This window comes from Ascaphus truei, chromosome 6 (assembly GCF_040206685.1).
Source record: "Ascaphus truei isolate aAscTru1 chromosome 6, aAscTru1.hap1, whole genome shotgun sequence".
Lineage (NCBI taxonomy): Eukaryota > Metazoa > Chordata > Amphibia > Anura > Ascaphidae > Ascaphus > Ascaphus truei.
This window is the reverse complement of record NC_134488.1, coordinates 72,338,456-72,410,544: the sequence shown is the minus strand read 5'-3', so window position 1 is coordinate 72,410,544 and position 72,089 is coordinate 72,338,456. Positions and strand designations below refer to the sequence as shown.

The window sequence follows — 72,089 nt, the reverse complement described above, 5'->3', positions numbered from 1 at the left end:
TCAGGACAAATAGAATTGGTCTTTCACTAGTCCCAACGTCTTGTCTGTGCCCAGGTGGCTATGGTTGTCATGGAGAGATCTGAGTACCACCTGCCTATAATTGTAGGGCAGTATCAATTGCTGTGTGTTGGGACTTCTTTGCAACTCTGAAGATTACTTCGATCATGATCACTAGATAAGCCCATTGGTTTAAGAGGAGCATCCATTCTGGCCAACTTCTGATTCTTCAATGCTGACCACAGTTCTTTCAAACCAGGGTCTGTCTGTTGTGCTTGTGCTAAATCCTGGCAGTTAAACTGAGGTAACCCTTCCATGGTCAATTCTACAGGGTGAAAGTAAACCAAGGGTACAGCGGTGGGGGATATCCCCAGACTCAACCACTCTGTTTAGATTTGCAGTCATGACCCGTCTTGATATCTCAATTTGTTTGTACAATGCTCGCGCCCAGGTTGCGGTAATTTCTCCCATCTATCCATCCCAGAGTATCTATGTGAATTTGAGAAGTGAGTGCGTCAGCATCAACGTTTTTCTCCCCTGGTCTGTATTTCCTTCTGGAATTGTCGGGAGCCAATGCTCCTAACCACCTGTGACCAGTGGTATCCAATTTCACTGAGGATAGAATGTAAGTAAATAAGTAAGTAAACTGCGGATATTGCTTCATACAGAGATAGTCATGTAGCTTGTCCACTACTGCCCATTTCAACGCTTGGAATTCGAGTTTGTGCATCAGGTAGTTCCTCTCTGAAGGCACCAACTCATGACTCACGAATGCCACTGGTCACAGCCCCTAAGCATGCTCCTAATACAGCACTGCCTTTATGGCTTGGAAAGCCTTTTTGCACTTGGAAGTCAACCTGGCTCCAAATGGCTCGTTCATTTGAAAATAGTCTTGACTGGTGGCTCCAGTGGCCATATTGCATCCTTGAGATGGCGGATAACCTTTTGTTACCTGGGTCAATGGCTGTACTATAGCTGAGAATTATTCATGAAATGTCTGTATTATCGACATAACCCGAGAAAGGACTGCACTTCTGTCAGCTGTTTGGGCCCAGGCCAGGATGCAATGGCTTCTAATTTAGAGCGGTCGATAGCCACACCTTTTTCAGACACGATGTGCCCCACATACATGACAGCTGTCTGCCAGAGCTGACACTTTTCCAGAGAAAACTTAAATCCACTCTTGCTCAGCCGGTATAGTACCTTCATCAGGTAGCCTCGTGTTCTTCCAAGGTCTTTCCAAACACTATTAGATCTTCCAGGTATACTAGTACCTCTAAAAGATTCATATCCCCCACAACGCGTTCCATCAATCTCTGGAAAGTGGCTGGAGCTCCTTACACTCCTTGGGGCATGCGCTCAAATTGATAGAACCCCAACGGGGATTTAAAAGCTGCGTAGGTCCAAAACCTAAAACCATTTGCTCCCAGTGAGACAATCCAATGCATCCTCTATACGCGGCATGGTATATAATTTATTTTTATTTCACTACAATAAATTGCTTTTAATGGCTATTTGTCCAGCTATCATTACTGGGTTGCAGTGCACGCCTTCTTTGTCTATTTTTGTGTACGCGCCTAACAGGACTGGCTTTTACTGCACTACGCATAGACAAGGACACCTCTATTTGTGAGTTATCCTGTTTATTTTCCACGCCTTGCAGGACTAGTGTGTGACAGCAGGCTATTTGGGGATTTGTGGGGGTCGGGTCAATCGGTGTCGTGCGGCTCACCTCACAGCGGGTCCTCCAGTGCTGTTGTTCCCCACCCCCCCCTCTTCTTCTCCCCCTATCGGTGTATTATGTCCACATCATTATACTGCCCTGCATTTCAAGCCTTTATTGTGCAGCACTGACTCAGCTCCTGGATTGTTTATATAAAATCTTATTACAAGTGATTATATATAACAATGTTGCTTTCCTAGTCCTGATCTAGGGCACCGACCTGGGGATCACTTCCCATATTCTACTGCTTTTAAAATGAGCTTTGCAGACTAACTTCAGTGCATTTTAGTATAATGAACACTTCATGTACGTTGTATATGTATACCCTTTACCCCCACCCTAAGTTAGATTAGGTCTGCTACTCCATATTTACTGCGGTGTGGTGCGTACCTGTTAGGTAACAGGAAGGCTGAGCACTTCCGCGGTGGTTTGGGGAATCATCAGGACAGGTGTACAGGTTTACCTTTGTTCATTGGTTACAGCGCCTCCAGTCAGCATGGATCCTCTGGATAGTAGGATGGCCCAGACTGACACCTTCCTTTAGCCCAAGACAGTGAATCACTCTGCTAGATGTTTCCATGGTATTTATTGCATGTTCAGGATCTTACAGCAGGTACATCAGTTTTCCTTGCTTCTCCTAGTAATGGTATTAGTGATAGGGCTTGAGGCCTATACCAGGCCTTCTGCATGGTGCTCCTCCTGAGGCCTCCTAATGAGACCCAGGGTAGCTGGTACTCACTCCACAGGGAGAGGAAAGAGACACACCCACTTTTGGGAAAGTGCCAGTATTTATACCCTTGGGTTGTGCTTGTAATCCTGCCCTATAACAGAGCAGGTCTGAATACTGACAGGCCATCACATCCAGCATGTGACCCAACCAGTATCCACCCCTCAGGCTGACACTTTCTGGCTGTTGCTAGGCCCGCCCTTGGATACATAAAATGTATCCAAAGCTGCAATAGCACACAAGGCCTTTCTGAATGAATTAACCCATCCTCCTCCTGCACCTAACAGGATTTCCACTGGTAGGGCCCAGGAAAATAAGTAGTGTCCGGAGGCTAGGCTACATATACAATAAAGCTTTGATGACAGCTACCATGCTTTAGTAGTGTAGAAACAAAAGGTGCGCTCTAAACTACTTGTGATTCTAAGTGATTGATGGTACAGAGACCTTGAAATTAAAAAGTGAGATACGACCAATTGTTGGAACTGGAATCCTACTCCAAGCTATGTGAATATGCAGCTGCTCAGAGAGGATGGCTCAGCACATCAAGAAGTATTGAAGATAGAAAAAGACAAGTACAAAATTCTCATACAAAATGAACTGTAGTAAAAATATATATTAAAAAGCACATATTAAAGAACACATGGAGGTTTAAACCATTGCTGAATGTATGGAAAGTACCACCAGTGATACAGTTACCAGGCTCCCTTGATCATTATAGGGTTAATGCAGGATCATGTGAAAAGAGCCGCCAATGATCCAGATACAAATGACATCAACCCCGGCAGGGCCGGCACCCGCTCCCGGTTGTAGCAGTACTGTAACAGTAATTACTGTAACAATAATAGTCCCGTTATAGGTGAAATAACCAGCTTTGCTGAAAATGGCACTCGCTCCTGATCTCCAATAAGCAGATACTTGCAGCGCAACAGGGAAAGAAAGGCTCCGGTTAGGGAAGGCACCCACTCCCGGTCCCAGGTGTAAACTGCATTCGCTTCTAATCTCCAACAGGAAAATACTTGCAGTATGATCAGGTGCAGCCTGAGCTCAGAATCACACCTGTTTTCTGCCCAAATTTCCTATCAGGGATGGGTATAAATAGCACACCTTCTCCCTTTACAATTATTCCCTGATGAAGTAGCACCTGCTACGAAACGCGTTTGATTAGATTATGTGCTATTGTTCATATTGGGCTTGCTCTATAGAATAGCTCTTTACTCGTTTGTAAGAATAAATTTTCATATCTTAATTTATCCTGCTGCTGGCCAATGCAGAGCGGTGTTGTTGCCACTGATTGCCCCTGGGTACTCCTGCTGTAGCTGTTGCACTAACTGGAGTGATTGTGAGCTCAGGCTGCACCTGCTTGGCTGACATGAGCGTGACTGACCACACCACTCATACCGCCTACACCTGGGACTGGGAGCGGGTGCCTTCCCTAACCGGAGCCTATCCTTCACTGCGTGCTGCAAGTAGTTGCCTGTTGGAGATAAGGAGCGAGTGCAGTTTACACCTGGGAGCGGGTGCCCCTTCCTAACCGGAGGCTTTCTTTCCCTGTGGCGCTGCAAGTTTCTGCTTATTGGTGACCAGGAGCGAGTATCGTTTTCAGCAAAGCTGGTTCCTTCATCTAGAATGGGATTGTTACTGTCGCTACAGCTGGGAGCGGGTGCAGTCCATAATAGGGTGGATGTCCATTTGTATCTGGACCTTCAGGAAAAAAAATAAAAAAGTACCATGGAGCACCGCCGAAAAGAAAGAGAACTGGAGGCCGGATCAAAGGTCAAAAATAATAAAAATGTATTGGCACATAGTATTTTTGACCTTTGATCCGGCCTCCAGTTCTCTTTCTTTTCGGCTGTGCTACGTTACTTTTTTTTTACTTTTCTGTATTTGGCTCGACGGGATGCACGCAAGGATGAACCAACAATGAAAAGAAGTGGTACCGTGAGTACAGTGTTATTTCATTTTCTGGCTTCTTTGCCTTTGGGAGCGGCTTCGACTGCTTATTTGGATCTAAGTTGCTGGGTCTCCCTGTGATCCCTAATGTTGTCCTAGCTATCTGCGGGGCTCCAATTGGTTTCTATCCCAGCATACTATATATATATGATCTAGCATCAAAGTTTACATTGTGGATTTCATCCTGATATATACTCAAGATATTATCTACAGCTTTACCTTTTAATGGCTTGTCCAAGGGCAGCCGGCAGCGCTACATGGAGATTCCTTTCTCCTAAAGTATCTGGACCTTCGTTGGTTCACTCATGCTTTAGCAGTGAATAAATCAATAGGAGGAGATTCAGTAAGCACCGGTGTGGTGTATCCCTCTCCTTCCCTGACCCGGTGTTAACGGTCACCTAAATCATTAGCAGTTAGCACTGTAACGGGGTGCGATACCCCTGCATCGGCTCTTAGTGAAGCTTAGAGTGCTGAATGTTCCCTTACTGTAGATCCAATTCTTTCATGTTTGCTGATTGGAGTCCTGCAGCAAAATAGCGATGGAGACAATCTACTTGCTGGGAATAATTATTATATGTTAATTTCTAAATTGCACCACATCCAGCAGAGGAAATTATAGGCTATCAATCTTTATCCCTTTTAATGTACTTTCTACGAGGCTTGGTTTGTAATATGTCTTGTCACATCCTTTGCCACCAGCTGAATAATTGTAAAGCCAAGGCTGCATTCTAGAATCTGGAATACCCAAGCCTCCTCTGCACATGAATCAGTGATGTAAAGGTGCAGTCCCGAGAGGGACATACCGTTTTTGAAAAGTTGCTTTATGTGTTCCATTTTATGTTCCATTATAACACATTTATTGTAAAATCATCTCGTTTTAATCTGGAGCAATATAGAAGTCAAACAATAGAAATCATTCCAGTTATTCCCCTCTGAATAAAGGCCACATTTACTAAGCAGTGCTAAGCCATTTCAAATGAATAAGGGTGCTTATTCAATAATCTCATAGGCAGCCGTCCGCTCTACAATAGCTCAGAAATTCTCCTTGACTTGAATGCATCAGAGCGTACTGAATAAGCCCCTTGGTTGCAAAGTTAAAGGCTTAAGCAAATTTAGCCCTAAATGTATTAATTTACCAAAATAACCTAGTAATTGTTCCTGATCATACTGGATCTCACACTTTTGGAATAGTTTATGTTCAGTCACTGACGTATTTAATAGGGGGTGTGTTTCACATATAAATAAATAAGTCTTATGACAATTAAGTTGATGTGAAGATGCCTATTTTATGTTACTGTGTCAAAGTGCTGTGTGTCAACTTTCCTCCACTTGCTATTTGTGAAGTGGATAAAGGAGCAGCTTCGTAATTACCTAGCCCACGCAATATTGTAATGAGATGTCTCAAAGTTAATGTCTGTAACTGTCACAGTTTTCTTTACATCAATAAAATCCACCTGACTTGAGTTGGCGTAAATCTAACCCCTGCGCCTAAAGAGCATCAAATGGAAGAAACTAAAATACCTGCTTTCATATATTTGCTGCCAGCACAGACTGAAGGAACAATTCTTGCACCACAACATATTGCATTATCTAGATACATATCGCAGAATCTCTGTTCTGTCTCACAGTTGCACACTTGTAACTGTAAATGTTGACTCTATTTACCAGTTTTCAAAGTCTCCCAGGTCTAGTTCTGTCACATAGCCATTTCTGGGGTCTCCTGGTACATACTAGAGGTTACACTCGAGGCTCTTCATCCTCGTGGGTTGAGACTTCTCAGTAGTGCTCATCATCATTTCTGGGAATGTTATTACTCACCCTTGGTTACTTTTAAATGCATCTTTATGGTACAATCTCAGATTAATTCAGGGGCACCTGTATACTTTTTTTAGTAGCCCCAAATCACATTACTACACTAGAGTAGTTATTTACCTACTCAGATATTTACCATCACCACAGGCATTTGTATGTACTACTACCTGATCTTTTTACACCCCTATTGTCCTGGAGACACCATTTTGCTAGGGCAAATCTACATATCAGATCCCTAGGGACTATTGATTTAATACCATTCAATTGTCTCTTTTATTTTTGGATCCAAAGTACTTTATGTACTCGACATAGGATTTGTGTGTGTGTCCATTGTCTACGATTTTAATCCCCATTATTTTAATATTGATGATTAATAAAGATTCATTTTATTTGCATATAATTTACCACTCAGAATAGGGATCTAGAGTGCTTAAATTGGGTTTCTTGTTCTCCTTGATATATATGATCCCAGTATAGACTGGCTAAGACTTGGAGTCAGTCTTTCAAGCATGGACAGTCTTTCAAGCAGCGGAGCATCAAGGAGGGGAGAGAACTACCGAAACGCAAGAGATAGCAGTCACAGTGAGTGAACTGAGACTGTTTATTGGAGTTTAGGTCAAGCCTAACCAATCGGGTTACAGGTGCTGTGGGTAACTAAAGAAGGGATCCTCCATTACAGACAAGGGTACTAAAGGCTTTGCCAAGAACAGGCCTGCCATGGTAACACTCACAGTTAATAAGAGCACCAACATTGTGTCGGCACCAACACACCGGCCCCCTCATTACATGGGGTCATAGGGACATGGAAGAGACATTGATACCCGACAGAGCAGATTTGATAAACTCAGTAATAATATGTACATGATCCTCCGATTGAGGATTACGGTTATGTCTGTATATCTGTGGCAATAAGAGATTTATAGAAATTACGTTTGATATTCAAGGCCTGGTGTCATGTCCTATTGCCTGATCTTTGGGCCGTGTGCCCAGTACGTGGGATAACTCTGTTATAATGGGGAGTAGGACCTAGGCCCCCACCTTAGCGTATAGACGTTTAGTCTAAGGAAAAATAAAGAGGGGTTACATTTATATAGTTGTAGCCCACTTTCCCTGTGCCTAAGGGAAACTACGCGTGTGACTACACGTGCTGCTATACCTGTTGCTCACAGGAGGCCTAAGCCTCTGCCACTAGGAGCCTGGGGTGAGTTATTTCTCCTTTAGTGCAGCGCCTCCACCTATGAGTGATCCCAACATTGGCGGGATAACCCCTCACAGGAACTATACAGTAATGAATGTACACACAAGGTATATAACTAAGGTTTACTAACACATGCACATATAATAACAATAACAATGCCCCAACCCACACAATATATCACATTGATACAGCAACACATTGTGGTGGCCGAATGTTCCCCCAATGTCCTGAGGGGGCCCTGGGCACCTAACCACCCAATGTCCACAGAACAGTCTCACACCCAACTATGAGGTAGCGCTACCCCCCCTGTGTAGTGATGGTGCATCATGGGTACCTTCCTGGCTACAGCCAGGGAATTGTGTAGGCCTTCTAGGAGCAGAGCACAGACGTGGGTCTGCAAAATCCCCTCTCGCCTTACAGGTGATGGTCCGCCTCGTGGGTGAGCCCCAGCAGGAGTGTCTCCCATAATGCATGGAACCACGTGGCTGTTCAGTCACCAGTGCAATACTACTGCAACATTACTAAGAGGAGCGTCCCTATCTGGGGCCTTCCCTACAATACTGTACTGTTTGGAGGGATCGGGGCCTACCTGGGGCCTTGGGGGTGAGTCCTGGCCTAGTCCATGGAAGCACTGCTTCCTGGACACTACCTGTCTCTTTGCTGTCCCCGTCCGACTGGCACGCCTTGTCTGTTCGCGTCAAAGACCTTCTTTCCTTCTCTTCAAGCCCTATTGGCTCATACGCCCCATGTGGTGCCTACCTCCCTAAGCACTATGGGACATGTAGTCCCCCACTACAGCTTGCAGAGCCCTAAAGATGGCCGCCACAACTACCGGCTCACTGCGCATGCTCACTGCGCATGCGCACCGACTCGTTTGCGCGTGAGCGGGAACAAGATAGCCGCCGCACTGAATGCGCATGTGCCGCCTACAAGATGGCCGCCCCCTGCACTCCGACAGTGCAGAGCTCCAGCGGCTCCTATCCAGCCTGCAGTCATCCCCACCCCCTCTCCCCCGTACCGAAGGTAATAAGGGGACTCAGCTAAATGGTTATTAGAGATTGTTTGCATTTTGGAGTGTACTGATATTTAATATAGATCACTTTGTTTTTAGTTGTATATATATTCACTATTACACTCTGTGTCAGTTTGATAGATTATCTTGTAGATTAGAGATATACTGTAGTTGCGGTAGAGTAGCGCTACAAAAACCTTTCTTTGCATGTGTGTCTCCGGTAAATGCCTTCAGAGGTAAAACAGTTAACACAAGAAATCTGCAGGCATTAGCTTCCTCCACTAACCTTTAAAGCTGTTTTCCCTCGGCTGTTTTTCATGTTTCCCCCAATTACTCACTACCCTGAGGCCATCAATCTGAATAAGTGATGCTGTATGCCGGCATGGAGAGCTGCCACAGCCTGGCAAAAACACAGAGCGAGACTAAGATCGACTCTCCGGGAGCCCAGCTGAAAAATGAAATTTAATGGAAATAAATGTACATTTACGACAACAAAAAAGATTCAAAGACAAAAGTGTTTAAAATAATGAAATTGTTTTGCAAATGTACAACATATTGCTTTCATAGGGCACAGAACGTCTACATTGTGCTAACTTGCTACTGTTAAGATTAACCTAATGTGGCTGTGTCAAAGGATTGAATTTGTGTTCAACTCTATAGCACCATGATGATCAGGATCATACTTTCTATGTAAGTTTGTGTTATTCTGCAGTGAGTTTGGGTACATAAAGTGCCGGTGCCACCGGTGCCATGTTTATTATGGGTAGCGGGGGTGGGTAAAGGTGGTATTTGGCCCTTGGTGGGTGTTTAGGCCTTGCGGTGGGGTGGGGGATTGCGGGTGGCGTTAACCCCTTCATTACCTTAGCGGTTAATACTGCTAAGGTAATGAAGGGGTTAACCCCTCCCACTACCCACCCGGTAGGTGTAAACACCCACCAAGGGCCAAATACCATCTTCACCCATCCTCGCTACCAACAATTAACATTCAAAAACACAACAACCCTACTACCCACCTCTTCTACCACCAACATCCTCCCCGGCCCCCCCAACACATACAGTAGAGAAATGGGCAAAATAACTATTATCCACATATGGAAAATAGCTAATTTGCCGATTCAAAATCAAACATTAGCCAGCCAGCATTAATAAATTAAATAAAACATTCAACTTACCCCTGCCATCATGAAAGGCATCCTCGTCAGCATACTCCAGGTCCATGTCCTCCGAAGCCAGCAAGAATACAAGAAAAAATACAATCTAAAGGCCCATAACCCCTTAATCACCTTAGCGGTTAATAACCACTATAGTAATTAAGGGGTTAACCCACATACACCCGCTACCAACCCGGGAGGCCTAACCAGCCACCCCGGACCCACTATACCCACCTATTGATTGGCACAGTGGTACATTATGCCCATATAATATATGCACTATAGCAGTCAATGGTCAACCTAATACAAATCAATAAGGTCAAAAATACACAACAATAAAAGAAATACACCAGCACCTAAACACCCCAACACGAAAAATAACTAAAAAGCCTAATAGATACGTTTTATTAATGTGTACTATCACCAAAACAGCAAAATAATTAAAATTATGTTATTCCAAAACATAATAATACAATTAAATAAACACCTATTAAGCCAATTCAAGAAATAAAAGCACTAGCCAACAAATCAATTAAATCAATAAAAGCACTAGCCTAAATACAATTCATTAATTTAAACCGCAACCCAACCCTAAAATGTACTAAAAACAAGCCATCCAAATTCCAAACAATTGAATCAAAACAATAAACAGAAATAGAAAAAATAACAATCAATTCCCAACATCAATTTGCCAAAAAATGCATTGCCTGTTACTGTATTTATCTGTACCATAAGGCACAGACTAATACATTAGCAGTCAATGGGCAATGAAAAATATAAAAATAGAATCAGAAAACCTGAAAAAAGACAAATGCATACATTCAATATTTATCTTACCTTTAGAAGTCTTCACCCTCCGAATCAGGAAGCTCTCGACCCGCGATGTCTTCCACTGCAATCCGACTCAATCCTCCTTGAAGAACAGCATCAGGTACAAAAATGTTCTCTCTTTCATCTTCTTTCTCCTTCTTCTATCTTCATCTGTCATTCTTTTCTTCTTTTCTTTAATCTTCTATCTTCTTTCTTTCAATCCAAAACCCCATCGTATATCGAAAACGGGTGTTGCCACGTCGAGATCTTCCGATAAAATGATCTCCAAGGGAGGTACGTCACATCCTTAAAACCACATGGCTATATCATGTGGTATTACAGCCAGTGGGATTGTCTTCAATCCCATTTGTTCCTGTACCATGTGATATGTTCCATTAGTTAAAAAGGATGTGACATCACTTTATGGGATGATGTCACATCCTTTTTAGAATGGAACATATCACATAGTACAGGAGCCAATGGGATTGTCTTCAATCCCATAAACTGTAATACAATGTATTGGTGTTCAAGAGTGTCAGCTCTTCAGCCCAACCGTTGTACTTGCATACAGTGTAAATGTGTGACAATAAAGAATTTTTGTGTGTTTGCCTTTCCAGGGATGCCAGCAAGTAGGGATTTCTGGGGTATGAGTTTTAAGGGGGGTTTTGTGGAGCAATTGTTGTCAGAATGTGCCTAGATAGTTGGGATCTGGAGTTGTCAGTTCCCCAAAAATGTACCCGAGAATCATGCTTGGTTCTCGAATACATGTAGGCACATTGTCCCTGCAATATCTCTCCTTGAGAACGCTTGTGCGACTCACCGCTAGGGTTCCCTGCTTCAGCACAGCCCAGAAAGGTAAATGGGGCAAAGAGATGTAAAGTGTCCCTGTAACTATGAGGGGTCCCTAGGTTAAGGGGAATACCCAGTTACTGCCCAGGTAGCCCAGAACCTGTATTGGGGTTCATGGGCACTACAACCATAATTATGAGGTTGTGAGAGGACTCTTAGAGTCCAGTCCAAGTCTATGAGATAGTGTGTGGGGAATATAGTCTAGTAGAAAATAAAGTACAGCTTTCAATTCTATTCCCCATACCCAGAGACTTAGGACATATAACAGTATATTTTATTAACAGTTGGTTTAATATAGTATGTACTGTTGCGCACGGTAAATGAGCTGGCACTTTCAGAACCAATGTTCCAACAGGCTACCAGGGCTACCAAATTTGGTGCTAGTAAGTCTGTAGGACATCGGAGTTGAAAGCCACCAGAGGATGCCTGAGGTGTGAAGACCATTTGGGTAAAGGGCTCAAGTACCCACGTCCTGAAATGAATAGAAGTCGTTCAGACTACCATTTGCCCCACCAGATATGGAGGCGCCTGACCCAGCGGGTGGCATCTGAATAGCAAGGGACTAGGTGGCAAACTTGCGCATGTCCCTTGGCAGGTTCAGAATCCCTGCTTGCTCGGTTTCACTCTGATTGGCTAGTAAGAAAGTTCCCATGCTGTGATTGGCTGTAGTATTTTGTGAATGAACTCCAAAATACTATAAGAACCCCTCAGCCAATGCGTCAGCAGATTCTCAAGCGCCAAAACAACGGCGGGCTTTTTGAATGTGCTAAAAGTGCTCTTGTGCAAATAGCAAGGCACCAACTTCTGAAAAACGTACCCAGAATATTTTCTAAGTCCAGCTTTTTGCGACCAAGTTCTCATAAACGAATGACACATTCACGGTTGGGATTGTAAGCCGATTTTAGTTACAGGACTTTGGAGCTAAATCCTGGTCAAGAAAAACTCTGTTTTAGGCTAAGTATATAGTGACTTTAGCCGTGCGGAGACGTGCTGAGGCAAAACGAGTGCTTTCCCTGGCCTTAGTTCGCGCGCCGTCCGGGGGCGTGTCGGGGGGCGGGCCAGTGACGTCACGGAGCTGGTTCGCCCTCATTGGGCAAACCGCTCACGTGACCAGCCCCGCGCTCCCGTGAGCGCCGAAACTTTAAACTGACATGTCGGCTACGCTTCCACATGCCTGCGGAAGCGTGCGCGAGCCCCTGCTAAAGCCGCTCTCATTGCGGCTGCAGGGGCTCACTGCCGAGCGTGAGCGCGGCTCAGCACGGGTCAGTCCGAGTGCACAGCAGCTAGGAAAGTTTCGATTTTTTACCCCAGTTCCCAAGTAAGTGTGTCTTTTCTTATGCAGTTTGTGCATCATTGTGTGTATGCCTTTTCATGTGACTAAATGTTCAATTTATTTCACTTATCTGTTTTGTTCAATGAATGAACCTGGTAAAAAGGTGTAAATGCCTGGTCTCCCGTGACACCTGTCACATGTCCAATCGGATTGAAGCTGTACCATCTGACCCTAAAACGTGACATCACAGGCCCTATATAAGGCCTGTACATCTCATTTTAGCAGAGGATCCCAACATATTTTTTCTTGTGCTCTTGCTGCCAATGGAGGACATGGACCTGGAGTATGGTGATGAGGACGACCTTCATGATGGCAGGGGTAAGTAGAAAGTTGTATTTACTTTATTTATGGTGACTGGCTAATGTTTGATTTTGAATGGGCAAATGAGCTATTATCCATTTCTGGATAATAGTAATTTGGCGCATTACTGTACTGTATGTGTTGGGGAGGGTGGGTTTGTTGGGGGTAGAGGCGATGGGTAGTAGGGTTGTTGTGTTTATTTTTGTTTATTGGGGGTAGAGGGATTGGGTGAAAGGGTAGTAGCCACAAGGGTGGGTGTTTAGGCCTTCCGGGGGGTAGCGGGACTGGTTAATGTGACGGTAGATGGTAACCAGGCTCTCAAATAAAGGTTAAGCCCGTTTTTGGTTACCCCTGATCCGTATATAAGGGTTCAAGAGAGTTAGCTCTTGGGCTCAGTAACATCGGGACCTTGCAATGCATAACCTGTAATAAAAATATTTTATGTGTTTTTATCTTTCCGGGCATGTCAGCAAGCAGGGATTGCAAGGGCATGAGTTTCAAGGGGGATTTTGCAGATGAATTGTTGTCAGAAAGTGCCTAGGTAGTTGGGGTCCGGAGTTGTCGGTTCCCCTAAAAATGTACCCGAGAATCATGCTTGGTTCTTGGATACATGTAGGCACATTGTCCCGGCAGTATCTCCCCTTGAAAACGCAAGCCCGACTCACCGCTGGGGTTCCCTGCTTCAGCATAGCCCAGAAAGGTAAATGGGGCACAGGGATGAAAAGTGTCCCTGGAACTGAGGGGATCCCTAGGTTAAGGGGGGTACCCCAGTTAATGCCAAGGTAGCCCAGAACCTGTATTGGGTTCTTTGGTGATCCAAATGTAGATAAGGTTATGAGTGGACACTCAGAGTCCAGTCTAAGTCCCATAGATAGTGTGTGGGGAATACAGGCTGATAGAAATAAAAGTACACTTTTCTATTCCAGCTGTGCACAAACAGGGGGGCGTGCCCTCAGGGGGGGGGGCAGGAGATTTGTCTGGAGGGGCGCGGGCGGTTGCAGAGGTCCCGCGCACCGGTGATCGCTTGAGGCCTCTGCAACAGTAACACTTACTGGGATTCAGACACATCTCCATATATATATATATATATATATATATGTATATATATATATATATACACACACACAGTCCAACAAGAAAGTCTCTTATCTGTTTCTGTTGTTGTAGCTGTAGGGGAAGGCCTCTCTGTTCTCCAGGGTGGTCAGCGCCCTTGTGTGCTATGGCACTCTCTGTGTCCAGGTACAGTATAGAGGTCTTGTCCCCTTGTCTTGCTGTCAGCATAATGTCCTTTTGTGTGCATCAAGACATCATATTTTCCTTAGGTCAGCCCAGTTGTGAGCTAAGAAATCTCTGCAGTCCTCTTTCTCCTTATGTCAGCCCAAATGTGAGCTAAGGAATCTTTCTCCTGTTTCTCACCTCTGGCTTTTTCTAAGAATCCTAATCAGCCAGGTGGAGTCTGGTTGATTGCCTATGTGCAATTAACCAGCACACTGCTGGATTTAGAGGTAGTTTCTCTCAAACTGTGATAAGTCCCTGTTACAACCTATGTCTTTTCTGCTGATGAAGTATGGAGGCCTTGGTAAAGAGGTCAATCCAAGAGAAATGCAGGAGGGACATCTGTAGATATAAAAATGGCAAATCTAGAGAGGAAGCTCAGCAAAAGAACTTGGTAACTTATAGAGCCGAGGTGGGCAACCCTGTCGCCAATCACCACAAGTGGCGAATTGGCCATAAAAATGTGGCAATTTTGCATTTGCAAGCTCCTACAGTAAAATAAACTTTTTCCTGACGGCGTGTGCTGGTTTCCGCTTTCTGAATGAGTCAATGACGCAGCACAGCCATCCAATACTCCCCTCTGCCTTCAGTTGGAGTCTAGGTCCGACCATTAACTGTTATGTAGTGACGCAAGTAAACGAAAAGCATGGTGAGGCGATTTTCACTTCTCATTCGCCACACCTGTGGCTACATTGAAAAATAGGTTGCCTACCTCTGTTATAGAGCATTGAGGATCGGGAGACAGTCTCAAGCTATAGCCTAAAAAGGAAAAAAGTTTTGTTTGAGGGACACATCTCTTTTTAATTGTTGCAATTGTATTCAAGACACTAATGAAATGCTATGTAATACCTTATATTTTATGTGCCTGTCATTGTCTGCACGTACTGTTTATGATACAAATTAATTGGCAAAATTGAGGTTATCAAAATCCCTCTGTTATAAAACTGGAGACCTAATATGCGTCTCATTAACATGTAACGTATATCAGTACATTGCTGATACCCATTATCCACCCCCTGTACAACTGTCAGGTTATGAATCTTTAAAACCAGAGACAGAACATAAAACACAGACAGAGCTCAGTGCACATCCAGTGAAACTCATACACGGTAACAGTGCCTAAATATATATGTATAAATATCTATTAAATAAAATGGTCTTTTAGTTTAACATTTTTGGCCAAAATTGTTGTAAGCCCCTGAGCCACTGCACGGCAGACCACATAGACCAATAGGAGCTTGTTAGGTGTCCAGTAGGTTATGAATCTTGTAAGAATTCAGATCTACATAAATTTTGGATCTTCTATTTTCCTAGGACATCTCCATCACCTGAGTTTGTTCTCCTGTTGTGATGGTGGATGACTTCAGAGCACCTGACTCCACAAAACATGATAGTAGTTTTAGGAATCAATCTACAGGAAGGAACATGCTTACATTTTGAGATATCATTGCAATATTAACATTAGTGGGAGATGTTATTCTGCAGTGGCAGGGGAAGTTTTCCCATGCAGATTATTTCACTAATCTAGTGAAAGGAAAGCTTTAACTGCTTCTATACTAATTACCAGGAGGTTGTCAGCAAGCATATCCTAACTCCTTTTTAATGAAATACAAATAAAACAATGTACAATAAGAACTCAGACAGAAAGAAGGGATACTGGGCTCATCTTCCTTATCCACTGCAGATGCCGAGAGTACTGAGGAGACAGAGAAGGTTTACTGCCTGGAGATGCATGTTAAGGGTAATCTGAAATCATGGGAACAGAGAACACAGATATTTTCCCCAGTGTTGTTCTGTTTCCCCAGTTTTCCAAATCCATCTAACAGTGATTTTAGGATTTATGATACAGGTGATCTTAACCTGGGTGTTTTTTTAGGGGTCTTCTTGATATTTGTATGCAAAAAAAATGGCTAAAAAGTGCTAACAGAGAATTGGGTACTGTACATTTAATTATAATATATGCATCATTCAACTCTCCACTGCTAGAGGGGCAAGCAACACAATGCCTGCCCCGTCTCACAGGGACTGGAGCTCAACGCATCTAACTTAGTTTGCTGACAGACCCCAAATCACCATATCATGTACAGTATGTTGTGCAGGGTATCTTCATATATTGATAGAAACAAACAGTGAACTGTGCTCTAAAGATCGTGAATAAGTGCTTAATGGTGAATATTAAGTGTTACAAAATATATAATATAATAGTAAACCTGTTACTTTAAATGTGAAGTTGTGCTGCTGAATTCGTGGAATGGCTCCACAAACCAAAACTAAAGAGAAAACGACAAAAGAAACAGCCCAAAAAATCTCATAGTGTAGTATTTAAAATAGATATTATAAAAAAACAGGTAAGTATTGCACGTACATCAGTTTAAAATTTACTAGCAGTACATGTATATGGACATGTTACCAATCAGCAACAGATGGTGGGTAAATAACGATCACCGGATGGAATCTCCTCTCACGTCTCCCGTGGGTACTCTCTGCACTGCTCGACTTGCCCAGATTGAAGTCAGCTGCCGTAAAGCGTGGACACAGCAACCAGATGAACTTCAGCTGTCATGCGGCGTACACACAGCAGCTGTTGCGGGGAAGCAGGCTCTCTCTCCCTGGCTCTCAGGCATCTATCAGCATGCACGGCATCCACTTCGAACGCGCGTCAATGACGTCATCAAGTGGCGCTGGTAGCTATGCGGTCTCGGCCAGCTAGAGGAGCAACGGGTGTAACGGAGATAAAAAACGAATGGCAGATAGGTTGAATCCACAGCGGGTAGTGCTAGGAATGCGCCCTCTTTATCCAGCGCGTTCGAAGTGGATGCCGTGCATGCTGATAGACGCCTGAGAGCCAGGGAGGGAGAGCCTGCTTCCCCGCAAAAGCTGCTGTGTGTACGCCGCATGACAGCTGAAGTTCATCTGGTTGCTGTGTCCACGCTTTACGGCAGCTGACTTCAATCTGGGCAAGTCGAGCAGTGCAGAGAGTACCCACGGGAGACGTGAGAGGAGATTCCATCCGGTGATCGTTATTTACCCACCATCTGTTGCTGATTGGTAACATGTCCATATACATGTACTGCTAGTAAATTTTAAACTGATGTACGTGCAATACTTACCTGTTTTTTTATAATATATATTTTAAATACTACACTATGAGTTTTTTTGCGCTGTTTCTTTTGTCGTTTTATCTTCATATATTGTAAGATCCTTGGGGCAAGCACCTCTTTTCTATTGTCTGTTTGTCTTAACATATATGTACCCTTTGGTCATACAGTGTTATTGTCCTCCCTCCAAAATTGTACTGCGTTACAGAATATTTTGACGCTGTACACATAAAAGATAATATAATGAGTGATGGAAATGCCTCTCAATTTTACAGCAAGAAGCTATTTTATTATATTAGCCTGTGGTATATATTCCCTCCCTGAAACTTGTGTAATAATTTTTGTAACCCCTCTTTGGGATTACTATGACCTTAAGGGGTTAACTGTGTGGGCCCACAAAGAGTAACACCCCTTTTCACATCACATGGTGACTATGCAGAATAATAGCCCCGCCCTCTTCTGCCCAGTGATAGTGACATCACGGCAGGATATATTGGAGGAAGAGGGTTCTAGAAGGTTAGGTCCCAGGAGTAGTTGGAGGTGGGATCTCACTGTGAATAGTGTATATAGGTTTATACTGTAGATATGTCTAGGCTAGGGTAAGGATTCCTTTTATTGTTTTCTAGTTAGAGACAGTGCCCTGTCTAGATAGCGTTCTGACGAACGGCTCCACACTACTCTAAAAGTTCACAGAGGCAGCCTCTGCCCAGAGTGGGCTCCACGGACTGCAGCCCCGAGGCATAGCTGGACTAGCCCTATCGGAGGGTTCATAGCTGGCTTTAACTCAGAAGGCCACGTGGTGATGGCATTCAGTACCCATGACGGGGGTACTAACCACAGATAGAGAGTAGTACATGGCCCGATGGACCCAAAGGAGATGTAGCACAATCGATGCTACAAAGCAGAGGGATCCCTCGGGTCAGGGGTGTGCCAACTTTTTTGTCTGCGCCCCCTGCCTGCTCTTCCCCCATGCTCACGCCCACCCCCATTACCTTTCTCAGGCGTTTTCTGATATCACAACGTCATTGCAACACGACGTCATGTGACCCCGCGGCATAATTTGATGCCACGTTGCCATGGCGACACGTCACCAGAAGCCGCCGGAGACAAGGTAAAGGAACTTACAGAGGCCTTGCGTGCTCCCCCGTCATTTCATTTAAATGTTGTGTTGTGGCCTCTGTAAGCACCAGTCCCCCCACCCATGAAAATTCCACGCACCTCCCACCTCCTCAAGTCTCAGCACCTTCCTAGCGGGCCGACATACGGGGTAGCTAGGGAAGAATATTCAGATAGTACCTACAGAGACCAGTATTGAAACTATACACAAAGTCAAGTGTACAATGTGACATCGACTGTATCAATGGTGATTAATAAAGATCCTGTTTGTATGAATAAAGTTCCTGGAGCCCATCATTGCATTACCAACACCCAGCACGCACAAATCCAGCACCCTAACAAGCTACTCAACTCTGTGCAAACCAAGTTAAGAGACATTAAGAGACATCCCTAAGAGCCGGGCAGGGGGGGTTTACATATTTATATTTTACAAATGTACCATGTGAATGCTTCTTCTGTCTTCAATAAATACAGAGAACTAAGCTTTTTTATTTTTCGCTTGGGTTTCTCCCACAGCTGCTGTAACTGCAGCACCATCTTGTGGGACAAATATGTGAGTCTGGTTTGTGATTTGTGAGATCAGTACAAAACATAGATAAAACGGGTGCAAAAGAAACCACAGATTTATCAATGTAAAACATTTCATTGCTATCTAAAGGGTTCATTTTTGCTGATAAATCTGATTTTACTCCAGTTTTGCATCAGTTTTGTAGATGGAAGAGTTTGATAAATGATCCCAATGTACTTTTTAAACAGTTTTGACAGTGTACCGTTAGACAGAAATAGGCTCATGTTTATCTCTGCCCTCCTTGTCTTGTAGTCCAATAACATTTGGTATTAAAACTGCATTCACTTTTAGAAATGGTAAGAAAATACTTTCTCATATTTACTGCATACCTGTGTCTTCCATCCTACTATTTGATTGGCTGAGTGTTTGTAGATCCGTTGTTATCCATTGTGATACCTTTTATGGAACCACCATTGGCAAGAAAAAGTGTGTGAACCCCTTAGGATTTTAACATATTTCACATATTTCAAACCTAAAATGTTATTAGCTCTTAATATAAGTCCTAATAATAGATAAAGATAACCTGATTAAAAAAAAGACACACAAACATGATACTTTTTTAACATTTATTGATCCACAAATGATTCAACACTCAATTTCCATGTGTGAAAAAGTATGTGAACCTTTAGATTCAGTACCTTGAGCAGCAATGACTTCAACAAAGCATGTCCTGTAACTGCTGGTCAGTGTCTCACATCGGTTTTGAGGAATTTTGGCCCATTCCTCCTTACAGAACTGCTTCAACTCAGTGATATTTGAGGGCTTCTTTGCATGGACAGCTCAGACCCTCACCAGACACCACACATGAGAGTGACAGTTCAGATACCATGCAGGATAGTGACAACTCAGACGCTCAGACCGCTACACAACTACAACAGACGCAAGATGGCACCAGACCTAAGCGGACAGTTACCCTTACACGAAAGGCCCACGAGAAATATGAAGCTGACATTGAAGCGCACCACGACAAGATAGAAAAGGTCTGGGGAAAAACTGGACTTGAAACGCGTAATATTGCAAGCATTGGCAATTAAGAAAAGCAGCTCGAGCAGGCAATAACTCTATTAAGGTCTAACCACTCGTGCTATCTAGCGCTATCACAGACATACAGTACATCACCTACTTGATCAGGACCAATACCAGGGAAACCCTGCAAGAACGAGACTTACAAAATAATATTGATCTGACACGTGACAGCCATGTTCGAACTGCTATCACGGAAGCTGAGAGTAGGAGAAAGGACCTTGCACTGGAGACCGCATCACAGCGTTCCAGCGCATCCAGGCATTCATTCATTCATTAAGGTCAGCAAAATCAGCGCAGTCTAACGCGTCTAGCGCAAGCACAAGAGCTACCAAGGCACGAGCTATCGCAGAGGCTGCTCGTGCAAGGGCCGCGTATGCGCAGAAAGAGGCAGCCATGAGATTAGAAAGGGCCAGCATAGAAGAGGAGGAGCAGAGAGACGCTATCACTGCTGCTGCAGCCACTGCCACCGCCGCTGAAGCCAACACTGTCGCTGCTATCGCAGCAGCAGCCGCTGCACGTAAGAAGACCGAGTTGGACGTGATCCTAGAGGCCCTGAATCAAGAGAGCCCAAGCTGAAGTCTTAGAAACCGCCACATGACAGGATGGCGGGGAGCTATCGTACAATTGGATAGCTTCAGAGGATCTAACCCAACGCACTGAAGACTATGTGAGGAGCCTCCCCAGTGTGAACACCAATGCACCATCTCTACACGACGAAGAGGACATCACAGATGCTGAAGACTTGCAGAGTCCATGTGGAGAAGATGTTGTTCCTTCAAAGGCACACGCTACCTAAGACAGCCACAGCAACAACAGTGATCCACACGCCAGCAGGCATACTGATGCACTACTACAGGCTCGCAATACAGGTATGCCCACGTGTAGAAACACAGCTCCTCACACTAACCAGCAGTCATCACATGTCCACACCAAGGAAGAGGCGACCGCAAGGCCCCTCCCGGCAACCACCATACCAGGGCGTGACTAACCACACACCCCGCAAGACCAACACACTGATGTGTCAGGCCTAACAGACATAGGCAAATATATGATACAGCGTGATATGGTGCAAACAGGACTTACCAACTTCGACGACCGTCCTGAGAATTACAGAATATGGAAGTTCACATTCAAGGACGCAATCGAAAGTCTGGGCTTCTCTGCGAGGGAAGAACTCAGCCTGCTAACCAAATGCAAAGAGACACAAGGCAGCGAACGTAAACCGCCCCCAAGAAGGTCTTGACTTAGTATGGGAAAGGCTAGAGGAGTGCTATGGTAGCCCCGAAGCAGTAGAAGATGCACTCTTCACGAGAGTCGACAACTTCCCCAGAATTACGGTCAAAGACAATTCAAAGATACGAGAGCTCGGAGATCTGCTGCAGGAATTGGAGTCTTCAAGAGCAGACCAATCTCTAGTGGGTCTCAACGTCTTAGACTCTGCTCACTGAGTGTATCCCATCTTGTAGACGCTACCTTACCACCTCCAAAAAAGATTGAATTCGCAAGGTTCAAAATACAAAAGAAAGAAGCAAGTCGCCTTCCCTCCCTTCTCATTCTTGTTCAGCTTTATTCGCGAAGCAGCAAGAACAAATAATGATCCCAGCTTCATCCTAGGTACACCAACCGCACCCAGTGCAAGCAAACTAAAGAATGGAGGACCGGTGACCAGAACGCCTATCTCGGTCCATAGGACAGACGTGCCTTCTGAAACATCTACACGTCCCAATCATTCTACCACTCCAAGCAAGGAGACAGGGGACCCAAACAGGGAATGCCCCATACACAAGAAGCCACACCCACTTAACAAGTGTAATGGGTTTAGGATGAAGTCCCTAGAGGAACACAAGTACTTATTCAGAGAGTTTGGAGTTTGCTTCAGGTGCTGCGCTTCCATAAACCATCTAGCCAAAGACTGTAAAGAAGCCATCAAATATGCAGTGTGACGTAACATCCCTAACATCCAGGTCACGTAACATTCCTACATCCAGAGGTGCTGACACTTCACCAACTCAACAACCCTTCCTCCATGGCAAAGGATGGCGGGGAGGAAGGAGAAGAGAAGTCAACATCTGTCACATCCCAGTTCACGGAGGTTTGCGGAGAGGGACGTGATCAAAGGTCCTGCTCCAAAATATGCCTTGTCGCAGTATACCCCCAGGGAAAACCTGAGAGGGCTATTAGGATGAACGTAATCATCGATGATCAAAGCAACAGATCATTAGCGAAGTCAGAGTTCTTTAGCTTGTTCAACACACAAGACAATGCCTCACCCTATACACACTCAGAACATGCGCAGGACTGACTGAGACAACAGGGAGGAGAGTAATGGCTATACCATATGTTCAGTGGACGACAGAGTAAAGATACCACTCCCTACACTCGTAGAGTGTTATCATTTGGCGGCAAACAGAAACGAAATTCCCACACCACACGTGGCACGCCATCACCTACACCTCAGGGGAATAGCTGACCGCATCCCGCGGATAGAGCAAGATTTTGCTACTGCTCAGCAGGGACATCCTGAGGGTGCACAAAGTCCGCGAACAGCGCAATGGACCCCACAACGGGTTTCCACATATATGTCAGATATAGTGGTATCTACTGATACCAGACAGGGAGTGTCCTGGGAAAGAATTGTTTATTTCTCTGTATTTTTTAAGCTCTCCGGCTACCAGCCCTCCCCAGCTAAATTTACATGTTTTTCCCTGCTCTGAAGCAGCCAGAGCTGTTTATAAAGCAACATAGTTGTTACAAGTAATTCCCTTTTACACAGCCTCTAATCAGTTGCCCTGGCAACCTCCCAATGCTCACAGTTTGAGATTGGTTTAGCTCTCTCCCCCTGCTTTATCTGCACATTGCTATGCCCCTTAGCCTGTTCCTGTCTGACAGGAAAGTGTGTTCCCTTTTTTCCAACAAGCAGCCAAAGTGAGTACACACTTCTTCCACTGCTCCCTCAGAAAAGGAAATCCTTTTTACCTTCCCCTCAGAGAAGCACTTCCCCATAGCAGGACACCTTCCTCTCATAGGTAATTCTCCTGACAAGAGAAATCTTCTAGCACAATCCACATATAGAACTTTTATATTTCTGATAACTCCCTCAATAAAGTTGAAGAAAATAGATGGACTTTCTGTGCTTTAAAAGGGGACGAGTTAAGCTACCTGGACTTACTACTTGCTACATATGAGCCTGGGTACAGAATTACATGTAAGTATCTATACTGGTATATTCCAGTTTTTAACTGCCCTAAGTCACATAAGCATATGCTATGCTTAGTAACCCCTTCAGGGTATATTTCACAGAATTCACAAACATGTTTATGCATTTAGCATAGGGACTTGCTATTCAGGCTTACCTTGACGTTGGTTAGCAGGCTTCTCATTATTTGATCAAAAGATGTAACCAAAAGTGTCCTTTGTCTTACAGAGTTAGGTTTCACTATATATATTTATTTCCCCATTACGTGAAGACAGCTCTGCACATCTCCAGCACGGATCTGTGGATTAGCACATACTGCCTGATTTTACTGGATGTTTGTGAGTGTATTGCTGTTATTTGTTTGTCTCTTTTATTGAGTAAAAAAGTTATTTGCACCAGGAAGTGTGCGCTTTCTGTTCTTTTCATCATATATATATATATATATATATATATATATATATGTTTTACATTTTCTGATGTGCATCAATAGCTGCTTTTCTGAGGTGCTCAGAGAAGATTTCTTTTGATCGTGGCATGACGTGTTTCCACGCACCTGTATGGTGAAAACCAAACTCACAAAGTTCTGATCTTTATATAGGGTGGGGCCTCCCAAACCCACACCTGAAGATCTACCTATTTATTTAAACACTGATTCTTTTTATCCCCTTTAATTTAGCTAATAAAATCAGGGTTTCACTTACCTTTGCACCATAGCCTGACATTACTCATTGTTTGTCTAATTGATACATCATTTTGTTTCAAAATACATAGAATTGGTGAATATAAACCCTATTGGATATATAACAAAAAAGACTGTTTTTTATTCAAGAAGGTTATCATGAAAAAACTATGGAATTCTCATAATTAATATTGGGGTTCACAAACTTTCTCGCCACCGTAGTTCTTCATAGATTAAAGTATAGTGACCCGAGCTTTCATAACATCATAGGTTTCTTCTTCAACTGTCCACTGGAAGCTATCATTTACTTGGACTTTTAAATCCGAGGACCACATAGGGATTTTAGTCATGTTTTTATTAGGACACACACCTACATTGTCTGGTTCAAAAAAAAAAAAACAGCACAAAGAGACTTAATGTGCTGTTGTATGCCAGTACTACCATTGCTGCAGCAGTTGGAGGTTTTTGCTGGGTGATGATGAAAGAGGCCTTCATCATCTTCTTTAAATATTAAAGGTCGTGCATCAAAGGGAGCCGAAATGTCAGCGTTCCAACTTCCATCAGCTTAAAGGGGACCTGTGCTGCCCATCACATTTTAAAGAACTCACTTCCGTATTTGAACATGACAATGTAAAATGCACAGGGGGGGGGGGGGTCTTTATTTTAAGTTTAGCCATTTTAATTCAAAAGGAAAATACGCTCTTTTGAAAATGCCCATGCTTGTGCGGTGGATTATTGTTACAGCCAGGCTTTCCAGAGTTTAAAGGCAATGACATGTGTGCATTGATACAATGCATTTTTTTTTTATTTCATGAAAGAAAATGCAATATGATGTTCACAAACAAGGTTCCTATAAAGCAGCTGTCGGCACCGATCGACATTTTGTTTTCTCTTCTTGCCCCTTTCCAACACTTTCTTTTTCATTTTCATAATCTGACACTTTGTTCAGGAGATATACACATTTGAAATATTAAATGTTTGAAGTTAAAATCGAGCTGCCCCCCGACCCGCCAACATTTTGCACATAAAGTAGGTACTGCTGTAGCTCCTCTACTCGGGCTGGCTGAAGGTACTGCCAAGCTCTTCCTATGGAAGTCCGCCACTGATCTACGGAACTTGCACACGCCTATTTAATAGGTTCAGTTGGTCTTATTGGACCTGAAACATGTAGTGTACCTGCTAAATAGGTACAATTGGAGGGTATGTCTCCCCACTGCCCATTGCTGTCTAAAGGTTACCATGGTAACGTCATGATTTTAATGCTACAGAAAATCTACACACAAAACTAACAGTATGACATACTGAGGGGTCAATGTAATATAAGCTCATATGGGTTTTGTGGGGGGTGGGGGGGATGCTGCTTCAAATGTGATGCAGATTGTTAGATGGGGAAGTTGACACTACCTCACACCTGGTGGAGATTTGTATGCTATAAATAGGTGGAAAGTGTCAGGCAGAAAAATGAAACATCGCGTTACATTACATGCACATTATTTAACGCGATTAATGGCTGAATAAGATAGTGGCGCTTGGAGGTTTTCTTCCCCAAATGTTTCCATTTAAATGCTTTTTTGCAGGACCAATATTTGCCACATTTGTGAATATTTACAAACATTTCCTGATGGGAAGTCTCACTGATTTTCTGTTAGGCTGCATCCCCGCTAGCGCTGAACGTGCTGAGCGGGCGGCGCTTGCGGCGGTTACTTACATATATAGATATACGGAAGTCCCCGCTCGCGCTGTGCGCTGGCACACACACTCGGCGCTTAGGTAAACAAAACAATTATACTTTCCAGCGAGCTCAACTACCTGCAAACGCCCCCCTCCCCCCCCCCCCCCGCATATATGCAGGACACCCGGCACTCATGCTTGGACCGCTCTCCAAGCATGAGCGCGCTTAGCGCCAGCGGGGACTCAGCCTTAGTCTCACTGATTTTGAGTCAGCCTCACTGATCTTTAGCGTCAGCATCTCAGATATGTAAATAAAGCTTCACATAAAAAATCAGCACTTTTCTATTAAAATGCTTATTTTTATCCCGAACCCCCAAATCTCACTGACTGGTCCTTGGAATTCAACATCTTTGCATCTCTGAATTGTGTCTGTCTCACACATACAGCCTTAAAGAGCGTGTACAGGGACTTACACTTTCAATCACCTGCCCTACTAATTCTAATTTAATCACTTGCCTGCTTGCACTCAATACAATAGCAGAACGCCTCTGAATAAAATATCTAACTGTTTTCTGCTAGAGATGTGTGAAGGTGCATAAGAGTTCTTTGTGAATAGAGACAGGCGCTTTTGCTGTGGAAGTTCACAAACCAGGTGAAATGTGATTTGTTTTTGCAAATAGCAACCTTCACAAAAACGTTCACCAACCATTAAAAGTCAATGGCCCTTATTCTGTAAGGTGTGATGAAAGCCACATTGAATTTTCATGCTATAGCACGTTATCTGCGCTTATCACACCTTACAGAATAGGGGCCAATGACTGCAAATTCTGACCCAGAAGCAAATGGCATCAGGCCGCATGGCCCTTTATATACTGCCATTTTCCCAAAATTCGGGTGACAGTCACAAAATGTGATGGTAATCTAGTGAAAATATTGCATTGAAGTCTATTTTATTGCATTCCTGAGTGATATGCACCTTTTCTAAAAACTTAGCAAACTTGAAGACATTCACACAAACTCTGGGAACCGTTAAGGGAATTTTTTAAGAAGTTCATGCAAAAGTGAATAAACAGTTTGGCAAACGTATTTTTATATTTCTGGTTTTTTTTTTAATTAGTACAACCCATACTCGCAATGGACGATAGGAAGTTATTTAGACAGGTCAGTCATTGCGGCAGCTGTGCATTGTGCCATTCGGTCTGCGATTACTAGGGCAAAAACGCATCTATCTGGGCCAAAATTGGGAATCTAATTATACAGTGCTGTATATTTGATCGATAAAGTTGCAATAGTCCATGAGACTATATTGTGCAGGTTATGGAGGTGACTTTTCTATTTAAATTATTCTAAACCCCCAAATCTCGCTGACTTGGAAGATGGCATCTTTGTATCACTGAAAGAAAAAAAAATATTTGGGAAATTTGCTTTAGACAACTTTTCGTAAACGCTGGAAAGTTCAGAACCACTGTACGAGCAGCAAAGTTTGCCACATCCACAGACTTGGGGGAAGCTTTCACTTATCTCAATATTCATTCTGCAGGTTACCAGTGGATCCGATATAATGCCACATTATTTCCTTAGCAGCAGCAGGATTCCTCCAGTGAAATGAATGTCTGTGGAATATTTCTTTGCTTTAGCCTTTGAGCTTTTCAGCATGTAGCTTTTAGGCCTACACTAAAAAATGAATTCAGAACACCGGGCAAGTATTTCATATATTTTTCATACAATAGAGAAGCTGTTACTTGGGTGAGAGTTTAACTTTATTGCAACTCTAATTTCTCTCTTTAGAAGAAGCATTACAATAAGAGTGGCATGAATTGTACTATACAACGGCTGCCAATTTTACATATACATATGTAATATTTTGTGATTGTGTGTGGGATATCACAAAATATTATATATGTATATGTAAAACTGGCACACAAAATCCAGTGGAATGCTCTGAAATCTCGGAGGCCCCTTATATACACAGGCTGACCTTCTGTCTACAAAAGTTCCATCCCACACTACACAGGCTGGTGAACTGCATACAGTATCTCTATTAGCCTAACCACTCCCTCATTCCAGAGCTGCATTCACGTTTCTATACAGAGAAGTGCACAATGTATTTGAACTAAAGCTGCCACATTTCTGGAAGTCTCTACTAGGACGGGTTAATGCAAGTCGCAATATACTGGATATAGAATAGGAGTCTCTAAAATGTTAAGTATGATCATTTAAAAGAAAATATATTTTAACAAAGAGTTTACGCTGTTTTTTATTATTGACCTATTTTTGCTTCTCTACAGTTCTTTGCAAACCTGGACTGTTCGGGTAAATCAGAACTTTGGGTGTGGTAGCTTTCATTTTAACCCTTAACTCTCAGCTCTACTCAATGAAAGTATATTTCTTGAGAGATGCTGGTATTTGAAGGGATGTGTATCAAGTGTCACAAACTGGAGCATTGCTCCAAAACCTGTGCAAATTATGTAATGTGTGACTGTGTCCATGTATCAAGGTGCTTTGGTCCATCTTGTGCCCCAATTTGCTCCAATTGTACAATAAGTGCTTTGGGAAGTAGTTATAGGAGGAGATATGAGAGGAGAGAGCCAGAGCAATATTATAACGAGATGTATCCAAAGTTGGCCTATAACAAGTGCAGTTTTCCCTCTTTTTACCAGGTTTTGGAGGCGTTGGCCTCTGTGCCATAGTCACCTGCACCAAATATAAGAAGCAAGACTTCGGAGATTCATACATACAGTACAGTATACTGCTCACACACATTGACGCCGATGTTCTGTATTTTCTCTGAGTTTGGCAGAAATTATGCTGTTTTTGATATATATCCTCCTTAATGTTTTACTTTCAAAGTTATAAGTCAAGTTCTCTTATCCTTAGCCCTTAAGAAATAGTAGTACTGTGCTTGATTGTACTCGAACATACATTTTTTTTCAGCATAACAAGATGACAGATTTATTGTATCACAAATTCCTGACATAATTAAGAGACACATAATACTGAAGTACTCCTTTACCCTGCACTATAAATAACTGGAATATTTCTTTTTAACTAAATAATGGTACTCTACACCCCCTTATGCTATCACACTTTGCATTGCATTGCAAAGCTGTGTGTATGTGGTTGGCATTATACTGTACATACATACATACAATCTTTGGTTTAGTTTGTGTATCAGTCTTTGAAGATAGTCCGGGTTTGTCTCCTACATCTGTGACCCTCCCCCGTCTCTGCCTCTCACCCGCTCACCCCCCTCTCTTTAGTTCTTTGTAGAGTACACTGGCATCATTAGCAGATTACCATTTAACAAAGGGAAGCTCTCTAGGGGAACATGTTCACACTTGCCAGAGTATCCTGTGAGTGTAGTTGCATAAAGTCCCTTTTGTTTAATCCTCCTCTCCATTTCATTGTACGTCAGTCGGTTGTGACCAGCTCTGTGTTTCAAGCACTGCAGTGACTTCATGGCTTCAACGCACACAGAGTGCTAGGAGTTGATCGTCAGGCTCAGCAGAACCTGGGAAACAGCAGCCAGATTGGAGCCACCCTACACTGACCAGCAGTCATTACTATACAGGTAACGTGGATAGAGGAGACATAGGCAGGAATACAGCAGTGCAGGAGCAGAGGGGCTTGATGAACCCTTTAGTTTGACCAGATTATGTTACATGCAAAAATCAGTAAAGCAACATTTGAAAATATATATTTTTACATTTTTAAGCCAAAGACGTAACAGAAGCATATTGCTAATAAAAATAAATGGGATTTATTCCTTTTGGTACATCAGTTGCTATTTATTCCTCAAAGTAAAGAATACAGATGTAGCAAGACTCGCTGTCCCCGGCGGCACCGCGGACGAAGAAGCAAAAGTCTGTGGCACTGGGGACAGTGTGCCGCGATGGAGCTGTCCCTGCAGAGTTAATCCTTCTGCGCCGCAACCGCGTATAGCAGCAGCAGCCACCACTGCAGACATTAAGCCTTACTACATCTGATATATATATATACACACACACACACACACACACACACACACACACAGGCAGTCCTCGGTTATCCAACGGAATCCGTTCTGGACGTAGCGTTGGATAGTGAAACCGTTGTAAAGCGAGTCCCATGTTAATCAGTGGCGGTGAGCGTTGGATAACGCATTCAGGCGTTGAAAAACAGCCCATAGGGTTGCATTGTAAAGCGTTGGATATCCCATTCATTGTAAAGTGAAATGTTGGATAGCGAGGACGACCTGTATATATTAGACTGCAAACAAACTTTTGTGACAGGGAATTTAATAATTCAATTCAGCCTAGAGAAGCATCACATTCTCAGTTTGGGATGGAGGAGTATTATGTATCAATGGCAGAATTGGCGTTAGATTGATATTGGGTGTGGAATTATTCATCCTCTGTCTCTTATTATCAATGCATCATGGTACTTTGCACCTGTTGTATGCTGCAGTCTGTGCAGCAGTTGGCGACGTGGGTAATGTAAAGAGTGAGAGATAGTGGTAGCTAAGAGACATACATATTACAATACAATGTGTCAAATTCCCACCCTTTATCATTTTTGCTTTCCTTTTGTGTCACTGTCAGCATTGAACAATTCTGCATGGAGCCCATTGTCTGACTATAGGAAAGTTGCTTTATCTATTTGAACGGAATGTCCAAGGGATACATCAGAGCACAATATTATTTTATTGTGGAGAGAAAGTCTAGCATTTTGGTTCAACACAATCTTTGTAAAGGCAATAACAAGTAATACTAATGAATCCCATATATACCCTACATACACTGTATATATTGTAAGGACAGAGAGGCTCTCTCTCTGGATATATTTAAAAATTGACTCAAGACTTGCCTAGTTACCCAGGCATTTGATGAGTGAACCACGACCTATCCTGAATTCAATACAGTATAATTCCATTCTATATTCTGTCCATCCTGTATTATTATCTTGTGTTTGGTTTCAGCATTAAATGTGTTCCTTTTTTTTTGTAGCTGTTGGGTTTAAATTGTATTGTATTGTATGTCTTTATTTATATAGCGCCATTAATGTACATAGCGCTTAACAGCAGTAATACATGTGGTAATCGAATAAATAACAGATAATATAAATAACAGATCATGGGAATAAGTGCTTTAGACATAAACATAACATTAAGGAAGAGGAGTCCCTGCCCCGAGGAGCTTAGAATCTAATTGGTAGGTAGGGAGAACGTACAGAGGCAGGAGGAGGGAGTTCTGGTAAGTGCGTCTGCAGGGGGCCAAGCTTTATGTATCGTGTGTTCAGAATGTTCACAGTGCTATTCGTATGCTTCTTTAAGCAAGTGTGTCTTAAGGTGGGTCTTAAAGGTGGATAGAGAGGATGCTAGTCGGGTACTGAGGGGAAGGGCATTCCAGAGGTATGGGGCAGTCAGTGAAAAAGGTTTAAGGTGGGAGAGGGCTTTAGATAAAAAGGGGGTAGAAAGAAGACATCCTTGAGCAGAATGCAAGAGTCGGGATGGTGCATAGCGAGAAATTAGGGCTGAGATGTAAGGAGGGGCAGTGTGTGTGAAGTCTCATTGGGGGAAAAAAGAGCTATATAAATAAATGTATTATTATTATTACCTTTACAGCATAGAGCTCCCACAATCTCCCACTGAATATTGACTTTTCTCACCACAATAAATTAATTACTTTGAGGTGTTTTGTTCTTTATGGACTAGATGGTTTGGTCACTGTCTACCTGAAGGAATACAATATAAGATTATCATTCAGAATCTGACTTGATTTTCTAGTAATACACAGGCATATTCTTCCAGACACAGCTAGGACTTCACACGTTTGACCCTTTCACTGCAATACTTTGCTGGACCTTCTGGCAAAGAAACAGGTTTTCTAAATAGCTGTGAATAGCAGTCTGGGTGAAAATCAGGTGAGGTGATATTCAGGGTGAACTTCATGGTTAATGTTACTTGTTCACAAAGCATGCTTTGACTTGCTTTTTTAACTCAGCATAAATGAGTACTTCAGTATTAGATGATACCTTTGTTATTTGGATTAACAATAGATATTAAAAAAAGGTATCACCTAATACTGAAGTACTAATTTACTCTGCGCTATCACATTCTACTTACATTTTTAACTCCAAAACCTTGTTTGACGGAATTGCACCTTCTTGAACTTTTCTGTGCAGCTAGTAGACATGATGCAATCATTGTTTTATTAAAGGGGAGATCTAGCGAGTTTGTTTAATTATGTATACAATGGTATACTGTAATCTTATACCAATGAAGAATAATTACTGGGTTTTGTCTCTGAAAAAATGTGGAAAGTGAAGCCAAAGGTTTAGGTATGTAATGTAAACATATCATTAATAAGGTTGATTGCAGCTCTCTCACAACTATTGTCATATCTGCCGACAAATATATACATTTGAACTCTGTGAGAGATGTTTATTAAGGTCTCCTGGATGCATAAATAGTCATATAATTGCAACAACAAAAAATGATTTAGCAAAAACGTCAGTCCTGTTGGAGGGTCTTGTGCTGCTTTTTGCATTTTGGAGACATTTATTAACAGCATCATTTTCCTTTTACTTGTAACCAGCCTTACCCAGCTCTGAAGGAGGTCACATCAGATTTACTATATACACAGGCCTTTGCAAGGTGCTGGGTAGGTGCAGGCTGGTTGTAAATTAAGGGATAGGAAAAAGGGGGCGCCAGGAACTTTTATAAAAAACAAATGGTGCTTTATTGACATCTGGACAGAACTTGTGGCACACAATAGTATTCTGACTTCATCCCCTGGTAGTTCTCACTCCTATTCAGGCTATGTGCATAACATGAGGTCTCATCATAAAGTATATACAGTAGTGGGGACCGCTTGCTGGGAGGGTATGATGCAGTAATAACCCACTGGACAGGTGGGTTCTTTATGAATACAGGCTATCCGGTGAGGCTGCTGTATAGGCAACTCTATGAGACCAGGACACGTGGCATCCCTCTCCCACAACTTAAGGTCCCGTTCCTTTAGCAGGTGCCATCTTAGAGTGGCACGTTACTCACTGAAAACCACAAAGGGTGACAGGACACATCTGTACATGACTACACACACAAACCTATTTACAGGGCTGACAGTGAGGATCCCAGCCAGAACTCTGAAGAACTTGCTTCTAGAATACAAGGGGTGGCTATATATACCCTTACATTGATATCATACATCACATGATATGGAGATGACTAACCGGAGTGAGCCCAAACAGTTAACCCCTTTTATAGAAATAGTAGTCCTCAGAGAGCTACATACTTTAGAGAGGACTGTATAAACCTTTGCATATTCTTTAAACACTATGGGTGGTCCAAACCGTTACTTACATTTAATTCAGAATTTTAGACTTTCATATGGCAGTAACAGGGTAACTGTTTGTAGACCAAGTGTAACCTTTCAGCAAAAAGATATTCAAAGTGGCCAGCCTAAACAAGAATAAGAGAATCAAAAGAAAAGGGAAAACAGTGTAACATACAACAGTACAATCTACTATATATTTCTGAAAGTGTCCTATGTGTCCGTGTCTGTATGTGTCTCCCTGTGTCCCTCCCTGTGTCCCTAGCGGCAATCTCATTGGACCTTGGGCCGCCCGCCCCCGCGCACCTCTCATTGGCTTGAGGCGGAGTGACGGGCCAACACACACACACACACACCCCTCCCCGATGCTCCACTCACCTCCCCCCCAATGCTCCACTCACCTCCCCCCCCCCATCCCGATGCTCCACTCACCTACCCCCCCCTGATGCTCCACTCACCTCCCCCCATGCTCCACTCACCTCCCCCCTCCCTCCCCAATGCTCCACTCACCTCCCCCCCTCCACTCACCTCCCCCCTGATGCTCCACTCACCTCCCCCCCGATGCTCCACTCACCTCCCCCCTGATGCTCCACTCACCTCCCCCCCGATGCTCCACTCACCTCCCCCCCCGATGCTCCACTCCCCCCCGATGCTCCACTCACCTCCCCCCGATGCTCCACTCACCTCCCCCCCAATGCTCCACTCACCTCCCCCCCACTCACCTCCCCCCCACTCACCTCCCCCCCACTCACCTCCCCCCGATGCTCCACTCACCTCCCCGATGCTCCACTCACCTCCCCCCCCGATGCTCCACTCACCTCCCCCCCCCGATGCTCCACTCACCTCCCCCCCCGATGCTCCACTCACCTCCCCCCCTCGATGCTCCACTCACCTCCCCCCCGATGCTCCACTCACCTCCCCCCCACTCACCTCCCCCTGATGCTCCACTCACCTCCCCCCCCCGATGCTCCACTCACCTCCCCCCCCGATGCTCCACTCACCTCCCCCCCGATGCTCCACTCACCTCCCCCCCGATGCTCCACTCACCTCCCCCCCTCGATGCTCCACTAACCTCCCCCCCGATGCTCCACTCACCTCCCCCCCGATGCTCCACTCACCTCCCCCCCCCGATGCTCCACTCACCTCCCACCCGATGCTCCACTCACCTCCCCCCCGATACTCCACTCACCTCCCCCCCGATGCTCCACTCACCTCCCCCCCGATGCTCCACTCACCTCCCCCCCCGATGCTCCACTCACCTCCCCCCCCGATGCTCCACTCCCCCCCCCGATGCTCCACTCACCACCCCCCCCTGATGCTCCACTCACCCCCCCCCCCGATGCTCCACTCACGTCCCCCCCCGATGCTCCACTCACCTCCCCCCCGATGCTCCACTCACCTCCCCCCTCCCCGGCAGGGGGACAAGCAGCTGACACGCGGCACCTAAGATGGCGGCAGCTGGAAGGACCCCCTTCCTCCCTCGCGGAGTAACTAAGATGGCGGCGGCCGGAATGAGAGGTCACGTGTGTGTGTGTGTGTCTCACTGTGTGTGTGTGTGTGTCTCACTGTGTGTGTGTGACACTGTGTGTGTGTGTGTGTGACACTGTGTGTGTGTGTGTGTGACACTGTGTGTGTGTGTGACACTGTGTGTGTGTGGGACACTGTGTGTGTGTGTGGGACACTGTGTGTGTGTGGGACACTGTGTGTGTGTGGGTGACACTGTGTGTGTGTCAGGCACTGTAGGGTGGGGACCGGAGCTACGGGGGGGGGGGGGGGGTCAGGAGCGAAGAGAGAGGGGGGAGCCGAGAAAAATACAGGGGGAGTGGAGAGGAGGGACCCGGAAATTTTAAGCAACCCACCCCCCTCCTGTCCACTGCCCCCCCTCCTGTCGACTCCCCCCCTCCTGTCCACTGTCCCCCCCCTCCTGTCCACTGTCACCCCCCCTCCTGTCCACTTTCACCCCCCCCTCCTGTCCACTGTCCCCCCCACCTGTCCACTGACCCCCCCTCCTGTCCACTGTCACCCCCCTCCTGTCCACTGTCACCCCCCCTCCTGTCCACTGTCACCCCCCCTCCTGTCCACTGTCACCCCCCTCCTGTCCACTGTCACCCCCCTCCTGTCCACTGTCACCCCCCCTCCTGTCCACTGTCACCACCCCCTCCTGTCCACTGTCCTGTCCCCCTCCTGTCCACTGTCCCGTCGCCCTCCTGTCCACTGTCCCGTCCCCCTCCTGTCCACTGTCGTCCCGTCCCCTCCTGTCCACTGTCGTCCCGTCCCCTCCTGTTCACTGTCGTCCCGTCCCCTCCTGTCCAGGGTCATCCCCTCCTGTCCACTGTCATCCCGTCCCCTCCTGTCCACTATCCACTCCTGTCCACTGTCGTCCCATCCACTCCTGTCCACTGTCCTGTCCACTCCTGCCCACTGTCCCGTCCCCCTCCTGTCCACTGTCGTCCCGTCCCCTCCTGTCCAGTGTCATCCCCTCCCCTCCTGTCCATTGTCGTCCCCTCCCCCTCCTGTCCACTGTCGTCCCATCCCCTCCTGTACACTGTCCCGTCCCCTCCTGTACACTGTCCCATCCCCCTCCTGTCCACTGTCCCGTCCCCCTCCTGTCCACTGTCCCGTCCCCCTCCTGTCCACTGTCGTCCCCTCCCCCTCCTGTCCACTGTCGTCCCGTCCCCCTCCTGTCCACTGTCGTCCCGTCCCCTCCTGTCCACTGTACCCGTCCCCTCCTGTCCACTGTCCCCGTCCCCTCCTGTCCACTGCCCCCCCTCCTGTCCGCTGTCCCCCCCTCCTGTCAACTATCCCCTGTCCCCCCCTCCTGTCCACTGTCGTCCCCCTCCTGTCCACTGTACCATCCCCCTCCTGTCCACTGTCCCGCCCCCCTCCTGTCCACTGTCCCGTCCCACTCCTGTCCACTGTCCCGTCCCACTCCTGTCCACTGTCCCCTCCCCCACCTGTCCACTGTCCCGTCCCCCTCCTGTCTACTGTCCCGTCCCCTCCTCTCCACTGTCCCGTCCCCTCCTGTCCACTGTCCCGTCCCCTCCTGTCCACTGTCCCCGTCCCCTCCTCCCCACTGTCCCCGTCCCCTCCTGTCCACTGTCCCGTCCCCTCCTGTCCACTGTCCCGTCCCCTCCTGTCCACTGTCCCCTCCTGTCCACTGTCCCCCCCCTCCTGTCCACTGTCTCCCCCCCCTCCTGTCCACTGTCTCCCCCCCCCTCCTGTCCACTGCCCCCCCCCCCCACCCTCCTGTCCACTGTCCCCCCCCTCCACTTTTCCCCCCTCCTGTCCACTGTCCCCCCCTCCCCTCCTCCTGTCCACTGTCCCCCCCGCTTATCCCCTCCTCTCCCCCCCCTTTCCTAGCGGGAAATTTAACTCACGGGCAATGCCGGGTCTCTCAGCTAGTCTAACATAAATGACATGAAACTGCATACTGTGAGGGGGTTCACCCTTCCAAGTGAACCGAGACCAATGCCAGATATTTATATAATAAATTGGTACATCTTCCGAATGCAAACTCCAAATACGAAAACAATAATGCAAATGGATAGCCCCAATCTGTCAGGTAAAGCTCAGAATAAGGTCAGAGTAATATGCGTCCAAATGTAATATCAGGATCAGGAACCTAGAGCAGGATCGTGGTGAGAAGCCATCTTTTGCTTTTATTGCTTCATCTGTATTATGCTAATTATCCAGTTGTCATAAAAAACAGACCAATTGCAATCATTGTTAACCCTTCTGCTGCCACAGGCAAAGTATTGTTTCACAAAGGGCTTAAGCCCAAAACATTATACATCTCCTAGCTCTTAATACCCTTCACACTGTAATAAACATTTATTACAATGTCCCCCAAGGCTTTTTTTCCAAGTATGAATTAATTAGAGATGTATAACTGCCTTTGTTCCTACACAAGGATATAATTATATTGGTAACTGCCCTACCATGTGCGCTCAACTATTTTATTAATGTATTTATAATTGTCTGTCTATATACATTTATGATATATGACTTTTCAAAGTGATATTGAATGCATTGCTTTGGCTGTTAAGGCATGCAGCAGCGGGTGGGAGGAATGACACCCGAAGCTGAGCTGGCAAGGAGATGCCTGATGTTAAGTGAGGAGCTGAGTCTGTCCGAGAAGTCATGCCTTGGTGTTAAGGAATGGAAAGCCCTTCATTTGGCAGCCTGGAATGGGAACACACAACTGGTGAAGCAATTGCTGCAGCAAGGAGAGAAGGTGGACAGCAGGTATTCTTTAGTGAACCTTAATGCATACTCAGTGTTAAACCTTTTCACACCTTACTCCCAATTTACCATGATAAGCTTTGTATACATTAATGCCTATTCACAGTGCCAAATCTGTGCATGCCTTAATGTTCATTCAGAGTATTAAACCTTTGTATACGTTGGAGATTATTTACTAAAGTATCCTGGTTGCAAAACTGTGACAAAACGGATTGGACCAGATTTATCAAAGGAAAAATTGCAATTGGTTTCAACGGGATTCCTTTTCTTTGACACATGGTGCTGTTTTTAGCTCTGATTTTTCCTCCGTTTTGCAGCTGGAGACTTGATCTATTTAATGTATATTCAGTATTCCTATATTAACGTCCATTCATTGAAATAGACCTTTAAGTGCATCAAGGCTTAGCACAGTTTGGAAATCTAGGCCTTTATGCTCACACATTGCATAGATTGAATGATTTCCCTATCAGCGACTGTTTTTTTATTTTATTTTAACTACATTTCTTAATTATATCTGACCATCTCTAAAATCTGCTGTTATATGTAATTCACTCTTCTTCACCTTTCTGTGTAGGACGCAATAAAAAATAAATAAAACATTTAGTCCAGCATTGCTGTATTTTTTGCAGATGGCAAAAGTCTCCCAAAACATAGTTTACACTTTCTAGTCATGCTACACAAGTAGATTCAGAAGAAAGACTGGAATGTCCAAGCTCTCTGAAAGTGTTCCTGGGGCCTAAGACTAAAGTCTTCCGGGATCGAACGGCTTGGTAATGTCCATAGGATCTTGCAAGAAACTTATGCTGCCTGCTTAAAAAACAGAAACTGATGCTCTTTGTTTGCTCTTTTAGAAACTACAGATCTAGCGCGATACAAGTTTCCCCAGTGAGGCACTTGGAGAAGGTAGACCATGGCCCAGGGCAGAGGGGATTAATGCAGCAGGGATCCCTGTTTCTAAATAGGACTCCCGCAGCATTAATCCTACCGGGCTGCCACCAGTCTAAGAGCTGCGCAGAGAGAAGCAGTCTCTCTGTGTCTCCCTGCACAGCTCTTACAGCAGATCTGCTTCTTGAGGTACAAACCTTCATGTAGGGTGCCGGTATCTCCTGCAAGTTTAAATCTCCTGTGTCACGGCCCACGTAACCGGGACATTTAATCAAGCCAGATACTGGCACCCCATAAGAGACCTTAACCTCGGAAAGCAGGGGGTTCCCAGACCTGAAATGAATGCGGTTCAGCTCCAGAGACCCACTTCTTCAATCCTATGTACTAAAAATAATAATACAAATAATGAGATCTGCTATACGAGATGTGCAGGGAGACACAGAGAGACTGCTTCTCTCTGCTCAGTCTTAGACTGATGGCGGCCCGGTAGGATTAATGCTGCGGGAGTCCTATTTAGAAACAGGGATCCCCGCTTCGTTAATCGCTTCAGGGCAGCCAGGTTACTGGGCTTTTGGGCGCGGTGAAGCTGCGATCAGGCCGCGGTCAGGCTCAGTTCATTAGCAGTTTCCTCGCGCCAAACAGACTTAGCACTGCATCTGTAGCATATTGTTCAGGTGTCCTGTAGAGATTATAGGAGTCTTGATAAATAAGCATGCAGGGACAGTAGGAATCAACAAGTATGTGCATTAACTTTAGCAGAATAAGGCTGCGGCCATGCTAGCGCTGAGAATGCTGATAGCGCGGTGCTTGCCGAGGTTAGTTTCGGCAAGTGAAATTGTCCTGTCCCCGCTCACGCGGTGCGCGGGCACGGACGCTCACCCACGCTTGGCGCTTGCGTAAACCAAAAAAAGAGACTTTCAACCGTGCTCAACTTACGCACAATGCAACCCCCCCCCCCCCTCCCGTGCACGCTTGGGAAATAGGCAGGACACCCAGCGCTCATGCTTGGAGAGCTCATGATGTCACCGCTCTCTAGCATGAGTGCGGTCAGCACTAGCGTGGCTGCAGCCTAAGTGAACCATTTAAATAACAGACGCAGCCATTCCATATATTTTCAGCCATTGATTAGGTTGGTTGGTAGAATGCAACAAGTGCCCCAGTGTGAGTAAGAGGGAAATTGCTTATTCTCGAGCAGAGACTAAGGAATATTAAGAGTGTAAACTACAAAACACTTCATTGAAATCTTTCATCAAAGCTAAGTTTTGAGCCTCTGCAAACATTTATATGAAGAGCTTTGCAGATTTAACAATAATGGGAAACATTTTCCGGTTAGGACAATGCAGTAGAGGCCAGAAGAGCTCAAATAAAAGGTCCGTGCAAAATATAGGTTGGAATGTAACAATAAAACACAACCAACACGAAGAAACATTCATGCAGTGTGAGACCAAAGAGGTTGCTCTAGTAACTGCTAATTAAGTATTATACTTGCCAACTTCCCCTATTTATCACATAGATCTCCCTCATAATTCAATGTCAAATATATATATTTTTACATTCTCTATGATAATGTTTCATAAGACAAATACAAGTCCATGAAAGATTAAAAGATTTCCCATATGTTGTAACAAGTCTATCTGAAACGGCGTTTCTTTTCTTGGATTAAAACGTATGATATTTTAAGTGAGTAGGCAACACATTTATGAATGCACCAAAATATTTTCTAATTTGAAGACATTTTTAAGCATTTAATATTTCAAGTTTTCCAGAATTTAATTTAGATTTTCACATTATTGTGCATATGTCAATGTGTATAACTATACACATATATTTACTGTTGCCTTGTTAGGGATCAGCTTGGATGGACTCCTTTACATTGTGCAGCAATGAATGGCCACATGGCTACAGTGAAGCTATTGGCTCAGCGAGGGACCTTAGTCAATATCCAAGATGCCTCAGGCTGTACACCTCTCCACCACGCAGCTTGGAGCGGCCATACACACGTGTCGGAGATGCTGCTGCAGCGTGGAGCCATTGCAGGAACACCCACTAAGGGAGGACTAACTCCTCTCCATTTAGCAGCTGCCAATGGGCACACACTCATTACTCATCTCCTGTTGAAGCAAGATCTGGATCTTTGCATTGGTGATAACAACCAATGGAGCCCACTTCATTGGGCTACTGTGAGCAACCAGCTCCATATCATGGAGCTGCTGATTGAACGAGGAGTCCCACTGGGACTGGAGGCTGCTGGGAGTCTGACCCCATTGCACATCGCTGCGGAGATTGGAAAGCTGGAGACTTTGAACTATCTGCTAGAAAAGGGGGCTGATATGGACATAGAAGACCAGTTGGGTAGGACTGCGCTTGCAATAGCAGCTGGCAATGGCAGGTCAGAGGTATGTACACAGAGTGAAATATAATGATACAGTACATTATTAGTTTCTCTAGCTAAGGCAACTGTATTTACTCTGTAGATCATCTACAAAATAAAAATCTGGTAAATAATGGTGGTTTATCAGGAAATGAGGAAGGGAAGGTAGCAAATCAGTCCAACCAGACAAACTATGGAAAGCTTGTACAAAATGTTTTGGATCTGGAAAAAAGACATGCCAGTAATAGACAAGGAATTACAGGGACATCTGGAACTAAACAGAAACCTGAAATGAGTAGCATGATGTGAAAGGTTCCAGAGAAGGCTTCAGATACATGTAGGTTTTAAGCATGTCTGGCTTGTCTTAGATATGAGTGTGGTTTCTAGTGTGGAGTGTCCTGTCTATAAACCCTAATCTGTAGTTTTCTCATGTTGTACTCAGACTGCTAGTGTCTCTCTCTCTCATCCTAGGTAGTCAAACTGCTATTGGAAAAGGATGCTCAGATTGATGTGCAGGACAAGCACGGACGCACTGCTCTCCATAGGGCAGCAGGTGCAGGTCATCTCCATGTAGTACAGTTGCTTGTTCAGAGCGGAGCTTCTGTGAACCAAAGAGATAGCTTGCGTCTGACTCCAGTACAAAGAGCAGTTATGTGGGGACACAGAGAGGTATCTGGCTTTTTGGTGGACCATGGGGCAAGTATGGAACCCAGGAACTGCCTTTAAACACCACATTGTTCTTCGATGGGACATTCAGCTGCATAGATCTTCTGCTCTTAAAGCCGGAGCATCCTTGAAAAGACTCTGCAGACGAGAAATGAAGTGGTTGCTGCATTAGAAGAGGTGGTATCTAGTGATATGTGGGTTCACATCTACCAGTTATAGGGAATTGATTTGATACCTATGTGTGTTTCTCAGAATTGTATGAAATGCAAGAATGTATTTGTCCTTAATGCTATATTTGCACAGTAATACCTGCCTTGGCGGCACTATTAGACTATACATAGTAAAATACACATATTTAACTGGGTGGACAATTTTAGAGATCACTTAATTTAGATCCAATCTGAAGATCAAGGGTGTCTGTTTATTGAAGTCTCATACCTTCAAAACTGAGGCAATATTGATGGGGAAAAAACAACACCATAATAATAATAATAATGCAGTCGCTTTCAATGTAATTTGACAAATTTGGTGCTGTTTTTGCATAATTTTTCTTTTGCTTTTGTTTTGTCGCCAGGCGCCATTGCTAACTAATCCTCCAAATCTGTAAATGTTTCACAGAAAATCTCTGGTGATGACGTGTGAGGGTTTGAGCAGTGCAGGTGTGTTAGCGTCTTCAAGAACAGAAGCACTGCGGTCTTTTCTGTAATGCTGGGTTCCATATCTTCTCAAATCTCTCCAGACCTCATTTCTCTTAGCCCAAATTATTCAGTGTTGATCTTTGTTACAGTTTCTTGAAATCTTATACATATGCAGTCCCTTCAGGTTACACATGCCCATGTATCAGTCATTGTCTAGCAGCCAGAAGGGAAACAGCATGTCTATCTGCGGTGTCGGATCCTTTTGGCTGCTTCCTCACTTTACATTAAAAAGATCCACTTGTCCCCATCTACCTCGCGGAAATATTCAGGAACCTAGGGCACATTTGTATTTTTACTGATTAGCCAAAAGCTTTGTGAGCTTGGCAACTCAACAACAAGATATGCATGGTTTAGGTTAATCAGTAAATGCCCCTCGGCCCCACGCACTGTGGGTTAATGAGGCATCAAGCAGTGTAGATCAATTCTGATGAAAGCTATCAGAAACAAACAAACTCTTGATCATTGAACTGTGTCAATAGAGTAATGGTGTACACCAGTAGACTAAATGAATGATCATGGAAATTGCACACAATGGATGAATGTATCTGCCAAATACATGAGTGAGACTCTGTTCTTAACTAGTGAGATGTTTTAGCACGAAAGAGATATTCATTATTTAGCCACGGTCACAGTACTGGCACTCGTATGACTTGAACCAAAAAGGCCCACACCCAAACCTTATTCTCTCCAACTCTACCTATTTTGCTGGTTCTGTACCATTTTTTTTGTCATATTCCTAGTAAATACCAGCTGTTCATACTGCATTTGGCTTAAGGAGAGCGTCATTGTCTGCAGCACCCAGTGTTTCAAGTTTGGAAGCTGCAGTCCATGAGATTAGCGAAGAATTAATGACACACCTACTACTGATAAAAACAAACTAAAAAATATGTAGTTGAAAGGGGATGGCAGCGAGGCACACTGTTATTTCTTTAAAGCTGGTGATCCAAGAACTGTGTTCACAGATGGATAAAAATCCTTATCATCCCATAGTATATGTAGATATTGTAATCTGCTACACTCATTAAGGAAGGATAATTGAGATCACCAGGACCTTTTCAAAGATTTATTTGACAGACATCACAACGTTTCGGGGTGATTCATTTGTCAGATGCGGTGTACTGTATGTATTTATATAAGTATATGTAAATATATACAAAAGTTCTAAAATCCTCCAAAGGATCAGTGGACAACATCCTGTACTTCATAAATGAATTAGATTTGCACATACATTGAATAAAGCCATCATACAATATACCTAAAATATATATATATATGGCCAACTAACAAAAATCAACCTCCAAAGACTCAATCCCGTGAGATTTGAGAGATCTGTGGATAATAATGTTATTTTAATGTTGAAAGGTGCTGACTTTTATCAGTGAGAATCCACTAAACACTATGAAACGGCTTATGCTAAAACCTGTGAGACTGACCCCAAATCAGTGCCAGTTGATATGTCTGGCTGCATCAAATGATGGAGCCACACTTTTCCTTTCCTTTTACAGAGACCAAGGGGTAACCACATTGGATGTCTGGAGTCATTTGATAGTACGAATATCAGAGAGCATGTCATTTATTTGGAGTTCTTACTAATATGTCTGTTTTCTATTTTTATAGCAACAGTTTAAAACTATCCATTTATCTGTTTTCTACAAACGCACCTATTACATTTAGGGTATGTGGGATGGAATGGGACGTTTGGGCACAGCCAAACCGCCATTGGCGACCCGCCACCACGTGTCACCGCCGGGACCCCTGCCACTCGTGATCTCTATGACGCCATTTTTAAATGTCCCGCACCGCTCCAAGGACAGCGGCGGCCACGTGGGACATCTTTAAATGTCCTCAGAGCGGCACAGGACATTTAAAGATGTCCTCCGCGGTGGCCGTCGCTGTCATCGGAGCGGCGCAAGCCATTGAAAGATGGCATAGTCAAGATCGTGAGCAACGAGGTGTCCCGGTGGTGAGTTCTCAAGGCAGTGACATCTGTGGCGACGGAGCGCCAGCGGCAGTTTAGTCGCAGCCAAATGTAGACCCATGTGGGTTTTGGTGGTTTGTTTGTGTGCGTTGTTATTTATTAGAAAAATAAATGAATGTGTCTTCAAAAAGATATGGGGAGCATAGGACGACATCATGAAAAAAGCCTAAATATAATACAAAAAATAGCTCAATACTGTGAGAACACGTTGGTTAAGTATATCAGTAAAGACACAAAAATCACCAGGCGCTCCTGCGAGTTTTTCAGATAGGAGGAGATAATCCAGTATAGTAAATGCAAAAAATAGAATGAAATGATATACAACCAGTGCCAGTTTGCAGCTCGACCTTCAGTGGATCTTCCTTATAGATCCTTATATAGTGGCAATGTCCAGAAGTCAGGGAGCGCAGACACCAGGATGAACATATGAGAAAAAACAATAACACAAATGATAGTGCAATCCTGTAGGGTAAAAAAATATTCCAACTGGGAATGGGGACATGCACAGTGGATAGAAACAAAATATAAACAGATAGCCACTGCTATAGTCCTATGGGGTAAGAGGCTGGAATATGATCAGGTATACACATGACACAGTGGTTGAAATCAAGAATGGCCACACAAATGTAGAAAATGATCATAAAAAGGGTTTAGTAAAATGACATCAGGAGGCACACGGATGCAGTGGGAACTTACAATCAAGCCCCAGAAATCAGGCAATGGAAATAGAGCTTAGTCTGTGTCCATTGTGGGAGAGATAACCTGTATGCGTAGTAACTGCTGCAGGGGGGTCAGGCTGCATCGGCGGTTCCTCCACTGTCAGCCTCCGCAGGACTTCCGGGTTAGATTCTCTCCACCAGTATTCGGCACCACGTGACTGCGTCACACTTCTATCAGATAGCTTTGGGATGATGGGTAGATCTTCTCACTCTTGTCATGTCTCACCCTGTCATTCGTTTTTCACCACTCATGAGTGAAGAGAATCTAACCCGGAAGTCCATATATCCACATGACATTCCCCATTAATGCTGCGCAGGTGTATATCAGTGTCTATTAGAAGGCGTTTTCTCAGTCCTGGGCATTGAGTGGTGCGGTCACACCGTTAGAGCTCATGAGTGTGACTCAGTGTAGCAGACCTGTACTTCGCAAAGATACTTCGGTACCACTCTTTTCCTGTGACCGTTGGGGGATGCCCTCCGACAGCGATCGAAACTCTGCGCTCTCCGGCACGAATCTGCTGGGCCTTGCTGCACCAGGTACTGCTCTCTCACCAGAGGAGCGCCACCCTCTCTCAATCGGACTCAACCTGGCCACAGATCACACTTGAGCAAGCCTGAAGGCACTCAGCCTTGTGCAGATCTGCCTCCATATGTTATGTCTGCTCCCTCTTAAAGGCTCCTCTCACTCTTAGTCCCACCTCTTCCACAGCCTTTGTCATTGGCTGCTATCCTGCAACACCAGTCCTATGTCCCAATTCTATCCAAAGTCATGGAAAAATGTGTCCACTCCCAATTAAGCGATTTCTATACCAAGATAAATTTCCCTAGCCAATTCCAATCTGGGTTTCGTCCCAAACACTCCACCGTAACTACCCTGCTAAAAGTTTGCAATGAAATCCAGTGTGGAATGTAACGGGGACAACTCACTGGTGCAGTATTCCTAGATTTTGCAAAGGCTTTTGACACAGTTGATCATGCTATCCTGCTTAACAAACTCCAGAGTTCTGGAATAGGGAAGCATGCTTTAAGCTGGTTTCAGTCCTACCTATCAGGAAGATCCCAAAATGTGTCCATCTCAGGCTCTAACTCCAACCCCCTGGATATCACCTGTGGTGTCCCGCAAGGCTCTGTTCTGGGGCCGCTACTCTTCTCAGTGTTCATTAATGATCTTCCCACAGCTTGTAAGGAAGCCTCAATACACATGTATGCAGATGACACAATCCTATATGCACACAGCCATAGCCTCTCTGACCTTCAACACATACTTCTGTCTGACTTTTTGAGACTCGAAAATTGGATTTCCCAAAACAAACTGTTTTTAAACACTGACAAGACTGTAACAATGGTATTTGGGACCAAGACTAAATTTGTAAAGCTCCCAGTGACTGAGCTCCTGATTAGAACCAACGCTAACACCACCCTAACACCTGTCACTAGTTTTAAATACCTGGGCTAATGGTTTGACTCCCACTTAACATTCGGGATGCACATTGATACCCTGACAACCAAGACCTATGCCAAACTAGGGGTTCTTTACAGGAACAAATCCTCCCTAAGTCTCCTGGTCAGAAAGCGTATCGCACAGCATATGCTAATGCCATATATTGACTATGGAGACATAGTATATGGCTCGGCACCTCAAACCCACCTTAGCAAACTTGACACACTCTACAATTCAATTTGTCGTTTTGTTCTCCAATGCAACTACAACACACATCACTGCGAAATGCTCAAAGAACTAGATTGGTCAACACTAGAGTCTAGGCGCAAAGTTCACCTTTCCTGTCTTGCCTTTAAATTCTTCATGGGCAAGTTACCCACCTATCTGAACAAACTCCTCACCCCTACCACATGCAGCACTTATCATCTCAGATCAGACTCCAAAAAAGACTGTTCATGGTCCCAAGGCTCAACAAAGTATCCGGACATTCCTCCTTCTCCTACCATGCACCCCAAAACTGGAACAACCTACCAGAGACCCTCACATCCACCACCAGTTTAAGTTCTTTCAAATCTAAGGCTGTCTCACATTTTAGCCTGGTCTGTAACTGTTTCATACGCTCATCTTATACTATATTAGTGAAAGCACTGTATGTTTGCCTGCCTGCCTGCATGCATGCCTGCCTGCCTGCCTGCCTGGATGTCCGGTGTCCCTAGGGGAAATCTCATTGGTCCCTTGGGCCGCCCCCGCACACCTCTCATTGGCCTGAGGCGGAGTGACGGGCCAAAGGGGACACACACACACACACACACCTCTCTGTCCTCTCCCCCCCCCCATCACACACACCTCCCTCTCCACTCACCTCCCTCCACCTCCCGCTCCACTCACCTCCCTCCCGCTCAACTCCCTCCACCTCCCGCTCCATTCACCTCCCTCTCCATTCACCTCCCTCTCCATTCAAATCCCTCCCGCTCAACTCCCTCCCCGGCGCAGGGACAGGCAGTGGGCAGGGCAGCCTGCCGCTGCCTCCACTCACCTCCCGCTCCCTCCACCCACCTCCCGCTCCCTCCACTCACCTCCCCTCACCTCCCGCTCACCTCCCTGGCGCGGGGCCAGGGCAGCCTACCGCTGCCACGCGGCACCTAACCTCCCTCCCGCTCAACTCCCTCCCCGGCGCGGGGACAGGCAGTGGGCAGGGCAGCCTGCCGCTGCCTCCACTCACCTCCCGCTGCCTCCACTCACCTCCCGCTCCCTCCACCCACCTCCCGCTCCCTCCACCCACCTCCCGCTCCCTCCACTCACCTCCTCTCACGCTCACCTCCCCTCACCTCCCGCTCACCTCCCGCTCACCTCCCTGGCGCGGGGACAGGCATTGGCCAGGGCAGCCTACCGCTGCAACGCGGCACCTAAGATGGCGGCGGAAGGACCCCTTCCTCCCTCGCGGACTAACTAACATGGCGGCGGCCAGAAGGAGAGGTGAGTGTGTGAGTGTGTGAGTGAGTGAGTGTGTGTCTGTGTCTATGTGTGTGTGTGTCACAGCATGACAGTGTGTGTGTGGGACACTGTGTGTGTGTCTGTGTGCGTCTGTTACACTGTGTCTCAGACACTGTAGAGTGGGGACCGGAGCTACACATGGGGGGTGGGGGGGGGGGGTCAGGAGCGGAGAAAGATACAGGGGGAGTGGAGAGGAGGGACCCGTCAATTTAAACCAAACCAACCCCCCTCCTGTCCACTGCCCCCCCTCCTGTCCACTGCCCCCCCCTCCTGTCCACTGCCCCCCCTCCTGTCCACTGCCCCCCCTCCTGTCCACTGCCCCCCCCCTCCTGTCCACTGTCACCCCCCTCCTGTCCACTGTCACCCCCCTCCTGTCCACTGTCACCCCCCTCCTGTCCACTGTCACCCCCCTCCTGTCCACTCTCCCCCCCCCTCCTGTCCACTCTCCCCCCCTCCTGGCCACTGTCACCCCCCCTCCTGTCCACTGTCACCCCCCCTCTTGTCCACTCTCCCCCCCCTGTCCACTCTCCCCCCCTCCTGTCCACTGTCACCCCCCCCCTCCTGTCCACTCTCCCCCCCCCCCGTCCACTCTCCCCCCCCCCCGTCCACTCTCCCCCCCCCCGTCCACTCTCCCCCCCCCCGTCCACTCTCCCCCCCCCCGTCCACTCTCCCCCCCCCGTCCACTCTCCCCCCCCCCCCGTCCACTCTCCCCCCCCGTCCACTCTCCCCCCCCGTCCACTCTCCCCCCCCCGTCCACTCTCCCCCCCCGTCCACTCTCCCCCCCCGTCCACTCTCCCCCCCCCCCGTCCACTCTCCCCCCCCCGTCCACTCTCCCCCCCCCGTCCACTCTCCCCCCCCCGTCCACTCTCCCCCCCCCGTCCACTCTCCCCCCCCTCCTGTCCACTCTCCCCCCCCTCCTGTCCACTCTCCCCCCTGTCCACTCTCCCCCCCTCCTGTCCACTCTCCCTCCCTCCTGTCCACTCTCCCTCCCTCCCATCCCCTCCAAATAGTCACCTATTGTTCCACCATTTATAAATAATACTACCTATTACGCATTTACATCCCGGGCAACGCCGGGTCTCTCAGCTAGTAATATATATTTTCTTTAACTGTGCACGCAATGTCTTGTATATAATGTATACCCTGCTCATTTATGTAACTGTACTTGTAACCATGTATTATTTGTTTTACTCTGTGCCCAGGACATACTTGAAAACGAGAGGTAACTCTCAATGTATTACTTCCTGGTAAAAATATTTTATAAATAAATAAATGTCCATAGCACACTGGAGAGGAACCTGTCAGTGGGAAGTATGACTGTGTTACTTACATCAGACAGGGGGTTACATCACCCCCCTCCTAAAGACGATGTCCCCATCAACCGGGCTAAAAACATCTTCATACATGGCAGTCTAACAAATGCCTCCTCTCTACTTACACAAGATCATAGGTTCAGTGGAACCAACACACAAACAGTTCTTATAGATTGCAGTATAATTACACCACATGGTCTAACAGCTCCCAGGGTCACCTGTGTTTAGCGTCATTGGTATCACCCACTTAGCCACACTAACCATGGGGATTTCTGTCAACACGCCTGGCAAATCATAGGTCAGTCTCTTGGGGGGTCCTGATCTCCCTTCTGAAGCGTGTCGAGTACACCTGCAGTCCTACTGTTACTTCCCCTTTCCTTTCAGTGGACCCACAGGGTGTATCGCGTTCTGCTGGCCCTATACTTGAGGGGGGCTCACAACTGTATAAACCCCACACATCTTCATTATTCTGCTCTATGGTATTCAACAGGGTGAATTCCTTTGCTTATGGATCTAACTCAGGGATATCTCTCTCTCTGTCCCATGACCTTGCTGGTCGCATTGGGGAGGATTCCTTTCCTCATGATCCATAATATCAGCCAGGCGCCCTAACATTCTTTCACCTCTGTATCCATCATTCTCTTCAGACTCATCATCACTGTCCTGCGTGCATGGACCTGGTGAGCTACAAGCAGGATCCTGTCCTTGGTTTAACTGATCACTTCTCCTAGGCCAGATTTCAACTCCTGGAATCGTTTCCCTTTCAGGGCACCTCACCAGTTGACCTATTGGCAATACATGATTCCTCTGCAGGTTCTTCCCTTTCCCTTTCTACCCATTTCCCTTTTCAGCCTTTACTCGATATACAGGGAACTCCTTTAATTTTTCTACTACTACATAAGGTTCTGGCTTCCAGCGATTGTCTATTTTATATTCGCCAGGTAGACCCAGATTTTGGATGAGCACTCTGTCATCCACTTGTAACACCTGATCTTGTAGTTGTTTGTCATACCGGCCTTTATTTCCCCGGTTGTTGGTGTCAGCCATAGTAGTGGCCAGTCTATACACCTCGTGTAGCTGTTCTTTGAGTTTTCTTACATACTGCATGTAAGTGGTAGGGGATGTGCCATCTGCTGCCACTCCAAAACACAGGTCAATTGGTAATCTGGCTTTCCGACCGAAAATCAAGTAGTATGGTAAGTAGAGTAATTCCGGACACAATTAGTGATTACATGCTGACTCCACTGTTCTTTCCTCTGGGTATGCCCATTATGTTCAACAGTGTTCTATTAAACCTCTACAGTTGAGGATCTCCCTGTGGGTGGTAGGGTGTTGTTCATGATTTCTTTATTTCACAGAGATGTAGAAGTTCCTTGATGAGGCGGCTTTCAAAATCCCATCCTTGATCGGAATGTATCCAAGCTGGCAATCCATAATGGACAAAGTACTTGTCCCATAACACCTAGGAGGTACTGACTCACTGGTCCTTTATTGGGAATGCTTGGGTATACCTGGTGACGTGGTCCGTGACCACTAGAATATTACTAGTATTCTTCCGGTCCGGCTGTAAGAAAGTCCATGCAGACGAAGTCCAATGGTCCACTGCTGGCGATGTTTGTCAATGGTGCACCCCTTTTAGGCAGAGTTTTTCTAGGCACACACCTCCCACAGTTCTTGCATTAATTTTCAACATCACAGGCCATTCGGGGCCAATAGAACCGGTCTTTCATTAATCCCAACATTTTGTCGGTGCCCAGATGGCTATGCTTGTCATGGAGAGATTGGAGTACCACCTGCCTATACTTGTAGGGGAGTACCAATTGCTTAGTCACTATGTGTTGGGACTTCTTGGTGACTCGGAACATTACCCCACTCTATGAATTAGTGTCTTATTACAATCTATACAACAAAAGACAGGGGTGCCCAAAGCTACATCAAATTGACAAAACATATATGGTAATAAGTAGAAAGTTCAAATACTTCAATAATAATAATAATTACTTGGTTATTTAGTTTAACTCTTTGGCCAAAGCGTTATAAGCCTGCATACCAAACGTCAAGGTATAACCAATAATGAAGGTCCTACACTACACTGTGATCCCTTCCTTTTACCTCTGTATGAGGGGAAAGAACCATAATAGGTCCTGTTCTTGCAGCAAAGTGAAAAGACCTCCCAAGTTAAAAAGGTGAGCAGGAGTGAGCTCTGGGGGGAGGTGCCACCTACCTCCATTACAACTGCTACTAGTCAGAAATTGATTAACACACATTCCCAGCTAGCTCAAACTCCTACACCCACCACATCATGAATATACATTTATGTCAAAAAAAGAGTGCTACTGGGCGTGGCAAATGTATACAACAAAAGACAGGGGTGCCCAATGCTACATCAAATTGACAAAACATATGGTAATAAGTACAAAGTTCAAAAACTTCAATAATAATAATAATAATTACTTGGTTATTTTGTTAAACCCTTTGGCCAAAGCGTTATAAGCCTGAATACCAAACGTCAAGGTATAACCATTAATGCAGGTCCTACACTACACTGTGAACCCTTCTTTTTACCTCTGTATGAGGGGAAAGAACCATAATAGGTCCTGTTCTTGCAGCAATGTGAAAAGACCTCCCAAGTTAAAAAGGTGAGGAGGAGTGAGCTCTGGGGGGAGGTGCCATCTTCCTCCATTACAACTGCTACCAGTCAGAAATTGATTAACACACATTCCCAGCTAGCTCAAACTCCTACACCCACCACATCATGAATATATATTTATGTCAAAAAAGAGTGCTACAGGGCGTGGCAAATGTATACAACAAAAGACTTATTACAATCTAAGCTGTCCGGCACGCACAAATCACTTAAAATGGCCGCACTCATGGTGATGTAGAACAAAATGTTGGCAGGGGCGCTATAGGGCAGTTGTTCTAGCAACTTTTTTGGGAACCGTGCCTACACTAATTAAACCAAAACAATTGCAAAGAATCTCAGCAGTGCCTCCAATGTAACCCCTCAACTTTTTCGCTCTCAGACTTATGACTATTTCTGAAGCGGGGCCTGAGTCCCTGTTAATAACTTACTGGGCTACACATGGCCTACGTTCAGGCGGCAGGAATGACACGGACATGGTATATGGGTGATACAACTAGTTTACTTATCCACTACTAGCTCGGGTACTGTAAGGAATCCGCTCCTGTGTTTTGCTGAAACATTTTCTTTACAGAGCCTTGCAGCTTCTAGACAACTCCCCCCCACCCCCCCTCGTTTCTGAAATCAGCATCACCTGCTTCTGCAATTAGACTGCAGCCTGCTTCTTGCTGCCTCCTATGCAACTCGGCCTCATTGGCTGCCTGTTCTATTTAACTCCTGACCCGCTCACCAGGAAGTGGCTGAACATAGACTTTCTAGTACTGTGCTTGCCACAGCACCTCTGTTTGGCCTGCCTTGGCCTTCTAGCCACTGCTTCTTGTTACTGGCAGACTTTGCCGCGCCGCCGCGGTTTCTCCTGCATATCCCTCCTGCAGAGGCCTGCATCGGTATTCCTGTTACCTGCTGCATATTCTCCTTGCGGAGGCCTGCATCATTGTTCCTGTTACCTGCTGCAATCTCCTGCTTCCAGTGGCCTCCACTACTCTCAGCTGTACCCGGCTAGGGGTGCTGTTTTGTGCTGAAGCACTGGATCCCGTTCCTGTTCCTTTCTACATTAAAGCACCTTCGCTCAAACGTCCTGTTGCCGAACCCCAGCATGGATATCGTTTACCCAGCTTTCTCTAATCCTGACCCCGGATTCTCCTGCCTTCTCCAGTCCTGACCCAGCTATGTTTGACCACGGAATTCGCCCCGGATCCGGCTTCGTGGTCTAAGGTCGGTGTATATCTATCCCCACCTCAGCCCCGCCGTCCGGTCCAGGTTTGTGGTGAGCACGTACGTTACTGGTACCTTGTGATCATCAGTTGAGGATAACTACATTGTACAAATACAATACCAAATAATGCAGCACGGGTGTGAATCAGTTTCAGTAAGGTATTAGTTACCCAATGCTGGGTATATTGGCTTTGTGTTGGTGCCCTCACACCGTGGGAGCTCGTTGTGTATCAACAGTTGTAGGCCTGTACTTCGAAAAGAGTACTTCAGTACCGCTGTGCTTTTGTAACGGAGTGCTAAATAAAAAAATAAAAAGGGGTGGGGGGCAAAAAATGCACAGTAGGTGGAACTGGTCCTTTAAACAAAATGGAAACAAATAAAAGTCTTCAATCATACCTTGCACTTTGCCTGACATAAATTGCAGCCTCTCCTGAAAATGTGCACCGTTATTTTAGGACATACAGTATCAGTTTTCAAGTCCCAAAATGCAACCCCAAAACTGGAACAACCTACCAGAGACTCTCATACCCACCACCAGCTTAAGTTCTTTCAAATCTAAGGCTGCCTCACACTTTAATCTGGTCTGTAACTGTTTCATACGCTCATAATATATATTTTCTTTAACTGTGCACGCAATGTCTCTGTATATAATGTATACCTTGTTCATTTATGTAACTGTACTTGTAACCATGTATTATTTGTTTTACTCTGTGCCCAGGACATACTTGAAAACGAGAGGTAACTCTCAATGTATTACTTCCTGGTAAAATATTTTATAAATAAATAAATAAATAATAAATAATTGGCTGCATAAACGTTTTACAGAAAACGTCACTCTGTGTAGGATCATTGAAGGTGCGAACACGTGATTGGAGACAAAATATCTGACGGCCAATCCTCTCTTGTTTGCTCTTCAGAATTCCTAAAACCGGCCTCTTAGCCGTTTCATCAGTACGGCAAGTTCATATGACAAAAGCAAGCATAAAGGATTCTGGATCTTCTATCCGTAGAGATTTGTCAGAGCCCAAAAGGAGCATTTATGAAGGCAGTGTAAGATCTTTATGGTTGGCCATAAATATAAATATTGCCTGTTATACATCATTACTTGGGATATCTTCCTACCCTGGCCAGCTGGGAAATTAGGGGCCAGGATATGTTGGACATGGTGTGACATTTTCATAGGTAGCATTCTCTGACAGCTTCGGCTGCGCTTGTCCTGTCTACAGCAAAGGCATGCATCCACAAAGCAAGTACTAGCAGTCCATCTCGGGTGCCCATAGTGGATGCGACCGCGCTGCACTGCGCAGCGATGTTCCGGTCACGATTGCTGAAGTCAAACAAATTTGTGATTTTCAGTGATCGCAGCATGACGTCAGCGACACGTGAATGTTTCAGCCAATGAGGGCAACCCGCTCACGTCCACGTCTCCGCCATGCCCCGTCACCGTCTGTACAGACTCCTGCATTATAGCGACGGCTGACGGCACCCGGTCGTGTCGCAGAAGTCAGGACCAGAAGCGCATCCTTAGTTTGTAGAAAGATTCATACTGGTAGGAAAATGTCACCTGGAAGCAAATTTTCAGACTGCCAGGGTCGGATTTTAAAAAATTCCGCCCGTATGCACTTACCTGGTGCCACCCTCATCCTCCAGCGCCGCACCATCCCATTGCCACGTGATGCCGTGTGACTTCACATTGCCAGCCGAGCATGCGTGATTGGAGCTCGCCAGCCATGCATGCGCGGCTGGGAAGCGCCGATCGCACATGCACAGGAGCGGCTGACCAGTGCCGATTGCGCAAGCCGCCCCCACATTTTGCCGCCTTTTGGGCCTAATGGGAAATCCGCCACTGCACACTACCCCTGGTTGTGGTAGATTGAATGTTTATTCTCCTGGGCAAGTATTGTTACAATATGACCGCCGAAGAGTCAGCCTTACCTTCGGTGGCCAATAGAATGGCGTAATGTCCACTTTCTACTGGTGACCCTGGCGAACATATTGTAATTATTTTGCCATTAACTAGCAAAAATAAAAAGTCACATTTCCTGCCAACCTAGGAATCCATATATCTGGGAATGTCATGACGGTTGAGCTCCACTGCATCCCGTAGATTGACAAATATTTTCCAAATAACCCTGCCAAGTTTTTATTTCCAGCTTTCCCTGGTCAGAGTAGGAGGAGAGATTTGTGTCTCCTGTCTCTCTGTCTTGCAGAGCTTGTATGTGTGGAGCTCAAGTGTGTGTTTGTTTGTACAGAGAGGGGCTGCAGATGTGTGAGTATTTATTCGGTGGTGTCTCTATAGATAGATAATTTATTTAGAATTTTATTTGAATAAAAAAAATCTATATAAACTATACAAAAGTGTCTATTTTTTTTTTTTTTAAACCCCTACATTTGCTTTGTCTTTTGGGTTTTCAACTCTTCCAGCCAGGGCATTATTGGCCCTGTTCTTCGGGGGTTATTTACATAATTACAATTCAGGCAGGCACCATTAACCCCTCCTCTGCCACAGGAACCAGCAACGCATTGCTTCACTTGCCAGTTAGGTTAAAATGTGTCCTACAAAACATTTGCTGTGTCTGAGTCCCTTGCAGGTATTTCAAGCTGATAACTGACCAATCCAAACCACAACCCTGTGTCATTATCACCCTTTGAGGCTGCAACTGTCAGGTGTCATCTATAACATAATTGGGAGGCATGATGGCCACATATTTCTCCTGCACATTGTGGCTGAAGAGTAAATAAAACGCAATTAAATAACACGGGGTTTTGTTGCGTGACGATCGTGCATACGACACGATGCTCGTGTAGTTGTGAGGTTTGTTCGTATCATAGGGATCAATAAAGATTGTTTAAAAAAAAAAATGAATGGTTGCAATGATGCCCTCCCCGGAAGTGTCTGTGAGCGAAAGGTGGCGGCCTTCACGCGTGGTTCAGGGCAGCGGAGGAAGTGTACAGAGGGCGCAGGATGGTTTTCCTCAGCTTGTCACGCTGGGTTCGGAGCCGAGGACCTGATCGCTACTGGAGGGTGCAGGATGTGCTGAAACATGCCCGGGTACGTCAGAACAGGGGGACCTGGGAATATTGAGGGCTAATCCAAGAGGGGACCTGACAGCAGCGCAGTCTCCCAGCCTGTGTGACTTCAATTCTCATGTGGGCTGGGAGCTCTGAGACAGGGTGAGCAGGAGGCTCCTAGGACTCTCTCTCCTATCTGATTACGTTGATTATTGCAGTAGATTATCTGGAAGAGGAGTGAAAGGGGGACATCAGATGCAGCAATGTGGGAGTTTTTTTAAATCGCTTTAAAACTTTGCATTTCATTAATGATCCATCTTGGGCTTACGGCACCAGTGGCCACGGCGGTGCGCGCGTCTGAGTGCCTGGCGGTGCGTGCACGTGTAAAAGCTGCGATCTGCGGTCTATGGGGAGCGATGGGATGCGCAGGGGGCGTGCACTTCACTGCCATTGTGTCCATGTATTATTTGTTTTACTCTGTGCCCAGGACATACTTGAAAACGAGAGGTTTTACTTCCTGGTAAAATATTTTATAAATAAATACATTTATAAATAAATTGGTCTACACTACCTGCACTCTTGTTGTCCACACTATCTGCCCTGCCATTGGCTGCCCGCACACTACGTCATCGCGCCGCTGCACGGAAAAAAAATTGTCTTCCCTGCCAGCGGTTGCACCATCGCAATATGTGAGCACTCACACACACAGCTACTAGGGCCTGCCTGATAGAGGGCTGTACCAGGTGTACGGCGTGCACGCTGTCACGCATGCCGCCGTGGACACTGTATGACAGTGCAGAGCAACACAGATGTTCCCTGTGTACGTGTTGCCAATTATTTGCTAATGCGTATACGTTTTTTAGCACCGATTTATTCTAATCATGCAGTTTTAAGATTTCATCTGTCATTATATTGTTGCTACAGAAAAGCACTAACTTTTTCTGTTCTCTTTACTGTTATATTCCTTGCTGCAGATAACTCAGATTTTTTTTTTTACCACATTGAAAAGTATATTAATGCTGGTTTTTGCAGCACTGCAAATGACTGAGCAGTGAGGGGAAACTAATATTTAAGAGTTTACAACATAACCCAGAGGAGCTGCATAAGGCCAGGTCTCCAGTGACTGCTGTGGCGCGCGCTATGGCATGCGCACCACCCACCAGATATAAACCTCTATCAGGCAGGCCCTAGTAGCTTCTTGTGTGGGCACTCTCGTATCGCGATGGCGCATGCGCTGGCAGGAAAGACAAGAATTTTGCCTTCCCGTGCCGCAACGCGATCACGTGGTCGGCGGGCAGCCAATGGAAGGGCAGATATGCTCAGTTATTGCCGGGTTTCTTCCCCCCCCCCCCCCCCCCCACGCATCCCGATCCACGCTCTCCTGCAGATCGCGGCTTTTATCTGTGCATGCGCCGCAGTAAACATTGGGGCTGTAGCCTAACAGAGCTTGGTGGACTGACAAGTCTTATCACCAATCTTAACTATATAGATTTACTGTTCTTGGTTCACTTTCTTCTAGAAATTGCTCCCCCTTAACTATGGCTACTAGAGGATTCTGAAAAGCATTGTAGAGCAGTAATTCTGTAAAATATGGATGGTACTATGGAATAAAAACCTGTGTACATGTTGGGAGATCTATCAACGAATTAGTTTCTGAGCCATATTAGACAAGACCTTTCCAGCAGGGGCTGTTAAACATATCAGCAACACAATTATTAAATTGCACGTGTACTAACAAATTTGTGTGAAAGAAAAGCTCACATGGATGTATTTTGGATGGAAGAAATATAATTCCTATGTTTGTTTATATCCAGCATTTCCGTGGACGAAGGAACCGTTGCTTCAGTTTAGCTGTGCGGTCTGTTCGGCGAGCCTTCGTTTCTTCTACAAAGGCCAGGCAAGCTAAGAAGGGTTTTTTGAGAACGGTAATGTATAATCCGAGACTGTCTTGCATGCCACCTACTGGGAAAATATTTCATAGCACAAACTAAATGGGCGTCCTGGCAGATATGGGTTGGCACACTGAGCTGGTGGAGAAAACACACCAGGATTTTAGACCTTTTCTCTTTCCGTTGCTGACTAGCAGTCTTTATGCACTCTGGTAACTTTGTAGAGTGACTTGTACATGAAGGTAAGGCCGTACCTCTATGAAGCAGGCCATAGAGCGTGCCATGAAGCGCGACCGCAATTCCCGGGCAGACAACTTTTTTTTTTATTTTGGCGCTCGACGGCCGGGTCACATGAGCGGTTCAGCCAATGAGAGTGAACTGCTCACGTGACGTCACCGGCACGCCTCCCTGTCGGGTCTCCCCCTTCGAATCCCAAACACCACGGATCGCCTCTGGGGCAGGTGTGCGCGTCGCTACTTGCGCCTACTATATCCATGGCCCAAGGCCAGGTCCCCGGTGGTGACGGCTGCGTGCGCACCACACACCAGTCACTAACCTCAATAAGGCAGGCCCCAGTGTCTCCTCGTGTTGGCTCACGCAGTGCGGTGACGAGTCAGCCAGCAGAGTAGACAACACGATTGTGTTCCCGTGCGGTGACGCAGTCACGTGGTGCGCTGTGAGCCAATAGCAGGGCAGATAGCTTGGACCAATGGGAGCGCTTTGAGCTGCTGCGCTGTGCTCTGTGTTGTCGGTATGACTGAGCCAGCTGTGCTGATGTAGGAATATCTTGAAAACCTAGCCTGTTTGCGGCTCTCAAGGACTGGAGTTGTGCAGGCCTGCTATAGACAAACATTCATTGATGGGGTAGAATAAACATTCATTGATGGGGTAGAATTAGCCAATCAGTCAGCTTCTCTACTTTGCATACCATATTGCATACTCTCTGACGAAGCGCTGTTTACAGTGTGAAACGCGTAAGAGGCACCTTTTTTACTTGTCTGCACCATGCTGTTGAACATGTGTTTAAAGATTTTTTTCATCAGAATTGCTGTAGCCCCAGATTATCCGTTCTTTTGCATGGCTGTGCTCTGCTTTTCTTTCCCTGCCGGGACTATCCATTGTGCCCCAACCAGTTTGACTATTTTGAGTTTGCTATTTGATGTAAGAGTTTTGAGCATGACACCATGTCTGTTGGTGTCTTAACTGCAATAATGTTAACCCTATCTCTTAAAGAAGGATCATCAACATTGCATTGCAAATATATGCTGCCCCATCTGGCAGCAAAATGGTTAATGAACATTTTCCTCTTCAAATTAAGATTTAATGATATGATATTATTATGAAGTCTTAATTTAAAGAAAAACAAAGATAATTTAGGAAGATTTTAGTAAACTAAGGAAGAGTCTACAAGGAATAGATTGGGATGAAGTTCTTGCAGGAAAGATTGGCGTAAAGCAGATGTGGTGCCTATATTTAAAAAGGGAACTAATCACAACCAGGGAATTGCAGACCTGTAAGCCTGACATCAATAGTGGAGATGCTACTTGTCCGGGTCACATGCTGCATTATCATGGCGTCGCTGGAAGCCACCAGAGACCAGGTAAGAGAGGTGCCTTGGAAGAGCGCGGGGCCTCTAACAGCCACCCCCCCCCCCCCCCCAGATATTTTTCGGGGGGGGCGTGGCGATTGCAGAGGCCCCGCACTCTACCCCAGGCATTAAAATTACATACCGGGGTATCGCGTGAGGCCTTGGCAACTCTCAACTTACCGAGATTCAGGCGGCTGTGTGACGCATCGCCATGTGATGCGACGTCAAATGATGCTGTGGGTCATGTGACATCACATGATCCTGCAGCGTCATTTGACACAGGTCCAAGGTAGGGGGGCGCGAGCACCGAGGCAGGTAAGACGGGGTCGCAGCAGCAAAAGTTTGCACTCCCCTGGCCTAAAGCACAGGTGGGCAACAGGCCACCATCTTTGCGGATGACACTATATTATGTAAGGTAGTAAAATCAGAGCAGGATGTAATTTCTCAATAGGACTTGTATAAACTGCAAACTTTGGCAGGAAATGGCAGATTCGGTTTAATACCAATTAAATATAAGGTTATGCATTTGGGAAACAAGAATAAACAGGCAATTTACAAATTAAATTAGGTTAATGATTGGTGGAGAAGGACTTAGGAGTGCTTGTAGATGCAGTAGCAGGCTTAACAATAGTGCCCGGTGGCCAGCAGTAGGTGCAAAGGCAAATATCCCGTTTCACGCAAGATAATATTGTATGTGTGGAACTGAAAGAGCATCATTTTGCCACTGTATAAATCCTTAGCCCTTGTGTGAAATGAAAAATACATAGAATTTGAACTGCAGGTGCAGTGTTAGAAAACTCAACTGGGCTAATTAAAATAATAAACTACTCAACGGGTTTCTTACGCCTTTTGTTAGTAATACAGGCATACCCCGCTTTAAGGACACTCACTTTAAGTACACTCGCGAGTAAGTACATGTCGCCCAATAGGCAAACGGCAGTTCACGCATGCGCCTGTCAGCACGTCCTGAACAGCAATGCCGGCTCCCTACCTGTAACGCAGCTGTGCGCAAGCGGGGAGACTATAGAGTCTGTTACAAATGCGTTATTTACATCAGTTATGCACGTATATGACGATTGCAGTACAGTACATGCATCGATAAGTGGAAAAAAAGTACTGCTTCACTTTAAGTACATTTTCGCTTTACATACATGCTTTGCGTATGTTAATGCGGGGTATGCCTGTATTAAGCAGAGAGAGGCAATCCTAGTATGTTTATCACCCGATCAGCACCAAGTAAAATATTTCTGTTCCTCTATTTCCTTGATGTCACTGTTTATTTTATTTGTTCATTATTTGGCAGCTATGGATAAGCAGAATTGCAGGAGCAACTCGAGAACATGGCATGAAATATCCCATGCTGATATGTAATCTTGTGAAAGTGAGTATATTATTTTGAAAGCCTTAAAACTGATATAAATCCTGCTGTTTTTCCTGTTAGGTTTTTTTTTTTCTGTGGTTGTACTTTTTGTAACAACTTTTTGTTTTCTCACTTAGTGTCAGGTGGCTCTAAACCGGAAGGTGATCTCCGATTTGGCCATCCATGAACCCAAGACCTTTAAGTCATTGGCTGCCCTAGCGAAGAGGAGGAGAGAAGAAGGTTTTGTTTCAGCCCTTGGAGACGGAAAAGAGCCAGAAGGAATATTTTCACGAGTGGTGAATTATCACTAGTTTCAAAATCTGTGCAAGCACCACCTTAAACTGCCAGATAACGTTTTGCCCTAAGAACTACTATTTTGTGGCTAATGCCGTGGATCTGTTTTGAAGACCTTTTGATGTTTTGAGGGGTAACATATCATTCACTATGATGGTAATTAATAAGACACTGCAGGCATTTGGTTGCTGTAGACTAATTACCATCTTCTTGGTTACCAAACTCCTGCTGGAACTAGTGTGGACAAATGATTTTAAGATGTGACATTTTTTTCTTAACTTTTATAAATCAGCCAAAAAAAAAAACCATGGTCAGTGTTTTGGATTGGGATTATTCATCATTGTGGAAACACAGGAGGATTTTTTTTTTTTAATTAACTTTGTTCTCATTACTGTAGTTACTGATTTAAAAGCAGTGCCAGTAAAAATGTCTCACACACAGCATTCAGTTGTCATAAATATCACATCATGTGAACATTTGCATATATAATTGAGTGTAGGTAAGCATATATTTTTTTTGCGTCCATATCATAGGTACTTCCTTATTCACCCACTGTATTGAACAATTAGCTGAGCAGTTAAGCCTGGGGAAAGATTTGTAAAGATGTATGTGTTGCTTTATCCTGTGGGATATCATCTTATATGTAGCATGTAAGAGTCTGGAACAGACTTTGCGCACTGCGTGTGAACAGATTCTGGGTTCCCATCTTGTTTTGGGCTTTACACCAATAGGGAGGATTTCTGTTTTGTTTTGCTAGATCTATCACTTTTTTTCGTTCATGGTTTATTAACATACTGTACAATGAATTGTTACATCTGACATTATACAGGGTGATCAAAGAACCTCTTGGTACAGTTTGGTGGACCAAAGAGGTTATCCTACCAATCAAATACTCTGATATAACTGATCTTGGGTGTTGGGGTATTTCTAAACTACAGCCTGCATTTTCTTTTTTTAACATGATTGTTTAATTGTTAACTGCTGCAGGAGTTCAGGCAGTATGTATTTAATATTTTGCTACATTATCAAAACCATACATTTGAAGTCTCTCAATCTTCTGACTACCTATAGCTAATCTACACCTATGAAATATTGCTACTACAACTCTACTCTAAGTTCTTTTTGTCTCTATATCCCAGCAAGAAGGGTTTACATCATTTCAAAAGCGGTAATACATTTGATGTTTCAACCTCAAAGACAATTGTTAATTTATTGTTTCTGCAAAATAAACGAATTTGCAGCTGATTGGAGAAAACTGTGTTCAACTTTTTTGTTTGTCCCAAAGAACAAAACACTTAAGGGGAAAAAATAATGCATGTATTGTCATTTGATTTGTTTAAAAAGCGGGAACCTACTCACATGCTCTTATAGGAAGTGATGTGGCATTAGGACGGTTCAAACTACCAAATGAGGAAACCATATTCATTAAACTTCCTTTTGTGACTGTACATTTAACCCATTAAATATACCACTGTCTTAGTCTGTGTTGGTTGTAGGCTTCTGCCTCTCTACATTCTAAATCTGGTCTGAGTTATAAACAGAACAAGCTCATCCACTGTGTGTTTCTTTCAGTAATGTTTTTTTATTTTTTGCAATGGATTTTTTTTCTTTACCCAACATAAGAAGAAAAATGGTTACACAGAGGGGCACTTTTACACTTTTCTGTTTACAGAAAAGCATTGGGTGTAAGCTGGAGTTCTGCAATGTTACAATACAGTTGTGCGTGTGCGCCCCGTGTTCTGCATATTTAGAATTGCCTCCTCCCCTTCACTTCAATGAAATTGGGGCTTCCCTGCCATAGAAAAGTAGATTTGCTGCATATTGTCGGCTTAATCAGGACTATTACAATCAAAACTGACAGGCAAGCACAGTGGGATTTTGGGACTGGAACAAAATAAAACCGACATTACAATAGTGGTTTTGAGCCTGTTGAAGATACCGGCAGTTAACAGATAAAGGTTGGTAATGATGAACATTACACACGACCAACTTTATTTTTGACTTTTAAAATGTAATAACTGAAACATAGTTAAGCTATATGATTAATGTAATATGATAGACATACTATACACTACCATAGCAATACTAGTTTTATAACATGGCATAAACAGGCAGAATAGCTTCAGACAGTAAACTGTTAAGTTCCACTTAGTAATACTACAAATGATATGTATTCTGAACTTTATTTAAAAAAAACAACTATATACATGGTGCCGTGAATGTAACTTGGCCTACGTACTACCTATTCTTTTTAAAGAGACATTTGCATTTGGACAAAAGTGATAAGGATAGTAACAGCAGGGTCAATGGCAGCTTGTTTTTGAAAATAAATTGGCTAAGTATGTTTAAATAATTACACATTTCTACTAAATTCTTCGGTATGTTTTTACAACCCTGAACTAATGTCTCTAGGTATTTTGTTAATCCTCTATAATGTACAAGTAAACTGGTTTTGTTGCTTGTAATGTTATCGTGATCCCATCTTTGGTGAAACAAATACTGTACGTACAAGTAGCTGACATGCTTGAATTCGAGTGCCTGAAGAGAATGCAAGTAAAATTGTGAAAACAAACAGGTACATGGGGCACAAGACATATTCAAATACTACACAACATAATTATCAAAATATAGAACTTCCACAAAAATAATATGGTGGCAATTTTAATTAATTACAATAACAATGACATTGTAATAAAAGCCTTGGATATAGGAGGAAATGTGGTGATTTGGGCTGTTGAGCAGTACATTTAAAAAGAAATGTTATCCCAATGAAACAAATGTGAGCATTATAATAAAAACTAGCATGAGATCCAACTTGTAGTATAAAGAATGAAATGGATGCAATCTTAGAGCAAGCACTTGAGAGAAAACGTATTAACTTAGGATTCCCAGAATCCACACTTTTTATGTCATCCTTTTTAGCATTCTCTGTCTTATATTCAGGATATTAAAGATGCATTGAGACAAATCAATCACATTAATGTTGAATCGGACTGTTTATTAGTGACTTTAGGCGTGGCCACTGTACACCTCTATCCCACATACAATGGGCCTAAAGGCAGTAGAATATTTTATGGGAAGTCAAGGTCAACATACACCTAATAATAAAAGGGAAAAATGTTTGAATTTGCACAGAATTACTGTTTATGTGCCCAAATTCAAGCTAAAGAGATGGTTGCTGGATTTATTGAGAGGGTGTACAGCAAAATAAGCATGAAAGGACATAAGAGCAGCAGCTTTGGATAGAGAATACTTATCGCAAAGTAAAAGTTAAAACATTCTGGGATGGATTTGAGTAAAACTAAACTAAGGGAATGCCTACATGTGGGGGCTGTAAAGTAGCTACTAAATCATTTGTATCTAGATCACTGAAAAAATAAGTTGAGATGTATTAACTGTAAAACAACAGAAGTGATTTATATGATGCCTGTGTGATGCTTATGTGGACGCCTGTTCATCTTCATAGGAAAAATAAAACCCAGGAGGCGTATATTGAAACAAAAATTATATTGAGAAATATGTTTTTTTTAAAAGCGTAGCAAGGCACGGTAATGCACTTTAATGCAGTAGACGGAGATGGCGCTCTGTGCAGGAACTGCAATGTATAGGTATTGAACATATAATCTTGGGAAATGGAAAAACCGCATGATATAAAATACTGCTGCAGAGGGAAGCTCGATGGATTTTCACTGTAGGGCGTTTGACACTATAAGAACTCAATGAAGAAGTAAAATATGCATAAAAGCCATCTCTGTATTGACAATAAGTATATATAATGTATGTGTTGGTTTTGTTTAAATAGTTTTGTTTCAATAAAGTTATTTCGCTGCAATTTCTGTCCGGCGTCAGTTTAAAGGAAAGAAGCTGATCTGACGTCGATAGCCCAGATGAAGCCGCACGTGTTTGTCGGAGGCGAGAAACCCGTCTGCGTTCTCTGCACCCTAATTTTTGAGTGAGAAAACCTCGAAAATCTCATGGGGATGGAATGTATGAAGCAAGCGACCTAGAGCTATTCTGGAAGACCGAGCAAGCCGCGAGTTTCCAATTTTGTAAGTAATACAGGGGAGATATAATCCACTGACCAAACAAAGAACCCCCAGCTGAAAGACAGGTATGGAGTATCACCTGCAAGACAGGCGTTTGTGTGGGTGACAGTAGGTTTGCAAGACATTAACTGATCAGAGGTACAGTATTGTATTGCCTTTTAGAGCAGCGCCACATCTGTGAAATGTGAAAGCTGCTTGTTTCCAAGTTTGTCTGTCGGAGGATTTGATGAATATGCAATAGATATTAATCGTTTTTGGGTGGCTTATAAGTGATGAAAAGTGGGAAATAAGCCAAACAGACAAATTTTTCGGATAAATCTGGGATTACAACACAAGTGCATGAGCACAGCAGCTGTTTTTGCTTGATTTTGATTATTATATTTACATACGCTATAACAGAGTAACATGATGTCAAGATACCTCAGGAAAAAAGAAAGAATTTGAGGGGCGCAAATGTCAAATGTTAAATGCTTCATATGACACTTTAAATGATTATACACACAGCAATGTAATGGTATGCACTCACACAAACAAATAATAATTTTTTTTTTAACTGAATGAATGTCATTTAAAGCATTTGAAATGTGCGCCCCTCAAATTCTTTCTTTTTTCCTGAGGTTTCTTTAAATAAGAGGAGTGGTATCCTCTCTGTGGGGCTGCATCAATTACCAGCAACAAAGGAATATCTCACACAGAGGAGGACTTTACATTGTAAACATCCTCCCACATTTATATTAGTGACTTTTTTGAAAACATTTCATTTGCATTAAGGCAATTAATTAGGTGCTGATATCTGTGCTAGCTATTGGTCTGCATCTATTAAGGAACAGCCAAACGAAGAAGCGGTGCACTGAGGTAAGTAGAGAACCACACGCAGCTCTAACAAAAAAAGACTAATTTATTGAAAAAAAGGGAACAAACATCATGAAGCTAGGAACCTCTAGAGCTAGGAACCTCTAGAGTGATAGTTATATGCTGCAGACGTGTGCCATTATGTTCTAAGAATAAGACATTCTACGCTTTGGCCCTTGAGCACTGGCAGCAGAATTCTTCTGTGTTCCCTCTGCATCTATTAAGGGATAGTGCTATCCGGGGTTATTTGCTATACACGTGGTTACTTGACCGAATTTAATTTGTAATTCAAATTGTGTCTAATTGTGTTTGTTAACGTGATTGCTTCCACTCACATGGTCAGTGAGTTCCATGGGATAATTTTACTTGGTCATCAATCCATACTCCGCAGAACTATACAGATATATATTCTGCAACAATCTTTATAGAATAGTGTATATTGTACCAGGCGCACACCTGCTGCACAGAGGTGCATGCACACCAATTGTTTTTATGATGTCGTGTTTTTCATAATTTCTATGGTCCGTCAGATTTGTGGAAACTACCTTATTTTCCAGCCCTCATTTGTACAAACTGGTTTCATATGGATTTTGTATACATGTGATTGTGTTAGATTTATCCTCGTTATCGGGGTTCTTGTTATACCGGCTAAGAGAGCTGGATGCTACAGAAAAGCACTGACCTGCAACAAACCTGATTTATTATCTATGTCTTTTGTAGTTTGGTAAGTGGGAACGCCCACCAAAGATAGCTAGAGAATTGCTGTCTAGTTAATGCTCTATGATTTGTTTTGATTATTTTGTTTATCTTGATTTTGTCTGCTGGAGTGACAAAGAAAATAAAGCACTTAAACCAGAGCTGGATGGTCCTGTGTCTGTGCTTTACCCTTAAAGACAGTGGGTTTTAATGTTCCCAGACAAGAACCCTTCAGACAAAAAGGGTATTTTGTCACAAGGAGGATACATCTCAGTCACAAACAGTACAGATGGCGTCAGATAAGAATAGCTTGTCAGGGTCAGTGCGCAGTACATTTCCAATCAAAGAAGAGAATATGGAAACACCATTATGGCAAGGGTCCATATTTTGGATGTTACCCGGCACAGCCAGAGAAAAGGGTCTCATGAAGTTTAGCAGAGCAGAAAGAGTGCTATTACAAAGGTTCCGCAAGATGGGTCCTTAGCTCCCCGAGAATCTTATGAGGAGTACGAAGGAACACAGGATGGAGTGGGTGAAGGAAGCTATAATAGCCCATCTAGTTAACACTACTAGGGGCTCCAGGTTCTGTGATTTCAATAGGGCAAAACAACTACTCAAGCTATGGGTAGTGGGCCGCAATATGCACTTAGACAGAGTGGAGTATATCTTTGAGTCTGGGAGAAGGAGATGCTACTCCGTTAAGGTACCTGACAGTCACGTCAAGAAGCCCGGCCCACTACTACTGAGGTAGCCTAAGTACCACTCACATAGATCCAGGTTCAAGCTGGGGATGGATATCTGTATGGTACTATTGTATTGAAATGTATTAAATGTACACACATGTAATGCATATTTGTGTTAAACTAATTATCAGGTTGTTAGTACAGTTAAGCATACTGTATTTCCCAAGTGAGGTCGTTGGAATTTCACCCGGGAGATGATTGTAGCCTAGCCTCCGGCCGCTACCTTTTCCTCTGGTCCCTAACAGTATGTCTTGCTAGGGTCAGGCACTGGAAGGGTTAATTCCTATGTGGGCCTAGTTGTTATTGCAGTCTTGGATGCAGTAAGTGTATCCAAGTGCGGTCCTAGCAACAGCCAGAGAGTGTTAGCCTGGAGGAGGTACTGGCTGGGTCACATGCTGGATTGTTATGACCTGTCAGTATCAGACCTGCCCTGTCATGGGGCAGGGTTACAAGCCCAACCCCAGGGTATATATATTGTCTCTCTCCCAAAAGTGGGTATGTCTCTTTCCTCAACCTGTGGAGTGAGCAACAACTTCCCTTTGTCCCACAAGGGGATGCAGGAGGAGCACCATGCAGGAGGAAACTTGGATGGGCCTCCAGCCTTGAAGTGCCTTCTAAGGCAGGGGAGCGCAAACTTTATTTCCTGCCACCCCTGCCGGCAGTTCCCCTCTCCCCCCCCCCTTCTTATCTCGGCTTAGGCGTCATGATGTGGCAACATGACATTACATTACCTCGCGGTGTCATTTGATGCCGTGTTGCCATGGCGACGCGTATAAGAAGCCACCGGAGCCAAGGTAAGTGAGGTTTACAGAGGCCTTCGCCGCTTCCCCGGCACTTAATTTAAGTGCTTTCAGGAAGCGTGCAGGGCCTCTGTAAACCCTGCACCCCCCGCAGTCAGTCTCATGCCCCCCATGGGGGGCGCGCCACCCAGTTTGTGCAACGCTGTTCTAAAGGAAAGCAAGAAAAGGGATGTACCTGCTGTAATATCTTAACCAATGCAATAAATACCATGGAACCATATGAAAGTGTGATTCATTGTCTTGGGCTAAAGAAATGTGTCAGTCTGGACCATCCTACTATCCCAGAGGATCCTCGCTTACTGGAGGCACTGCAACCATGAACAAAGGTAAACCTGTACAGATAATCCTCACACCATCGCGGAAGTGCTCAGCCCTCCTGTTAAATCATAGGCATGCACCATCTTATATCAAAGACACTAGTAGCAGACCAGATCTCACTAAGGATGGGGCTACACCTGTATGCAAAGCAAATGCTCCCCTTATTGATAAGGACGTCAACATATTAAATGAGTGTTACAAAAAGTGTATGGAGAAATAAAAAACACAGAATCCATTTAGAAAAGGTATTTCTTCTCAGAAAAAAGGTGGAATGGATCTCCCTAATATTCAGTTATTTAATACAATGTCAATGTTTAGGTACGCTACAGAATGGATATGGGGAAAGAATAACTATAATACTGGGAAATTAGAAATAGAATTGTTCAAGCCACACTCTGTAGTTGCCTCCTTCACGGAAAGGAAACAGACAACCCTAAACATATGAAAGATAATATCTTGTTCAAAGACAAGTTGTCTAGCTTTCAAAAGCACGGTCTCTAAGGCTGCGTTCAAACAGAAAGCTACCTTGCAACGCATCCGCGCTTGCGAACCTCTGTCTGCTGGGTGATGTGTGTTCATCCCCAGCAGACAGAATGACACGATTGGAGGCGGATTTTTAAAAAAAGTGTTTGTGATTGGCTGGCGAAGTACACGTGACACGGCTGCCGCTTGAAATTACAACTTTAGTTGTCTCCTTCAAGTGCAGCAGCGTCAACGCTGTACTTCGCCGCCAGGTGTCGTTTTCTGTTTGAAAACTCAGACACACCAAAGCGCAAGAGTGGCGAAAGTGCGCGCCCACGTCGCATCGCATTCTGTTTGAGCGCAGCCTTATGTGGAAGACAAAAACGTGACGATGCAGCACTCTGTGCAGGGAGGCAAACTTGAGAAACCCCACACAAGAAGTCCCAGAGCGAGAGTTTCAATCTTTATTGAAGTTCATCTATTAAAATTGTGTACATTTATTCCACGCTGTAGATAGCCTAATTAGAATTGTTGGTGACCTGCCAGACAGTAACCTAAGAGTTGTCAAACCATTTGAGCAGTTAAAAACAAACTTCGGAATACCAAATTCAAATGTTTTATCTTATCTCCATGTCAGACATTTATCTAATGAATCCTAAGATATGGGAGAAGAATGGATGGCATTGAACTGGCTACAACTTAATGCCTCTAAATCCGTGCTGCTCCTGATAGGCCCTAAAGCACAAACGCATGCTCTGAGTACTGCCTTCAACGATCTAAAAATCGATAATTCCGCCATCCCAAGGAAAGAGAAGGTGAGAAGCCTTGGAGCTTTATTGACAAAAACATCATTGATCAGCCTCATATTGCATCTATTGTGAAAAACTGTTACTTCCAAATCCATCTGCATGAGACAAATGAAAGCGTTTCTCTCGAAAAACCAATCTAGTTAGTAGCACAGGCCTTGGTCCTCTCCAGACTGGGCTTAGCAATTTCTCTGCTGATGAGTCTCCAAAAAACATAATATTAAAGCCCTGCAGTTCGGTGCAAAACACCACTGCCGGTTGCACATCTCAGTAGTAGTGCAAGATCTGCACTAGGTCCTGGTGGAGCAAATGGTTCATTTTAAGATCTTGACCCTTCCCTTTAAGACTATCCATGGACTAGCCACCCCCTTACTTTCAGAACTGCCTAATCAGTAACCCTGAATCGGGTTCTCAAATTGCCATCACCCCCACGCCTCAGTTTAAGGTCAATAATGCCGGACGGAGAGCTTTTCAAGAAGCGTCCCAAGACTGTGGAATAAACTCCCTGCTGCTTTAAGAAATCAGAAAGCTTTACTTCCATTCAGAAAGGAACTAAAAACCTTCCATTTTAAACAAAACTTGGCAAACAGACCCTAGTACCCTGGCAGCCAGCTTTCCTGCTACCTTTCGTGTTTCCTGACCTTTGTTGGTCTTCCTCGTGGTTCACCGATATGTTTTCTTTTAGTAGGTCCCAGTGGGAGATCTGGGATGGGTGTCCCACCTAAGTTCCAATACGCACTGTAGTACTGAGTTTCTTGATGAGAAGTGCATTAGGAAAATCTTTGAATAAACAAATAATAGATGATGCCATACATCTAGCAAAATCTTTCAAGTTCAGAGTATATCTTTTATGTAAACCTAAAATGCAAAAGCTAAATGGGGTAATACTTTAAAGATATGGGAAATGGATTTTCCTAAAATCTTTACTACAGATACTATTTTCAAATGTAACGAATCAAATATTAAAACTTTTTGTGGAAGCCTTACTGCAGGAAGTGCAACTGAAACTAATAAACACAGCCTACATATCTCCATGGCAGAGAGCTCAGATACCTAAAAAGGAAGAAGGGTCTTGTGTAAAATGCAAACAAAAGAAAGCGGATTTAAAACAGTGCTTTTGGGAGTGTGGCAAAATCTCAAAATTCTGGAATAACTAAGGTGGTTCAGTTTATGAATAATATTCTCAAGTGTAGATTTGAAAAGTCTTTGTCTTGCGTTATTATAATGGGAATTAAAAAAAAAAAGTAAATAAACCATCATTCCCAAAATTAGCAATATTAAAGAATTGCTTAGTTACAATCATATGCTCCTAACATAACAGAACTCAAATCGGAATTAATGTCGATAATGTTATATAATAGAAGAGATGCAATAAAAGATCTAGAGGAAGGAGATTAAAATGTCTAATAAATGGGAGAATTATCTGGAACTTCTTTTGACAAAGCAAAAAGAACAGTTAATAAAGGTGTTTGAGGGATCAAGGTGGTTTCTATTAAGGAAAAAAATGGGAGAGAAGCCCCCACACTGATGCTGCAATGCCAATTGGGTATAAACAGTCAATGAAAGGTACACCGGTATACATAAAATATAAGTAGCTCCTCCTGTATAGCCAAATAGGCGCAAAGTTAGTGCAGCCACCGCCTCACCTGCACACCGTCCTGGAAACCCCCCAGCCTTCTTGCTGGTAATCTCCCCTGCAAACAAGCTGTAACCGAGGGAGCCGACCTCCCACCTCGGCACTGTATCCGAGGGAGCCGACCTCCCACCTCTGCACTATGACCGAGGGAATCAGACCTCCCACCTCGGAGCCGTAACCGAGGGAGTCAGACCTCCCACCTCGGAATGCAGGGATGGCAACCCGGGATGCCCAAACGAAAGTAAGGGAAAAGATCTCAAAGCGGAGCCTGCCGCTATCTCACCGGGTGCCTGCTGTAGCTCCCGCGTCAATGTAATCAAATGTCCTGCAGGGGGTAGGGGCTGGAGGGTGACCGGCAGACGTCCTCTCCTCCTCAATGGTCGTCTCGGTCAGGTCTTGACTCCAGGTGACGTGAACGCGAAGGGATGGAGCACCAACACCGCACCGGCTACACAGGAACCGCTATGCAGCTCTGGAGGAAATCCTCCTGATGGAACAGCTGTGCTGAAAAAACGGATGAGCGTGCTACAATACCATAAGTAGATTGGAGAAACAGGTGAAGGTAGAGCACTGCCATAGCAAAAAGGGCTGGAGGCAAAATGAAAATAAACTACCGGTATTTATTGGACATATAAGCCACAAGAACTGACAGACACAAATAAAAAACTCTGACGCGTTTCCCGCCGTGGAGGCGCTTTATCAAAGCGCCTCCACGGCGGGAAACGCGTCAGAGTTTTTTTAATTGTGTCTGTCAGTTCTTTTGGCTTATATGCCCAATAAATAGTTTATTTTCATTTTGCCTCCAGCCCTTTTTGCTATGGCAGTGCTCTACGTTCACCTCTGTTTCTCCAATCTACTTGTGGTTTCTATTAAAACAGATGATAAAGTAGTAGCGGTGTGTATATATAAGCAATAACATATTATAAGGGGCCCAGCAAGTCGTGAAGGGGTTAAGATTTATAGGAAAATTATTTATAATATGTTATATAATGTATACTGTTACATTTACTGACAGCAATATGAACAGTGCTTTTTTCTGTACGTGTATGATTTCAATTGTTATCATTTAATGTAGGTAAAACAGTCATTAGATATGGAGATACAGATATATTTGTTG

The 72,089-nt window shown here is 44.6% G+C and overlaps 2 protein-coding genes across 5 annotated transcripts; both read left to right on the top strand.

The window, feature by feature from the left end:
• Window positions 1-27,683: 27,683 nt before the first annotated feature.
• Window positions 27,684-55,240, top strand: ANKRD65 (ankyrin repeat domain 65). Of its 4 annotated transcripts, XR_012802214.1 has the most exons (6): window positions 27,684-29,062; window positions 36,851-37,049; window positions 39,778-40,327; window positions 40,774-41,145; window positions 49,970-50,080; window positions 53,388-55,240. XR_012802214.1 is itself a non-coding variant. In XM_075604792.1 (5 exons), exons 3-5 carry the CDS (start codon window positions 36,853-36,855, stop codon window positions 41,026-41,028), a joined length of 1,002 nt encoding a protein of 333 aa, XP_075460907.1. In that variant the 5' UTR covers window positions 27,684-28,230; window positions 28,907-29,062; window positions 36,851-36,852; the 3' UTR covers window positions 41,029-47,720. The 4 variants fall into 4 exon arrangements, 2 of the variants coding, with proteins under 2 accessions (XP_075460907.1, XP_075460908.1); XR_012802213.1 differs by having other exon boundaries at window positions 49,970-55,240; XM_075604792.1 differs by lacking the exons at window positions 49,970-50,080; window positions 53,388-55,240 and having other exon boundaries at window positions 27,684-28,230; window positions 28,907-29,062; window positions 40,774-47,720.
• A 101-nt stretch (window positions 55,241-55,341) lies between these two features.
• MRPL20 (mitochondrial ribosomal protein L20) lies at window positions 55,342-61,858 on the top strand. The gene is made up of 4 exons (XM_075604794.1): window positions 55,342-55,522; window positions 57,297-57,407; window positions 60,263-60,340; window positions 60,457-61,858. The coding sequence occupies exons 1-4, from the start codon at window positions 55,436-55,438 to the stop codon at window positions 60,628-60,630; spliced, it is 450 nt and encodes a 149-aa protein (XP_075460909.1). The 5' UTR covers window positions 55,342-55,435; the 3' UTR covers window positions 60,631-61,858.
• The last annotated feature ends 10,231 nt before the right edge of the window (window positions 61,859-72,089 follow it).

Coding starts and splice junctions, on each gene's coding strand:
- ANKRD65 (XM_075604792.1), top strand. CDS start 36,853: ATGCAGCAGCGGGTGGGAGGAATGACACCCGAAGCTGAGCTGGCAAGG. Junction 37,050..39,777: donor GGAGAGAAGGTGGACAGCAG/GTATTCTTTAGT, acceptor TTGCCTTGTTAG/GGATCAGCTTGGATGGACTC. Junction 40,328..40,773: donor CTGGCAATGGCAGGTCAGAG/GTATGTACACAG, acceptor CTCTCATCCTAG/GTAGTCAAACTGCTATTGGA.
- MRPL20 (XM_075604794.1), top strand. CDS start 55,436: ATGGTTTTCCTCAGCTTGTCACGCTGGGTTCGGAGCCGAGGACCTGAT. Junction 57,408..60,262: donor AGAAGGGTTTTTTGAGAACG/GTAATGTATAAT, acceptor ATTATTTGGCAG/CTATGGATAAGCAGAATTGC. Junction 60,341..60,456: donor TGATATGTAATCTTGTGAAA/GTGAGTATATTA, acceptor TTTCTCACTTAG/TGTCAGGTGGCTCTAAACCG.